The following is a 51,541-nucleotide window of genomic DNA, read 5'->3' on the forward strand; positions in this document are numbered from 1 at the left end:
GGGGGGGGTGGGGGGGGGGGTGGGGGCGGGGGGGGGGCGGGGCGGGGTGAGGGGACCTCGAGAGAAGTAGAGAAGTACAGAAGTACAGAGAGGGACCTCAGGGCACGAGGGAGCGAGTGTTTTCAGCCCCGCCCTTCTGTCTCCTTTTCAGATCTGTCTCCTCCGGTCAGCAGCCCCGCCCCCCGCCCCGCTCTAGGGGTCCAGGGCACCCCATCCGGGCTTTCCTTCCCCCAACTTTTCTCTCCCAGCAGATTGCCTTGGCCCGAGTCCCATGAGGTCAAGCCCCAGCTGGCTAATGGGTCCTAAACACTTTGTAATAGGTTTCCCTTCTGGGCAGCACATTTGCATTTTATAGGTTATGTTCCAGGTACACAGAGCCCTCAGCTAAGAAGTGATCCGGGTCAGTAGTTCAGTGAACAAGGCTGCCTCAAACTTGATAACGGGCTGGCAGACAGGATCAAGGAGCCAGCTCTGGGCAGAGCCTTGTGCTATGGCGCTTTGAGTAGGTGTGAGATAAATAGCCGTCAAGGTCCCTTGCACCTAGGAGCTTACATCCTACGCAGGGCGCAGGGCGGCAAACTTACATTTGCCCAGCAGTTGTTTGCCAAGCACTCCATTAATCCCGCCACAACCCCCTGAGGTAAGTCGTTTACGCTGGGATTATTATCTCAAAGACGTGCCCACTATCGATGTGGGGCGGGAGAACCTTGATTCAGCGGCGATATTGCAGGGCTTCCACTGACAATGAGATCCGTCTGAACCCACGGAGGGAGGGCTGCGAAGACACAAAGGTCATGGTAGGCTGCATTGGCATAGAGCAGCCCCCCACCCCGCATGCCCCAAGAGATTCTAGCTTGGTAGAAGATCATGAGGGGGATTTTGGGGGCAGGTAGGACCAGACAGGTGTGAAAGCGCCCCTTGCTCTCTGAGTGGGTACGGTCCTGATTTGAGAGAGTGAGGGTTTGGATAGGGAGGGCTACCTATATTTGGAAAAACTTCTCAAATGATTCTTAGTCGCACCTCTCCCCGCCACACATATACACATCCAGTTGAAAATAATAGCACTACGTGGCACGCGGTGCACTTTACAACAACCCTATGGGGCTGGCACCATCGTCATCCCCATTTTCCAGGGAGGAAGCTGAGGCTCAGAGGGGGTTCAGCAAACTAAGACGACGCAGCTAGAAAGTGGCAGGAGCCAAGTTTTAAACAAATGTCGGATCTTGGTCCCAGGTCCTTGCTGTTAACCAGTAGGTTCAGCGCATCTGATGCTGAGTTCCTGAAGGAGGCGGAGAGAGAATGGGCATCCTAGGTTGGTTCGGGTGCCATGGGGTCACCTTGAAGCAGCCCCAGAGAGGAGTGAAGAGGATGGGGAGGGCATCTGGAAGTCACATCATATGCACAACAGCTGGATAGCTCGGGCTGGTTAAGTGGGGGTGATCTATAGGGGAGCCCTTGTCAACCTGGGGAGTATTTGACACCTGTAATAGTATTTGGCTTGGAGGGTTGGGGTGGGGAAGCAAGTTGACTTCAAGCAACTGTCATGTAGGGGAGGGGGATGGGTTCCGGGTGGCCAGGAATGATGGGAAACAGATAAATGGAAGGTTTGGGTTCATTCCAAGGAAGGCATTTTTGATATTCAGATGGTACTAGTTCAGCCCTGGTAAGAAGTGAGCTTCCTGGCTCTAAAAATGTTCAAGCAGAGACCATATAGTCTCTTGGAAATATCTGGGCATTTCCAAGGTGAAGTCCACTTTGGTAGCCCGACCCGTTAGCACATTTAATGGTGGTGATCTTGGGCAGGGAGGGCGAGAAGAACAAAAGTGCAGGTGGGAGAAGGAGGGCAGAGCAGAGCAACAGCGGCCGGCAGGACGCACCCATTCCTCATGCACACGGACAGACGGCGCACGCGGAGGTGGCAGCTCTGGCAACCCTGGGGAGCCCCTGGCAGCAGGGGCTGACGGGAGGGAAGGACAGTCATCTCTGAATCTCTGAACTCGTGATAAGGTCTTGGTTTAAAAACAAAAAACACCTGCAGGCAGCTGTGACAATTAGCATCAGGAGAGGCAGCCGGGCTTTGGTGCTCGGATGAAAACACACTCACACTGCAGGGCCTTTCCATGGGCTCCTCTGCCTAGGACTCTGTCCCAAGGTTACAAGGACAGAGGTCGCTGAGCAGTCTAGGGGACAATTGTCTAAGGCTTTGGGAAGAAGGGGAGCAGGAGAACACCTCCCAGAAATGGAGGCAGGTGGAACTGGATTCAAATCACCATACATCGCCTACTGGCTGCATGACCTTGGGCAGAGAGCTCTGGTGAAGACAGGAACAGTGATAATGCGGGCCGTGTTTGTGGGGAGGAGTGGGGGGTGTGCGTGTGTATGTGCATGCCTGTGTGTGTGTGAGAGAGAGAGTAACCAGTTAACAGATGACACGTACAGAAAGAGGGCCCTCAGCCAGCACTCAGCTCATGGAAGGTTTGGTACCTGGTGGGTAACTGTGCATCAGTTCACTCCAGGCTCCACTCGGAGTTTCTCTCTTGCCTTGGCACCTGCTTCTACATCTCATCTGGGCCCCATCTGAATCGCTACTGCAAGGCCCTGTGGCCCATATCCTGTGTGTCTCCACCTTGTCAAGGGCAGGGTTCCTCGGCCCAAGCTATTCTAGAACACAGGAGGGGTGACAAGCGAGAGGGCCTACAACTACTTGGGACGCTCGGAGGGAAATGATCTTGTCAGCTTCATGGCCTTGCCATGGACCCCTGGGGCTTTCTCAACCCCCCATCCCACCCCACTTGAGCTGCTTGCTCAGTTCCTGTTTCACAAAGAAACAAGGAAGTGAGGAGATGGGTCGGCCTCAGGGCCAGGCTGGCTGAGCCGGTTGGGGAGTGCTTCCCACTCCGAGCTGAGAGCCCTGGAGGGCAAGGATGCACAGGGAAGAAACAGTTGCTATTGAATCTTTCATATTTCTAGTTTTTTTCTTTCGCACCAAGAGCACCCGGCCATTGATTTGAGGAAGTGCCCAGTGAGTTGGTAAAATTCACTGCTGACGTGGTCTAGCGGGGTGAAGAGCAGCCAGTCCTGTCCCCTCCATCGTCCCAGCCCATGAAGAGCTGGAGCTGGCTGGCTGGCAAGTGAGACAGGACTGACTGAATTATGGTTTTAGACTTTGTGTATGTATGTATGTATCAACTTACGCGTGTTCTTTCCTGTTCCAAACAAGATTTAAAGTGTCCAGAAATGCAGCTCAGTCCCATCATCACCACTGGTGTCACAGCTGTGTGACCTCAAACAGGTCTCCTTGGGCCTCAGCTTGCTCATTAGAAGGTGGCAAGTTTGTGACAGAAGCTCACACCGAAAGCGAGAGAGGGGCCAGCTCAAAGCTGAGTCAGGATGCTGGGGATTTAATCCCAGCTCTGGCCCCAACATGCTGTGTGACCTTGGGCAAGTCCCTTCCCTTTCTGGGCTGCTGTTGCAGTGTCCTCGTCTGTACACTGAAGGGGCTGAAGTGGCTTTTTGCTTGTTTGTTTGATCATGGGGTTCCAAGTCAGGGATGGCTGTGGGACTTTCAGGGCCTGGTACAAAATGAAAATGCAGGGCCCCTTGTTCAAGAATTCTTAAAAATTTCCACATGGTGACAGTGGAGCCTTAAACCAAGCACGGGGCTCTTCTAAGCACAAGGCCCTGCACGACGGCACAGGTCAATTCCCCAGAAGTTGGCCTTGTAACCACTTCCAATACGATTTTATGAGAAGCCTACATGGGCTGTTTTTGGCGGGAGCTCTGCTGTCCATGCAGCCCTTGTGGCATTTCTAAGGAACCTCAGGCTTGAGGGAGCATAGCTAGAAAAAGACAAATTAGATACTTGCTCAAAAGCCTGTCTAGTTTTGATGATTTATATATACAATTGGGGTCTCAAACCTTTTTGTTACCTGCCTCCAAAGGTAAGGCAAGAGTTGAACTCATGCTGAGTGAATAATAGCGTTACCATCTCTTGTCTGTGTGGCTTCCTGGCTTACCCAGAGCTGGCACATCCTGTTCTTTTGGGCCTCTCACTGTAACCTCATGAGGAAGGCGGTACAGGTAGTTTACAGAAGGAGTAATTGAAGACCAGAGAGGTGAAGTGACTTGCCCGAGGCCACACAGCTAGCACAACTGGAACTAGAACCCCAGAATCCTAACTCCAGGAAAAGGAGTTTTTCCACAAGACCCGCTCCACAGTGGCCTTCAGCAGGGGAGAGGAGTTTGGTAAGCTCTGTCCTCTAGCATAAAAAAGAAGGATCAGAACCCAAGGAGGCATTTATTTCTCTTCAATTCCTCATGATGTCTCAAGTGCCCCTGCGTGTCTTAGCCCTGCTGGGTGTGCCCTGAATGTATCCTGCCCAATCCAGAGTGGAGCCCTTAAAGCAGGATGCTCAGTGTGCCGACCATCAGGGGTCCAGGAAGGGAGGGGCTGGGGTGGCAGCGGCCCCCTCTGCAGCCATGCTTCTGGGTGGGGTTCTCCATCCCAAGATGGGGGTTGCAGGGGCAGTGAAGTTAGGAGGAGGAGAAGAGGCAGAGGCCAGGGTCGTGCACTGAAGGGAGTAAGGGGAACGAGTGAGCTGCCCTGGGCGGCAGTGCCTGCGAGTGGGTCTTGGTCAGGCACCCGGGTCCTCCAGCTGCCCATGGCCTGCCGGAGTCCCAGGAGCGAGTGTCAGGGCTCCAAAGTGCAGGCCTTGGCCTGCAGGCCCTGGGGAAGCGGGATGGTCTGGAGAACACCTGTTGGGTCTGAGTCCCAACTCTGCTTCTCACCAGCCGTTATGATCCTGGTTCAGCCTTGGTTTTCTCATCTGTAAAATGGTGAGAGCCATACCACTTGCCCTTTTCTAAGAGAGTGGGTTCTGGAATCATCTGACTGGTTGTTTTGTTTTTTTGGCGAGGATGATTGGCCCTGAGCTAACATGTGTTGCCAATCTTCCTCTTTCTGCTTGAGGGAGATTGTCGCTGAGCTAACATCTGTGCCAGTCTTCCTCTATTTTATGTGGGACGCTGCCACAGCATGGCTTGATGAGTGGTGTGTAGTTCCAGGCCAGGGACCCGAACCTGTGAACCCCAGCCGCCGCGGAAGCAGAGCCCGCCAACTTAACCATGACGCCACCTGGCTGACCCTCATCAGACTGCTTTGAATCCTGCTTTTTTCATTTCCTTGATGAGTGACCTTGAGCAAGTTAGTTAATCTCTATGAGCCTCACTCAGTTCCCTCACCTGTAAAATGGGAATAATAAAGGTACCTTCTCATAGCTGGTGGGGATCAAGTGGGAAAATGAAATAATGTCTTGTACACTTAAAATTGATTAAGAGGGCAGATGCGATGTGTCATGTTCTCACCACAATAAAATAAACCAATTTAAAAATGAATGCACGTCCAGCGCAGTGCCTGGTACATACTGAACACTCAGTGCATGGCAGCTCTGATGCTGCTGACGACGACGAACTTTATTAGTAGTAGCTGTCTTTGTGGGGCGAGCAGGGGAGAGAGCAAATGACTCGGCACCCAGGGGCTGCCTCTTGGCTGCTACAGGTTCTCATCGAGGGCGGGTCCGAGGTGGGGCCTTCGGATGCAAGCATCGGTGGTGGTAACTGTCACAGGTCACCCTGACACTTGGCAAACTAGGCGGGAGGACTCCTCTGCCGGGTGTCTTTGCCCAGCACTCTACCCCAGAGACTTGGCTCTCTCCTCCCTGACTGTGCTCCGCTGAGCAAAGGTGCTAGCCCCGACTTTCCTGGGCCACATTCAACAAGTCCCTCAGTGTGGGACTCCCGCCTGTCCCCTCCACAAGGCTACACCACCTTTAGCACAGGAGGTGCCTGGCTGGGCGTGGCATGCATGTGAATAGATGAACGCTCGCACACGTACATGCACGCATGCTCACATGCACATTCTCAAGCACATGCGCGCCCGGCCGAGCTTCTGGGAGCTGCACATCGCCGCCCCCACCTCGCCCCTCCCCTTCTTCCCCCACCACAAAACCCACAGGTAACAGCAGTCCCCAGCAACACAGCAGACACAATGCAAAACCCAGAGGCAGGCTTCGTTGCCAGGCTGTTTTAAGCATCTAGCAGGATGTGAGCCCAGGTGGCTAACGGCTGGGCCAGCCGGAGAAAACTTCTCACCTCCCCCCAACCCCCAGCGGGCTCAGCGAACGAGGAGGGGGCGGGAGGCAAGCTAAGGGATTCTGCATGGTGCTGAAGGGCAAAAGAGCTGGACTGGCAGCCCGTTCTGGTCCCACCAGGTTCCACCCAAACACTGGGGGTCCTTGGGCAGGTCCCACGCCTGGATGGAGCTCAGCTTTCCTGGTTATAAAATGGCCAAATCAGACTCTGCCCACCCAGGTTTTAAAGGCCATCCAAGGATCCTGGAGGATTGAACAGCACTGTCACTGTGGCTGCACTTTGGAAAGTTAAAAGGGCCACCTGCGTGCTGGGAAGTCTGGGATAGTGATTGGGCGCCACTGCTCAGGTTGCTCCCACCTTCGGGTGGGGCCATATTCCAGAGGGCTCCCCGCATTCCCTCCTTCCCCGTGGAGAAATTGCTATGGCGCAACTCCCTATCCTGTCGACTGGCACGGGACCACCCTGCGTTTAGGGGTGCTGAGCTCACCCATGGAGGGGGCCGCTGTATGTGCCCCTTCTCTGACTGGTCTCCCTGACCCTTGGGGTGGCAGTATGAAACCAGAGGACTGGGCCACCCTCCCTTCCTCTTCCACTACAGGCACAGTAGGGAGCTCTTTGTTCCTTCAGTCTGTGGGCTGCAGCCATTGTGGAGGCCACTGTAAGGCGGGGATAGGCGGGGGTGGCCAGAGGCAGCCTCAAGGGCATGGGAAGACCAAGAATTCAGGAGCCACTGGGTGGGAACAGCTCTGGTCTATCCAGCAGGTGGTGATGGCAGGGCTCGCCCAGGGCCATGGGTGGGGCACTGCCATATTGGTCCTTTTTTTGGGGGGGCAGCGGCAGCAGGCTCTTCCAGGTTATAGGTTAGGCCTATTGGGCTCACAGTGGGAAAGGGACTAGCTGGTTCTCCTATTCCAGGGCTGGGGGTTGGGAGCCAAGGATGAGGTGTAAGAAGGGCCAAGAAGCCCTGTGTCCCCAGGGCTTGGTCCTGGGGAGGAGGCTGAGGGCAACGGTTTCCAGGCAGTGGGCTGGCAGGGGCTCTTGGGGCATGGGAGTTGCAGGGTGAGGGGAGCTGAGTGAGAGGGTCAGTAGAGGAGTCCCGAGCCTCTAGGCGCTCCAGCCGAGGATGGCAAGCACAGAGACTGCCAACAGAGAGACCAGGGAAGCGGCGCGCGGGGCCCTCGCAGAGAGGGGCTCTGTGTGCTGTTGCAGCCATGCAAACTCCTCCAGTAGCTGGCGCCGCTGCAGCTCGGGGCCCACCTTCTCGCGGATGGTCTGGTAGTAGCGGTTCACGTACTGGAGCTGCAAACGGTCGAAGGGGTGAGCCCCACCCCCCCAAGCCTTGCTGCCAAGAGGCGAGGTCTTGGTGCCATCCCATCCCCTGCTGCGGTACTCCAGCTGCCCACTTTAGCCCAGGTCCCCAGAGGTCCCCACAGGTCCCCAGCCATCAGCAGGCCACAGGCACGCTCTGGGGCTTTCCAGAGGCAGTGCACCATGGTGGCTGTTTAATGTCCTAGTGATTTCATGCGGTGGGTGGGGGTGGGAGTGGATTCCAGGCCCAGGAATGACAGTAAGTAGGGAAGGCGTTATCACCCCCATTTTACAGAAGGGCAGACTGAGGCCCAGAGAGAGGAAGGGATTGCTTATAGTTCTAGGACTTGAGGTGGCAGAGTCCAGAAACCCAGTCTCAGACTCCCCAGGAGTTCACTACCTGGGGTTGGGCAGGCTAGTCTGACTGGAGAGTTCTAGAAACTCTGAGGTCTCCAGTGAGTGGGGGAGGGAAGCCCCAGTGTGTGCCTACAGGTGCCACCAGTGTGGACCTCCCCAGGGGAGGGGAAGGGGCAGAGGTTCTTGGGGTAGGGGGAGCAGAGGTGAGAGAGGCCCAGGGTGGGGAGAAGGCAGGCAGTGGTTCATGGACTGAAGGTGGACAGTGCTGAGGGGCACTCACCTGCTCAGGGGACAGCAGGCTGACATCGATGAGATTCCGGTCATAGGGCACCAAGGACACCACTTCAAAGGCCAGGTAGGTCCCTGGGTACTGGGAGGCCACAGGGAAGGTGGGAAAGCAGGAAGTGAGCAAGGAGGAGGAGCTAGGCTGAAGTGGGGGCCAGAACCCTCCACCCAGAAGCTGAGGGCACAAGGAACTGACCTTTGTCAAGTCCAAGACTCAAGGAGGGCCTGAGTCCCCCACAGTGCCCGCGGCCACCCCCGTCTACCACTTAGTGCCCTGCCTTTGCTGCTTCCCTCCTGATTCCTGAAGGTAAACTTAGGGCTGTGTTTCTCAAAGTGTGCACATCCATTGCACCCAGCTTGTCAAATAAGTGGATTCCAGGGCCCAACCCCAGGCCACTGGAGGGACAATCTCCGGGGCAGTGCTGGGAGCCTAGATTTAATAATTTAAAGATAAGTATTAGGTTTTTATATCTGTCTGTCTACTCTATGTCTCTATCTATATATCTCTATCTCTGTCTCTCCATATCTCTGTCTATGTATCTATCGATGGATCTATCTATAGAGATAAGTATAAAGAAGAAAAAATAGCCCCAAATTGCCATCTTCCAGAGAGCTCTTGCATGTACATGCTTAGAAAATTCAAACTACAAAAAGATACACAATAAAAATTCAGTGTCCTCCCCTCCCGGTTTCTTTCCTGAAAATATTTTAGGCATATACCCTATATACATGTATATATTTTAGCAAGTCATGCAAAATGGATCCCACCATACACTTTTCTGCGCCTTCCCCTGCAGAGTAGTAAGCCTAGGCCAGCGCTCCATGTCAGCCCCCGGAGAGCCAGCTCGTTCTTTATAGGGGCCGCGTAAAGGTCCACAGGATGTGGATGATGATTGATTTATGCAGTGACGACTGTTTGAGCTGTTCCCACTTTTTAAACTGTTACCATCAATACTACAATCAACATCGTTGCATAAACTTATCTTGGTGACCTTTTGGGACTATATGCAGAAGGGACATACCCGGCAGAGGGAATGCTGAGACAAAACGCACAGGCATTTTTAAAAGGTATTTTGATAGATATTGTCAAACTGCTCTCCAGAAAGGTTGTGGGGATTTGTACCGCCCCCAATGGGAGAGAGTGCCCGCCTCCCCGAGACTCACCAGCCGTGGGGATCACCAAAGGCTCTCCTCTTTACCAATCGCGGAGGAGAGACGTGGTGTTCTATTGTGGTTGATTTATATTTCTTTAAGGATAAAGCTGAGCATCTTTCCTTCTTTATGGACCATTTGTGTTGATCTTAGTGAACTGCCTCTTCATATCCTTTGCCTGTTTTTTTTCGGTTTTCCCTATTTTTGTCTTATTGATTTGTAAAAGCGGATGGTAATAATAGAAGGAAAGTCACCCTTTCTCTGACATATGTGCTATATTTGTCATACGCCTTTTGACTTTACAGTAGCGTTTCCCTATAGACATTTTGTATTGAATTTAGTCAGAATCACCCGTCTTTTTCCTCATGGTTTCTGGGTCTTGCATAGAAAGGCCCTTTGCCATCCTGAGATTACAAATGAATTTATATAGGCTTTTTTCTAGATCTTTTATGGTTTCACCTTTAAATCCTAATCCATTTGGAATCTTATTTGGGTGTAACAGTGAGATTCTTGAATTTAATGTCCCCTAAATTATTAGCGATTTGTTCCCCCTGCCCATTTATTAAACAATTTCTCTCTTCTTTATTGTTTTGAAGCACCAGCTTTGTTGTAAAGTAAATTCCCATTTCACTTATGGAACTTAGAGGGTCTACTTCTGGGCTAACCATTCTGTCTCTCCCATCTCTGAGGTCAGACTGTTTTCATTCTGGAAGCTTCTGAGTATGTGCTAACATCTGAAAGGGCTAGTTGCCCTTCTTGCCCCTCTTTTCCAGAATTTTCCTAGTTACCTAGGTATCTCTGCATGTTTGTTTTTACAAATAAACTTTACTGTCCTTTTGTGAAGTTACAAAAGTATCCAGTTAGCATTGAACTTGAGGTTGTCTTGAATTTATAGATTTAGGGAGAATTGACATCTTCATAATATTGAGGCTTCTTTCCAGTGAGCACCATTTACGTAAATCTTTTTTATGTTTCTCAGAAGAGGTTTTCTCCATGTAAGTCCTTTTAAGTTTATATCGAGGTGTTTTATCTTGGGGGCGCTATTAGATGGAATGTTTATTTCTAACAAGCTCCCCCAGGATTATTCTGTGCATTGGGAACCAATGATTTAGGGCAGGGTGCTCATTCATTTGGGCTGGAGAGGGGCCTGGACATTGGCATTTTAATAACAAAGCTCTCCAGATGATTCTAATATTCCCATGTGCAAACAGGTTTGAGAAACTGATGTTTGGTATTTTTCTGGAGTTAAGGAAGATTCCAAATAAATTCATGCCCACACATTAAATGCCTTTTTCCTTTGACCTTCCTTACCCGCGCCCCCCCTCCACGGCCCAAGGTCACTGCCATGCAGTCCACACCTCCAGTCTGTCCCAGTGGCACTTTACCTTGGTTTCTGCTTCTACCACGAGGGCTATATCTTCAATACGGACCCCAAATTCTCCATCCTGATAGTAGCCAGGTTCTGGGAGACACAGAGATACTGGTGGCGTTAAGCACGGGGTGGACCCAGGCCCGGGCTTCCTGTACCAATTGAGGAATGGCTGGAAGGTTCCAGCTGCCTGGCCGCCCCCTGGCTGTTGGCTGGGGCAGACCCACCACTTGTTAGACGCTCATTGGCTATGCAGAGACATCCTGCTGGGCCTCAGATCCCCCAGCCTCCCCTGTAGCCCAGCCAGGATGATTTAAGAGCCCACTCGGGTCCTGGAGGCATTCCCGTCTCCCTGTGGGCCACTGTCCTGTTGCCACAGAATTTGACTGGAGACTCCGGACTTTGGATGTACAGCTGGGAACCAACTCCCAAGGGCAAAATGAGGGCATGAGCTGAAGGGGCTTGGGGTTGAGGGGGCAGTCCGTTTGTGGCTGGGGGTGGGGAGGTGAGGGAGTGCCTGTGCCTGGCATGCTCCCTGAAGGCTGGAGCTCCCTAGACTGCAGTCCTGGACTAGTCTTGGGGTGGGGAGGGGGCGGAGGAACCCGAGAGCCATACCGATGGAAGTGAACATGCCCTTGGCCATGGCAATGTTGCTAGACTGGAATCCCACTGGCCCTGGAAAGGGAGACGTAGGCACGTCAGCTCTCCTGTACTCACCAGCTTGGAAACGAACAGGTTCTGGCGGGAGCAGGTAACTGGGGATCCCTGGGCATTACTGTTTACCTGGGGCTACACAGGCCAGATTGGCTCTGGCTTTCATTTCTCTGGGGGCCATGCCAGTCAGCCATTAGGCCTTGACCCGCCGCTCCTCTCTGTGGGGCCTCCTGGATGCCAAGCAGGCAGCAGGAGTCGCCAGCTGCCAGCATTTCTCACTTACCCTGTGAAGTGTCCCTTCTTACCGGCTGGGCAACCTTGGGTGGGTCACTGCACCTCTGTGGGTCTTGGTCATTTCCACACCTGTGAAATGCTCTACCTCCTTTGTAAGAGGGGGGACCCCAGGGGAGTGTTGGGGAGACACCTACACTCATGCACACACAGGAAGTTGCCAATGCCATGGCCTGTCCCGTGGTAATAATTGAGCCCAACGTCCCACAAGGCTTTGCGAGCAAAGGCCTCCACCATTCGCCCTGGAAGAGAGATGGCCTCCAGTCAGTCAGCTGGACCCCGGACCGTCGTCCACCTCACCCCTTCCTGCTCTCTTGTCCAAGAGCCACCTACCAGGATGGTACCTGCAGAGAGTGGCTCCTGAGAGGCAGGTGAGCACACAGTACCTCCAGCACACTCTACGTTGTACCCATTACCTGGACTGATCACGCTACTGCAATTCCTCCCCAGCCACCAGGACACCTACTTCCTCCAGGGACCCTCCCCTGACTGCCACAGCCCATGCTGATCTCCCCCGCCTCTGAGCTCCAGCGTTAGACTAGGAGGCAGGAGGCCCGGGTTCAAGGCCCGTCTCTCTCACGAACCCTCTGTGGCACCTTGGGCAAGTTGCTTTCTCTCTCCAGGCTGGATTATCCAATCTACACGGTGGATGGGATGATGGCATAATCCCCGCCCCACAAGCCTCCCAGGGTGCTGGTCTGGGTCCAGGGAAATCGGGGCCTGAGGCTCTGGGTCCAGCCTGGTCTCCGAAACCCACCTGATGTAGCAGCAGGAAACACGAGTCTGGACAGATCGATGTTGCCTATCAACACGCGGGTATACGCCTCCTGATGGGGAGGGGGAGAGGCAATGTGGCGCACAGGGCGAGGGGCCTGGGGACTTTCCAGCTGCTCAGCGTGTGTACAGGCAGGTGCGGGGGCCCAGCCTGTGGCGGGGTGGCTGGGGGGAGGTGCATGCTCATGTGTGATCACCCAGGTCCTGGAAGATGGCCAGAGGAGGCCGAGGGGGGCCTGCCCAACATTGGGGCTTGGTCTGTGTGGCTTCTTGGGCTGGTCCACAGGGACGCTTGTAGGTGGTGGTGAGCTGAGGCCGTGACAGTAGGCAAGTGAGAAGTAAAGTGCCTGGGCTGGAATCCTGACTTGGCCACTCCCAAACTGAGGCCTTGGCCTTGGGCAAGTGACTTTAACTGCTCTGTGCCTCACTTTCCTCATCTGTCATGGGACGACCACAGTACCAGCTCATAAGGTTGCTGGGAGGAGTAGGTAGACTCATTCACATAAGGTGCTCCAAACAGTAAACGCTCAAGTGGAGGTGGGCGCCCTTATTGCCATCATCATGGTCAGCCCTGAGTTTTCTTAAGGCCTTAAATTTCGGTTGAGGCCTGATAATCTGGCGGGTTGGCCTTGCCCTGTCAGGGCTGTCACCTTGTGGAAAGAGGGAAGGAGGTGGGCTGACAGTGGCCTCTTCTGGTCACTCCCTGTGGTGATGTGGTCAGTCTCCTTCACCACACACACACACACACACACACACGCACGTGCATGCACACACACCCCACACGCACACACACACACACACAGGCTTGTCATCTGTGCGACAGCCTGGGGCAGTAGACTCAGCCTGCTAAGCTGTGAGCTCCTTGAGTCCTGACCAGCATTTGTTTTTTTCTTTCTCTTTCTAGCACAATGTTGGAGCCACAGTCTGCTTGCTGAGTGCAGGAATGTGGCCCCCTGCTCCCCAGCTCTCCCAGACACTCCTCAGCGCACACAGACGCTGTCCCAGCCTCTGCCCCGGGGGACCAGCCCTCGCTGCTTCCTGAAAACCTCCAGCTCCTTTCCACCTTCAGACTTTGCATGTGCCATTTCTCTCCACCTGGAATGCCTTTCTTCCTCCTTTCTGCGGAGCACAGGGCTAGGCACACAGACAGCACTAAATAAATATCTGTTCGTTGATTTACTGAAATGGCATGATGATAAGCTTGGGCTGAGGCCCTGCTGGTGGCCTGAAATATCTCTGGGGGAGTAGCTGGGGGCACTGGGTTTTCTGGTACTGACTGGCTGTGTGCCTTTAGGCAAACTACTCAGCCTCTCTGGGCCTCGTTTTTATTCGCTGTAAAATGAAAGGGCTCTTGGTGAAATGATTGCTTGGGTGTCCCTTGGGTGAGGGTGCATAGGGAACTCTGGGTCCAGTGCTTACCTTTTGGAAGGCAGAGGGGGTGCCCCAGTGGACTGTTCTGGTAATGTCTGTTGTTCCGTCCCTGGGGAGAAGGAAAATCAACATGCCCAGCTCTGCTGAACACTTGGGGGTAAGGATCGTGGCCATGTGCTTCTCATGTGCTCTCCCCCGGGGTTTGAGTGGCAGGGCTGGGATGGGGAGGGGTGAGAGGTGAACGGAAGAAGAGAGCTGCCAATATTGAATTCCCATCTTGAGCGTCTGTGCGCCAAGGGGCTCTGCGGAGCCGCCAAGTTCAAAATCGCTGTTGTCTGACAATGCCCAGTCTCCACAGGCATATTCCACCCCTACGCCACTCATTTGGGCTGTTTTGTAAATCTGGGTTTCCTTGGGTCGGGCAGCCTGGCTCTAAAAGCAAGGCTTCTTCCGGGCTTCCTGAGAGGCAGGCGGGGATCGTCCCATTTTTACAGATGGGAAACTGAGGCCAGAGAGATCATAACACTCTCACACATTCATATAGTTATTCCCCATTTATAGAACACTTTTGCAGCTCCCTGGGCAGGGAGGGCACGGTAGGGCAGGCCTCAATACCCCTATTTCACAGGCGAGGCAACTGAGGCCACGAGGCCGTCTCCCTCTCCGAGCCTCAGTGCAGCCAGGCCTGGCGCGAGCACTGACTCTCCACACAGTTCTCTCCATTGTAAACGCGGGCCTGACCCAGGGATTAGCTCAGAGTCACTGCGAACCGCAGGCAGGAGCCAAAAAGTCTGACTCCCAAACACCGGTTGCAGCTGTGCCCCCAGGACGGCACCTGTGGCCACCCCTGGTGGAGGGGGAGGGGAGAAATGGTCTCAGGGCCCTGGGGACTCCTTCTTGGGAGCAGGTCACAGGGCGTGGCCGACTTCTTCAGAAGGAGAGAAGGGGAAGTGAGGTGACCATTTCCCGGGCCTCACCCTGCTCTGAGCAGCCCCAGTCCAGGAACGCCCCACAAATTCACTTCCCCTTTGCACACTGGCCATCTCAAGTTCACATAGTGCTGCGCCTGTGAGTAGCCAAGACTGCCAGGCTGGCTCCCAGAGCTGCGCCAGAAACAAGCCGAGAGCGTCTGTCTTCAGCACATTCACCATCGCCACAGGACAGAGGATGGGAAACTGTTCAAAAGACGCTCCTCCATCGGTTCAGCGCACCCCTTCCTTTCCCCCTCTAAGCTTCCCGCAGTCTACTTGCATCCTAGATGAGAAGGCAAAATCTTCCAGCTCATCCCATCTCAGCTCCTGTATGAAGGATTGGTCACATATTTGGAAGCAAAGGGGTTAGCCTATTCTGCACGTCTGTCATGTCTAGGTGTTCAGGTTGTGCACTGTACAAGGGTAACACATCTAAAGGGGTGCTGTTCACTTCATAGTTATATACTAATTTCAACGAGTGCACACAAGTGGACATACAGATTTTGGAGTCCTGGAGCAGGGGAGCATGCCCTCCCACATAACCCTATATGTGGTCGCGCACACACCCAGAAGAGCACGCACACATATTTCCTCACAGACACATACCTATGCTGATGGGTGTGTCCCGTCCCAACTGTGCTCTGGGTGACCCCCTGAGGTTGCTTCTCTCACCTGCCTGCTGCTCTTCAAGGCCTGATCCTGCCCCTCCCCTGACATGTCCCCTCTCCCATGCAGTTGGGGGAGAGGCTTCTGAGGAGGATGCACAGTGCTGGAGGTGTGCAGGCCATGTCCAGGGTGTGCGTGAGTGGTTGAGAATATGGGTGCAGTGTTTTGTGCAGCCAGGCAGGGCCACTAGGTCTGGCTGTTCCGAATGCGTGATAATACACGGGCTTAAAGAACATTTCACTCGAGCAAAGGGAGTCCCCTGACTCTCATAGAGGTGCTACACGGGCAGCCCCACTCTTCTGGCCTCGGTGTGTTTCCCACTGTGTGGAAGCCCCGAAGTGTGAAGATGGGAAGGATGTCCAGGCCTGTCCTTTCTCAGATGAAGAATCCCCGCCCAGGAAGGGGAAGCTTTGGCCGGCTCTTGGCCAGCCCAGGATGTCTGAGCTGAGACAGCCAGGCATAGTGGGGGCAGGGAGTACATACCAGTATTGCCCCCCAGAATCCACCAGGTACATCTCATCTGAGGACAGCTTGCGGTGCAGCTCCTTGGTCGGGCTGGGAAGGGGAGAGAGGCTGAGAAAGGAGCAGCGCAACCCGGAGCTGGGTGGGGTGGGGGTCCTGGGGGTTGGGCTTCTACGCTAACGCCTTTGGGGAAGTCATCCTCTCCCAAACGGCCCTGGGCGAGGACTGAGCTGCTGCTGCGAATGTCCTCAGTGTGCAGCTGTTTATCCTGCGCCTCACTAATCAAGGCTCTGGGCCCCAGGGAGGGGATAAGGGACAGAGCCCAGCATGTGGGGGCTGGGAGAGCCTCAGAGGGCACGCAGTGCGGCCATCTCCTTTTCCGGAGGAGAAACAGGCCCGCAGAGGAGGAGCACGCCCGAGACCGCGCGGCAAAGCTGTGAGCGCGCTGCGCCTGGACCAGATGCTCAGTCCCCAGCCCTTTCTCTAACTTCCTGCTGCCTCCGAGAGCAGAGGGCCCTGAGAAGCCAGGGCACAGGAAGGGAGGGTGTCTGAGGGTGGGGCTGGAGAGCAAGAGTTGGTGGGGCCGACACTGCCACTCTCTAGTGGGGTGAAGGGGCTGAGCTACAGCAGCTGAAGGCTTGGGAGACGCCTGGGGAGGGAATTCTGGGAGAGGCTGGGTGGGCCCTTGGAGGCGTCTGACCTCTCCCTGCTGTACCCAGGCCAGGCTGAGGCATCTGGTCAGCTTGGCACCCCCAATTTTGTCAGGCAGGGTTGCAGGTGTTTTCTTTGGAGTGAAACATCTGGCCAGCCTACATCTTGGGCCCACTTTGGCTGGTTCAGGCTGAGCGAACTGGCCTTTCTCCCCATGTGCTCACGAGCTTTAAGAATTAGCTAACGTAGGTCACTCATAGCGAGCCAAGGAAACACATCCAGCAGCAGCTCTGCCTCCCTTCCAGATCCTTCAGCCCTGAACGCTCACAAAGTCCCAGTCACTTGGGGGGGAAAACTGCTCAGGCCTTTTCATTCCAAGGAGACTCCCAACCCCCGACTGGGCTCCATCCCCACCCCCAGCCACCGCAGTGCCAAGGGCCTCAAAGCTTAAACATGGACTCAGATCCCAGAGCATTCCCTTCTCCTCCCCCCCCCCCCCCCCCGCCCACATACACCAGGCTCCCCCCACAGAGCCCTAGAAAATTCTTTCTTCTAAAGTACCTGTAGTGGGCCAGGGCAGCATTCAGGCCACTAGCAGAGATGGTTTCAAAACTGGGTCCAGAGGAGAACTCTTCTTCTCTGCAAAGTACAAGGCAGGAATGGTCAATAAATGGGCTCAGGGGCTAGGCTGGGCCCAGGATCGCTAACAAGGGCAAATGAAGGTCACGGCTGTCTCTGCCTCCGCCAGACTCCACTTGGCTCCTCCCAGCACATCTCCTGGTTCCATTTTCCCAAGCCCTGACCACTTACAGAGCACTCAAGGTCAGAGAAAGAGGGGCTGGAGACACCAATTATTCCCCTCCCCCTCTATTTTACAGATGGGGAAAGCAAGGCGCGTGCCGCCCACAGTGAGTTCGTGATAAAGCAAGAGTGAAGAAGCCTAGCTCCCTGAGTCCGAAAACTCCCCACCCCTGGAGCAGCATCCTGCACCTCAGACCTACAGTCTCCCACGGTCTGGGGAAGCGTGTCCTCAGGACGGCTCCCTCCCCAACTTGATATTCTCAAGGGGTCCAGGGGCCCACCCGGCAGAGCCCGCCTCCTGCAGGGAGAGAGGCCACGCCTGAAGCAGACACTAGGGGGCGCTGTTGGGTCGTGGCCATCAAGTGGTCGCGGGTCTGGGGAATGTCGTCCAATGCCCCCTGCCCAGCTCCCCGATCACCCAAGACCCCATCACTCCTGGTCCCAGAGAGGCCCCTAAATACAAGGAAGGTCTTCCTGCCCGCTAAGTAAGAAGACCAATGCCCCCTCCCTGCCCCCACTAAAAGGCGGTCAGCCGCAAAGGGGGGCGACGTCCTTCACCCTCGGAACTTGTCCAGCAGCTCGGCCCCCGAGAACTCGTCCACCGCGCCTGAGGGCACGTTCTTCTCCAGCCAGACCAGGTATCGGATCACGGCCACGGCGTCCCGCACCTGCAGCGGGGAGCGGGAGCGGGGAGGCGGCTGCCGAGGGCGCTCGCGGGGCCGGGGGAGGAGAGCGGAGGGCGGCTCCGGGAGCGGGAGCCGGGCTTTCAAGACGCCAGGCTCGGCGCTGGCTGCTTCATGGTATTAAGGGATTCCTGTTTTTTATGTATATGATCATAGCGTGGCCGTGTTTCTTACAGAGTTCTTATCTTTTAGAATTACTCCCTGAAGTGTTGACAGAAGAAACGATATGCTCTCTGGGATTCGCTTTAAAATCATCCAGCGGCAGAGGGTGAGAAGGGCGGATAAGGACTGTGGGGCCGTAGATGGAACGGGATTGGCCCCGAGCTGACGACTGTTGGAGCTGGCCCATGGTGCACGGGGACCGTTATGCTATTTTGCCCACGTTTGTATATGTTTAAAATTTTCCATAAGGAAAAGTCTTTAAAAATGAGGTGGTTTATCCTAATTTTAAGAGGAATAGCCAAAAGAGTGAGCCCTCCTCTTGCCAGGGTGAGGAAATCATTACGGCTAACACTTATTTCACCCTTGGAATGTGCCAGGCGGTGCTCAAAGCAAAAAATATATATATAATTATATAACTATATTTATATGTATGTAATTATATATTTCTATAATTATAATATATTTATATGTATATACACATGTGTGTGTAAACGTATATATGTACACACATTTATGATTATATATTATAATTAATATATCCAAATATATATTAATATTTATTATATAATATAAGTATAGTTTATTTAATCCTCACAATACCCCTATGCTGCAGATTACTATCATGATCCTCATTTTGCAGATGAGGTCACTGTGGCCCAGGGAGGTGAAGTGCCTTCCCCAAGGTCGCCCAGCAAGGAGGTGGGCGGAGGAGCTGGGACATGAACTCGGGCACTCCAGCTCCGGAGCCCGTGCTCTAAACCACTGTGCTATGCTGGCACTAAGGGGGTGAGGCACAGGCAGGTGCCCAAGAGTTTGGTGTCCACTTCTCTGTTTCACTGGGGGGCTTCTTCAGGCTCCTCTGGCAGGGCCTCCTCTCTACCCCTTCAGACCAGGAGCTCCCGAAAGGCGAGCGTCCCTGCCCACGGACTTACATGGCTGGCCCTGAGGAGGGCCTGCTCCTTGCTGTTTTTCACCGCCTTGGTCACCATCACTGGGGAGTAGGTGTCTTCTACGAGTTTCTCCTGTCACGGGCAGAGGAGAAGAGGGCTGGGAGCCTCTCCAGGCACAGCGGCGTTTGAAAAGGATTGGCAGGAAAGCCGGGCTGCAGAGAGACTTGCCGCTCCCTATAGTGGCAGTGACTGTTCCTTTCGTGCTTTCTGGCCATGTGGGTCTTTCCCAGTTGTCTGTGTCCAGCTTAACCTTCCCTTCCTCCCTCCCTCCTCCCTTCCCTTCCTGCCCCTGCATCCCAGCAGCCCTCTGGGATGGACCAGAACCTGGCCCCGCCAGTCGCCGGGCTGTTCTGTCAGTGTGAGTTTCCTGCACCTATCATAGCAGCCACCGTTTAGTGAGCGCCTGCTGTGTGCCAGGCTGGGCTCTGCAAGCCCCAGCTCCTCGAAAGCTCCTCGGAGTAACAACTCTGGGGTCGGGACTCTCATGGCCATTTTACAGGGGAGGAAACAGAGGCCCAGGCTGGCTAAATCACCTGTCCAAGGTCATTGCACAGCCAGTTCAGGGCAGAGCCTGGACTTAGTCTCAGGTTTGGTGACCTCAAAGCCTCTGCTCTACCAGGCTGCTCTCTCTCACTGCCTCGACAGTCTCTGAGCTCTCTGCTGACAGACATCCTGCTTCCGCTTCTTCCGCCTCTTCCCGGGGCGGGGGGGTGGGGGGGGCCAAGAAGGGGACTTCCTGCACCATTGTTGACCACCCAACTGCCTGAATGGCCGAGGGGCTGTGGCCCCACTTTAGCTTGAGGTTTATCAGAGCTGGGGGTGGTGCCCGCCACAAGCTGGCACCTGGCAAACCCACCTTGGGTATCAATTCATAGATCCCGTACGTCGTGTAGCTGGTGCCGATCCAGATCCTCACATCCCCCGAGGCATAGGCCTTGATGCTGTCCCGGACTTGGCTGTAATCTTCGAGCTGCACACACATGTGGAGCGTGCAGTCAGCGTTCAGGTACTGCAGGGTCTCGGAGCTCAAGCGACTCTTGTTTACAAATAACCTGGGTCGGGTCGGGAGGGAAGACGGGCAGGGTCTGGAGGATCTGTAAGGTCAATGCAAAGGACCAGAGGCCCTTTGTCCCCGGAGGTGAGAAGCAGCCTGTGCCAAGGAGCTGAGGAGACCAGATTTCCAGTACGAGGGCACAGAGGTCAAGGGGTCAGGAAAAGCCGATTGGAGGCTTCCCAGAGGGTCCTGCTGGGGCAGGCGCAGTGCTCATGGGAAGGCTGGGTGAGTGGTGGGGCAGCAAGGGGACGGAAGTTGGAGGAAGTCCCCGACAGCAAGCCAAGGACAAGCCATACCTGATGAAGGAGTCCGTGAACAGTGTGTAGGAGTAGAAGAAGGGGTTATAAGGGATGTCACTGCTGCGCAGGTTGAAGAGCCCTGGGGAAAGAATTGATGGCGCCGGGTTGAGGCTGATTGCCTGAGGTGAGCACGTGCGACACCTCTGCCCACTCTTTGGCTCCCAAAGACTCCCAGCAACAGGCCTGGACGCCTGCTCGGAGCGCTTCTCGGTCTTCGGCGGGCTCTTTGAGGTGCTGATGAGAGCTCTGGACCCTTTCTCCCAGAGGAAGGCAGATACCCAGCCAGCAGGCAGGACACTTTCCCAGGACAAGTTCCTAGGGTGTCTGAGGGCTGGTGCCAGGGTCAGGCGAGAAGCTAAAGCTGCGGGTGTGAGCGCCCTTGGGTAGTGGCCAGGCTGTGGGAGCAGTTTGCTGGGCCTCTTTCCCTCCATGAGACAGAAGCCCTTGCTGCTGGGGTAGGTCCATCCCTCCCGTGGCCTGTGGGCTGGCCCCCACTTGCTCTGGGCTTCCTGGTTTCTTTCTTCTGCAGCCACGAGGTTCTGCTCCTGCCTTTCTTTGTTCTCACAGGCCATGGCCACAGAGATCTCAGAACCGGTGGGTATGTGGGGGTTGCAGGACGAGTCCTATGCTGCATGGCCCAGGAGGCTTGGGGGTTGGGGGGACCCAGGCGCCCACCTGTGGCCATGCGTCCATACTCACAGGCTGTCTCATCAAGCGCTGACAGAAGGACGGCAGTCGGGGCCTCGCGACGCTGCTGCATCTGACTGCGGATGCCAGATACCTTATCCTGCCAGGTGCTCCCTAGAAGCGAAGGAGCCCAAAGAAAGTGTGAGTGAGGTAGCTTCCCTTTGCCATTTTGTTCCTGAGAGGGCTCCCTTAGGGCAATAGTTTTCCATTTCTTTAAAAGCAGTAGAATCCTTTCTCCAACCAAACTCTTACTCGTGTAGTCATTGAGGACATGGGCTCTGGACACAGACTGTCTGCATTCAAATCCTGGCTCTGCCATTACTAGCTGGGCGACCTTGGGAAAATTATTTAACCCCTCTGTGTCTTATTTTGCACATCTGTAGAATGGAGATGGATTATAATAAGAGTATCTACCTCAGTAGATTTGTTATAGGGATCAAATGAATTAATATCGGTCATGCATGTAGAAGGGTGTCTTGGCATATGAGAAGTTTGGTCTAACTTTCTGATCAATAAATAAGCATGCAGAACAGAGATGAGGACAGCAACCCTAGTTGAAGGGCGAGAGGATGGGGCTGGGCCATGGTCAAGTGTCTCCCCTGCAGTAACCCAGTGCTTACTAAGCCACAGGTCTGGGCTAAGCCATTTGTCCATTGTTTTCATCCTTACTTGGCCCATTTTACAGATAAGGAAATTGAGGCTTCAGAGAGTGAAGTGACATGACTAATCTATGGTTTCATATCTGACAAGGGGTGGAGCTGAGATTTCAACCCAGGTCTGTTTGACTACACAGCTCACACTCCTTAGTCTGTACAGACATTGGGCTATCTTGCTAACATTCTCAATCTCCAAACTTGTCCGTAATCTCTGTGTCATAGAGCTGACTTTAGTTTGCATCGTTTATTCCTGCTCCCTGTGATGCGTGTAAAGAGCCTGTCCCCAGGCAGGGCTGGGATTTCCTGGCAGAAGGTCATAAGCATTAAGGGTCCCAGCTGGACCCAGAGATTAGCATAAATAACTTAATACCATTAAAAAAAACTGTATGCAAACGGGTGTGATACTTTTTTTAGGTTTATTTTTTTTGTAGTAAAACACACATACCATAAAATTGGTCATTTTAACCAAAGTGCACAGTTCAGTGGCTTTAAGAATATTCACAAGATTGTGCAACCACCACCACTATTGAATTCCAGAACATTTTCATCACCCCAAAAGGCATTCCCCCCTCTCCCCAGCCCCTGGAAAACACTAATCTACTTTCCGTCTCGATGGATTTGCCTACGCTGGATATTTCATACAAATGGAATCTGACAATATGGGGCTTGCTCTGGCTGGCTCTTTGACTCAGAATTATGTTTTCAAGGTTCAAGGATGTGACACATTTTTGAGAAAACAGATGAAAGCAAATTTTAATTGTCTGATGCGTTACAGATATCTTTGAGTACGAACTTTTCATGCTCTTCCCTTTGCCCTTTGCCCTTTGTCCCCCTATGACTCGCTGGAGAGAAAGTCTCTCTCGTCTCTATAAGCTTAGGGACTCAAGAGCTCTGTTCTTGGCCTTCCAGGCCCAGTTCTGGCTCTGGATGGCTTTTCCTTGAAGACTAACAGCCTGCGACAGCTCAGCATCCTCTCACTTGTGGGAGGGGACAAAACCAAGGCAAATTCTATCCCAGTTCCTGGTAGATTTTCTCCTTTATCTCCTCCTCTTCCAGACATCACTGTGCCCTTCTTGATCTGAACGGGATGAGTTTTATTGATGATTGAACAGTGTTGGGTAGCAAGTTTCTTCAGAAACCATGTAGAGATGCAGAAAGAATGATTCCGCGAGTTACATCAGGATGGATAAAGAAAATTGGACACAATTTTAACCGCTTTCATCAGACCTGCTATTTTGAAATTTCCCTCCTGCCTTTTTGACTGCTTTCCAAACAAGCGTGTGCATGGACCCGTGTGTGGAAAGGGGCCTCTCTGATTGCCCAATATTCCGAGGAGTCAAAGTCCATTGGCTCACTCAGAATTCCCAGGGAGGTAGGGGGTGGTGGTGGCCAAGACACTGATTCATAATCGGCAGCCTGGTCCTGGTCAGGATTTTAGTTACTTACAAGAATCATAGAACAGACTGTACTTTTATGACGTATTTAGATGGTGTCAACGGGGTCAAGATTATTCATGTTAGAATTTAGGGGGGTCAGTTAACTTTCCTTTGTAGTATGGCCAGAACTTGAACCCTAATTTGCTTCCTTTGTCCATCTTGGCCCACCCAACCCCAGCCACCTCAAATCTAAATTCCTCTCATAGAGGGTCCGGAAGTCCAGGTTTGAATGATTCAATACAAACCAGTCTCTACTACCAGACAATCAACTCATATTGTTTTTTCTCTCTTCAAAGGGTTTTTCTTTTTTCATCTTGCTTTGACTCCTTTATTTCCTCCCTTTCTCTTCCCTCTCACTTTAAATCCTAACACTCTTTATTCTAGCATTTTCTAAATATGGTCTGAGGACCTTCTGATTCAGACTCTCTTAGGAGAGGGGGCTTCGAAATCTTCATTCTAAACAAGCATCTCAAACTATTCGGGTTCACATGAAGGTTTGAGAACCATTGCTTTGGTACCTCTCAGGAAGAATTTTTCAGCCAAAGGGGCAGTAGCCGTGACCCGTGTTACTACAAGTGGGGAAAGAGAAGCAGCTTAGGAAATACCTATGAACGCCTCCTGCAGGGCATAAATGGGCTGGCTTGGAACCGCAGGCCTCTCTGATCCCCACACCAGATCCACGAGATTGTCTGCGATGGACACCAGCTGTCTGTCAGAGGCTTGGAGGTCTGCGTTATAACTCTCCCAGGAGTCTGCAGAGACACGAAGGAGTCACTTGTCCCCTGCCCATTTACATCTCAGGAAAAATCGTGACAGAGGCAAAGTTAGTCCTTATCTGCTCTGCCTCCCGTTCTGTGCCTGCAGCTGTCCAGAGCCAGTCCAGGCAGTCTGGCTCTCCAGGGTATGTCCTCTGACCTTCCCCTCCTCTTTCTGCTTTCAAAGCATAATTGCCCTGAGCCCGCACCATCACCATCCACAGCCACTTGGCTAAGCTTTTCTTTTTAAGTGCCAGTGGCTGTGTGGCCCTCTTTTTGGTACTGTCAATTTTAACTGAGCTTCAACGTCACAGCCCAAAGGAATGGTGACATTCAGGCCATCAGAAAGGCTGGCAAAGAAGCCAGTTCTGAAATGGGTTCTTTCAGTACATATTCATGAGGTTTCCATCCTTGGGGACAGGCTGGCTAGCCCTGGAGAGGGGACTGTGCTTCTTTACTCAGAGGCCCTCTCAACTCCTTTGACCCTTCCAAGCTGCCTTCCAGAAGAGGGCAACCAAGTGATTCTAGTGCCCTAATTGATAGAGTTCCACGGCATGGAGGATGGTTCAGGGTTCAAGGACATCCTAGCTTAGTCATCCGCTAGACCTTAATGACTCCCTGAGTCTTCTAGGTTGGGTCTCTGCATTCATGACTCAAAAAAAAAATCTGTATTCATTCTTTTAAATAGGTTTTCATTAAACAATCCATGAATACATCCTTGTTGCAAAATATTCTGCAAGTACAAGTTCAAACACTCTCTCCTGAGCCACCCTGCCCCTCCTTCCAACAAGGTATGCTTCTTTACACCGCGGGGGAGCTAAGTCACCCTCGCCGGCGCGGACAAATGCAGGACTGTGAGGAGAACTTACCAATGGAGAAGAGGAAGGGGTCGAAGCCCACGAGCCCTCCAACAGGAACCTCAGTGAGAAGCCAGGTGACAATGTTGCCTGAAAGAAACACAAGAAGGAACAAAGACGTCATCTCCAGGGCCAGTCCCAGGCCCTCCAGCCGGGCTTCTGTTTGTGACAGTCCTGCCATGTGCTTCCTCCTTGATAGCAGCCTCAAAGGTTAGGGATGGCTTCAAATTTCCCAAGCTTCCCAGAGGGGCTCAGCACAGCCTTGCGTGCACCCCCTCACTTGTACCTTCCCAAACCTAGTTCAGGGTCCAGGGCTTGGGGGACAAATCTGTGAGCCCCTTTCACCTTCCCTATGGAGCTCCCAGTTGCAGTCCATCTGCCGCTCAGCCTGCGTCCAGTAGCGACTGTCGGTCCAGAGAGCTGCCTTCCCCATGGTTACCACTGCGGTTCCTGGGGCAGAACACAGACACTTGGAGGTGAGGCGGACGGTGAGGAACATGGCTTTAGTCAGTGCGTGTGCGTTACAGTGCTGGCTCTGAGAACGGGACAAGGGGCCTCTGGGAAGGGTTTCTCTCCTCTATTGGAAGGAAGTGAGGCAGGAGATGTTCAAGTGAGCGTTAGGGGAAGCCAGCAGAAAGGGAGCCCTGGGTCAGGCATCTCTGCTTTGTGTCGAGGGCCTCTGCTAAGGGGGCCATTAGGACTTTTACCAGGACCAGTGGGGTCTACTTTGGCAGTCAAAGAGAGTCAACGCTTCACGCAGGTGCTCTCAGGAAAGATGGCGTGGCAGTCAGTATCAAGACTTGGTGGCTGATAGGGACGCTAAGCCAGGGGCTTAGCTGAGGACAGGCAGAGAAGCCAAACCCAGCGACTTTGGCAAAGAGAAGAAGGGCCCATGATGGGCAAAGCAGCTTGAAGCCCAGGGGAGGAATGTTTAAGGATCAGCAAAGAAGCTTAGATTTTATTCAATGGGCCAGGATCAGGATGGGAGCCCCTTCAGAAACTGGGACCCCATGAAAGGTCTCTACGTTTGTGTTTCATTTGGCCATGTGAGGTGATGTTGTCTATAAAAGGACTGGCAAAGTAAAACTTTGTCCCCAAATGGGACCTTGTGTGAAAGGAATCAGCGGGCTCCTAGAGGCTAGGTATAGAAGCAGAAACTGTCCCAGAAATGGAGCTCCGGGAGTGCTAGTTGTGCTTGGCTGCGGCAGAGGCAGGGAGCATGGGAAGGAAGCCAGGAGGGCCGTCTGCCTTGTGCAGAAGTGTGGCTGGTGGGCTATGAGATGTGTGCCCTGGTGACCCTTTTGGGACTGGTGGAAGGCAGGCAGAGAGAGAGTAGCAGGGCCTCTGAACACCAGGTCCTGGGGTCCTGGCTGTTGAGAACTAGCCACACCAGGGCCTCTGTGACCGCCTCTGGGTTTACCAAGGGAAGCAATGAGGGTTGGGTAATGGCTGTCACCTGCAGACCCCGTAAAGCCTGTAATCCACGCACGCCTCTTGTCATGGTCACCGATGTACTCGCTCTAGGAAATCAACAACAGCTCCGTTAGCCTTCTTCATGGACTCAGACTCCACATGGAAGGCCCCCAACCACATCCCAGTTCTTTCTGTCTGTGCAGGTTCAACCAGTCCTACAAGCCCAAGCACGCTGGGCACCTCTTCCAGCAAACCCTCTGGAACTCCCCCAGCCCTCAGGATCTTTCCTTCTTTTGAACAACTATATTTCTTGGAGTCTAAACCCCACAGTCCAGCACTGGACTGTTCTGCAAAGGAGTCTTGTCTCCTTGGCCAGAATGCAAATTCTGGGCAGTCTGGGATGATGTCTTTTGGTTCATCCGGGCTCTCCTCTCCAGCTCTCCCCTTTCCTCCCCATCTAGCACAGGACACCGGGTACATCATAAATAACTTCTGCAGAGAGCTTTACACATTACTGTATTTTGATCCTCATAATCCTTGGAGCCAGATCTCAGTATTCCCATTTTGCAGAAGAGAAAACTGAGGCTCAGAGGAGTTCAGACACTTACCCAAGGTCCTTAGCCCTCCCTAGCAGGTGGGAAAACTAATTCAAGTAATCTCATTGACACCGAGAATGCTTTCTCCTCCAACCCAGATGTTGCTGGGAAGGTGAACAGAGTGGAGGTGGAACCAGTGGTGGGAAAGGGTGGGATTGGTGGGTAGGGGCGCTGCTTTGGGAAAGGCAATTCTTTTCTTTTTTTTCTGCTTTTTCTCCCCAAGTCCCCCCAGTACATAGTTGTATATTTTAATTGTGGATCCTTCTAGTTGTGGCATGTGGGATGCTGCCTCAGCATGGCCCAACGAGCGGTGCCATATCCGCGTCCAGGATCCGAACCAGCGAAACCCTGGGCCACTGAAGCAGAGCACCCGAACTTAACCACTCGACCACAGGGCCGGCCCAAGGAAGGGCAGTTCTTGTTCGGACCCTCTGGTTTCCTGTCTGCTCCTCCTCCCCCAGCCTACACCCCAAACTCGTGTAGTCCGAACCTGGGACTCTGGATCATTTCAATGCTTTGTCTATCAGGTTGTGGGCAGGGCTGGGCTGGAAGGGAGCTTAGAGCTCTTCCAGTCCAATTCCCAGCCCACATTGTAACCTCCTACGGAGGGGGCGCCCTAAACCCTCATTCTGGATCTGCCATCCAGGAATCGATTCTGAAGCTGTTGTTTCATTGCCGGAGGGCAAGGAAATTTGGCGGTGTCTTCTCTCCTGTGTAAAGGCATACATTCTTTCAGTTGCCCTAAAACGCCTGTGTCCAAGCTCCCCACTTCCTTCCCTTTGCATAGGCCAGCCTGGGGGAGCAGAGAGGGTGGGGTTGGGAGGGAAGAAGAGCTGTCCCTCACCATGTGGGCATCCGTGTCCGGGATGATGTAGGCAGAGAGATTCAGCATCTGTATCTGCTGGCGGAGGGCCGTGAGCCGCTCTGTGGTATTGACCGCAGTAACTGGAATGTACTGACGGGTGACAGGAAGGAAGACACCAAGACACACACACACAGACACACATTGTTCAGAGAAGATGATGCCTGGGCCTCCAGCGTCCAGAGGAGCCACCTGCCTTTCTGCAGGCAGGGGTTGGAGGTGGTAGGCTGGGCCGGCCTGGAGAGGGATGGGGTGGCAGCTGATGTTATGGGTTAGTCTAGATTAAGGTGCCTGGGCTGAGTGGTGTTGGGGGTGTTGAAGAACTTGGAGAGGGACCTTTTGTGACGGTAATGGGACCTGAGTCTGGGGTGGGGGGCTGAGCTGTGGCGCCGGGTCTGGCCAGGGGGATGGTCCTTCTTTGGATACCCTGGGGTAGAGTTGCCAATTTAGCGAATAAAAATACAGGACACCCAGCCAGTCACATCTGAATTTCAGATAAAGAGCAATAGCGTTTTAGTAAGAGTATGACCCATGTACTATTTAGAGCATACTTACACTAAAACATTATTCATTACCTGAAATTCAGATGTAACTGGGCATGCTATGTGTCATCTGGCAACCCTACCTTGCGGGCTTTTTCAAGCTTCCACTCACTGGTCTCACATGCAGAGGAGAGGGAATGAGTATCCCCAGCAGTTTGGGACATTGTCTATAAAGTTCTTCTTCAAGCCTGACATTTTTTTAAAGGCTGTTTTAGCTTTACAATAAAAAACGTGGGGTTTTTTTGTTTGTTTGGTTGGTTTGCCTTCTACTCAACGATATATCCGTGTTTGCTTTGATGTAAACATAAGGAGGTTTGCCCGCCCACCTGCCTGTCCCAGTGGTCTCATAAAGTGGACATTGCAAGAAGACGTTCCCCGTGGGTCCCGAGGCGGAGTGAACTGCTGTCACCTTCCGACCCGCCCCTGCCTGGAGAAGCGCTGCCCTGCTCTGCTTGTGGAAAGATCACTCTGCTCTCCAGCCAGGAAGCTGGCGCCCTTTCGGCTCCAATCTGCGGGGCGGGCCTTCTCCCAGTCTTCATACCCTCTGCCTCCCTCTCTTGCCCTTTCGTTGCCCTCTTTCTTCCTCCCTCCTCCCTTCTGTGCCTCCCTCTTACCCTGTCCTTCTAGAACTTTTCTTTTCTTTCTTCCCAGCCTCCTCCTGGCCTCTGCCTAGCCTCAGCCAAAGGCTAGCTAGGGGCTTCCTGCCCTCTTTCCCTCGCTTTAGCGGGGGCTGCCCAAGCCTGGCCCGGACGTAAGTAGTTAACCTGCTGTGGGAGAGGGTGGGAGGGAAGCATGTGGGGGTGGATGTCAGACACCTGAGAATGTGCTGCCTGCCCTGAGGGATGTTAATCAGAAACAGGGGCCCCAGAGTCCGGAAGCCAGGAGAAGGGCTGATAGAGGGAGAGGCTAGCAACCCAGCCAATGGGGGATGGGGAGGATGATGGGAGCTTTAAAGGGTGGCCTGCTGGGGCCCCGGTGGGGCCAGGGCCTCACCGGAGGGCTGGTGGAACAGTTTCTCACATCCTCTCGTGTCAGGTTCGCTGCCTTTGGGCGGCCCCAGGTACAAGCTAGAAATGGGGAGAAAAATCCAGGGTCACTTGGAGACCAGATAGCTCCTAGAGAGTGCAGGGACGTGTTCCTCCAACCCCCCTCCCTGTCCCCGCAGGGCCTCCATTGAATCGCGAGAGGCTGTCCAACTCTACTTGAGGATGAAAATAATCACGTTTCATGGGAAATCAGGCCGAACTGGATGGCACGCTGGGTCACAATCAAAGAATCCTGTTTCATTGACAAGCGATTGCCACTTTTGCATGGGTTTTAGTTCTCATTAAGTCAATTTTCCCTTTCTAATCTAATTGGGTCTTTTCAGGGTCTATCGACCTGGAAAAGTTGTGTGTAAATTAAATTTTTCTAATCAGATTTTCTTTGAAATGCTCTAGAGGATCTTGCTAAATAATCATCCCCGCCTTAGTTTTACCCTTCTTTAAATCTAATTTTATATATATTGAGTTTACTTAAATGCAAAGCCCACTCGTTCCACTTCTTACCACCCAAATCTCTGCCTATCATTCCAGGCTCATTTTAAATATATAAGACAGGTGATCCCAGTCCAACATGGTCGCCTGGTGGGGAAAGGTGGGTTAGCATTGAAAGAGCTCCTACTATGTGCCAGACACTGCACTCAGCGATTTATCTGCAGTGTCTCGTTCGATGCTTGTCGATACTCATTCGACAATGCTGTGAGGTGGGTATTCTTGTCTACTTTCTAGAAAGAAGGAAGCTGAGGCCTAGATAGATTTGGTAATATGCCCAAGTTTTGCCATGGTGAGTCAGTGGTAGAGCGGGATTTGAACCCAGGCTGTCTGAGTATAAAAAGCCGACCGTGGAAGGGCGGTGCCACAGAAGGGACAGACTGCATGGAGACTCGGTTTCCAATTTGGGTTCTGTCTCAAATTTGATGTGAGCTAAGGACAGTCACCCCGTATTCATGGAGCAAACCTTTTGTGTTGTCTTGTTTTTGTGGGGGGTCTTCCGGTCAGGATGGGAAAAGCTGCTAGACAAATTCTAAAAGATCCGTAACACTGAGGAAACATTTTCTAAGTGCTTACTGTGTGCCAGGTACTGGGCTAAGTCCTATGGGCTCTGGGCCTTCCCGCTGTGAAAGTTCGGTGGTCTCTGATAGTTCTTCCGTCTAGTCCCCCACCTTTTAGGGGTAATCTCCTTAGAGGGTAATGGGGGTCTGAGTTTGGGGAGACACTATGCTTTTACCTTCTGGGCGAGTTGAGCTGCCGATGGAAGGAGGGTGGCTGGGTCTAACACCGTGAATGCCCTGCCTGGCTGTCTTGGTCTCATAAACTCAAGGGGGAGATGAGACCCTTACTGTTGATGCAAGAAAATAAACCCCCATTTCTGTAGGAACGGATCTCTGGCAAAATAGTGGGGCTAAGACACCAACACAAGAAGCGGAACACAGCCACCCTATGTCCCGCTGGACATCCAGATCTCCTGCTCTGTGAGGCCAGGGCTGTGGCTCCCGAGGGTAGGCTCTGCAGCCGTACCACTCTGTGGTCCCTGGCACAGGGCCTGGCACTGGGGAGGTCCTCAGAAACTGGGTGCGGAATGAATGAAGAGAGTCCTACTGACAGAGAGCGAAGGGAGGGGAGGCCTCCCTAAGGCCAGAGGTGGAGTGGGTATGGAGGGTGCTGAGCTGGGCACTTAGTTGTGACCAAAGAGGACAAACAGGGCACTGTAGGCGTGACAAAGACCAAACTTAGTTAGGCTCCTCTGGGTCCTCTTGTCAACTAGGCACTCCGTGTCCACCCTGTCTCTGCCGGGCCAGCATTGCCCAGTCTTAGCAAGAATCCTGCTAAGTCAGTTGAGAGAGCATCCCGCACCCTTAATATCTGATCACCCTGGATATCTGATCAAATTCCTCATCGCCGGCCCTTGGGATCTGATCAGCTGGCCTGCCTATTAAGTCGGTTTAGCAAGACTCTCCCTGCCCTTGATGCTTCCCCTTGGTAATTTTCCATCCACTGACCCCCTCACTCTTCTCATTGGCTATAAGTCCTCAGCCCTCTTCTCTGTATTCAGATTTGAGCCCAATCTTTCTCCCCTATCGCAGTGCCCCTATGGCAATAGTCTTGAATAAAATCTTCCTTACTGTTTTAACAAATGCCAGAATCATTTTTTCTTTAACAGGTGGGAATGGAAAGGTGCCAAACCAGACTTCACCTGAGTCTCGAGGGCCCCAAGGGCTGGGGTTCCTCTTCCTCAAGACAGACAGGGAGACCAAGAGAAAAAGAGACAATCTGGGCCCCAGCCCTCACTCCAACCCTTTCTGAGCCCAGAGGGGAAGGCCAGAGCAGCTCTCCAGCTGGACATGCCCTCCCTGTTTGGGAGGGGGAGGCTGGGATGCACATACCACAGAGGAGGACAAGCCAGGGGCAGCAGCCCCAGCGAACCCAGGCCATGGGATCTCCAGATGCCGGTGCTTGGGTGGATGGAGGGACGGGGGAGAGTAGGCAGGGCTGTTTCCCTGTCCTCTTCTTCCGGGCCTTTCCGGGACAGGAGCAGCCAGGGGGTGGGGGCAGGCGATGGGGAGGAGGCGTTTGGCTGGTGGATGGAGAGTCCCCCCTGGTCTTTTGTTTCTGAGGGCTCCAGGAGTCAGGGTGGCGGAGAAGCCTCGGTTGCCCCAGGCAGCCTCTGCTGGCTCCCAGTCGCCCGGAATAGGGTGTAAGTCCGCCCCGGGCAGAGTCCAAAGATCTCCAGGACAGAGGAGCAGCAGCTGGTCTCAATCAGCCTGCTTCTCCCAGCCCCCTCTTCAGCAGCCCAGCCCTAGCCATTCCCGAATTCTGTCCACCTCCCTCCAACAAGCTGTTTCCCATTAGCTCCCCCACCCTGGGCTCTGGCTAAGCCCCACCTTTGCTTTGAGATGGATGTTTATCTTTCCTCCTCTGAGCCGGCCAGTCTCAGAAGAAGGCCGCGTCCTCTCTCCCTAGTGCCTGGGAAGCCCCACTGCGCCCCTGGGGAAGTGGCTTATAGCTGAAGAGTTCCTTCCTTGAGCCGGAGGGAGTCCCCTCAGGAGAGCCCACTCTGTAAAGGTGCCAGCAGCCACAGGTGGAGGGGAAGGTTGCCCTTCTTTGTGGACAGCAGGTTGATGGAGTCCCCTTTGACTGCGTGTCCTCCACTCTGGGAGATCCAAGCTGTTGGTGCCATCCACACCTGAGAGAGAACGAAGCCCCAAAGGCCTATTTGTTGGAAAGAGGAGATGCTGCTGAAGAGGGAGGAAGACCCAGAAAAGGGAGTTTGGAGGCTCCCAGAAGACAAATTTGGTTAACTGGACAAGCCCTTTCTGCCATAGCTTCTAGAACAGGGCTTTGGTTCCCCTGCAGAGCGGGTGGCTCTTAACCGGCATCCCCGTGGGGAAGTGGAGGAGCTGAGGCCAGCCCGTCTCGACACCCACCCACATCGGAGGGCAGCTCGCTGCACCAGTGCCAAAGCAGCTCCTGGGAAATGCCCTCCAGAACCCTCGGCCTTATGCCCCAGAGAGGAAGTCTTCTGAGAGACAAACAGATCCAATGGCTGGGTGCTCACCTAGCCTGGAGGGCCCCAGAGGCAAACCCCATTCCTTCTGATCTTATTTTTAATATATTTACACTCTGCTCATGTCCACAACAAGTTCAAGGCAGCTTTCAAATAACCCATCCAAATACAATAAAATCGACCATTCTGAAGAGGAAAAGGAGGCCTTCCTAGGCCTCACTGAAGGAAGGGAGTCTAAATGAGGGAGGAGGCTCAGTGAGGTCCGCGTCCAGGAATCACAGAGGAGGGCAGAGCCCACAGCCTCAGAGGACAGGCCAGGGACAGGGACTGCGGGAACCTGGTGTGCTTCTGGGACTGCTGACGCACCTGCTGTCTTTTCCTTGCCCTCCTCCCATTCCAGAAGTGGGAATGAAGTTATTCCCAGAGACCAGACGACTGGGGAAATGCCCCTTCAAAGGCCTTTCCCTCCCCTGTGCGCTGGATTAGCCACCCCGAAGGGCAAGCGGGCAGACTTGATGGGGTTGTGCAGGGGCGGGACCATGAAGACAGCCTTTTAGGACAAACAGGCCTGCCTTCGCCAGTGAGCCTAGGAGCCAGTCTGCCGGGGTTTCAGTCCCAGCTCCGTCACCCACTTTCTTAACGGTCTAGGGCAAGGGACGTCACTTCTTGGAGCCCACAGTGTCCTCGCCTGCGAGATGGGGCCTTAACAGTACTAACTTCTTCAGAGCGTGATGTGGATTAGGTGGGTTAATGTTTGTGAAGCTGTCAGAACGTGCTTGCCATGAGTAAATGCTATGTAAGTGTTTAAGTCAAATGCATAACTAGAACTAAACCCAGTCTCATGTGTACCTTGTTCTTTCCGCCCCGGCATGCAACCCTGCTGAAACGGCAGTTAATGCTGCACCGAAGATGAGCCGGGCTGAGGTGCCACGCCTGGGAGCAAACGGGCCGAGCGGGCCTCCCTCCCCCACCTGCTGGACTCTGCCTGGGGATGGTCTCGGGAGGATGCCTTCAGCCTCAGCTCCTCCTTATCTCCTTATCTCAAAACTGCCGTCTTTACTCATCAGTCTGGGGGACTTGAACCCAAGTTGGCAGCAGGCCTGAAGTGGGAAGAGGTGATTCAGCGTGGGGAGGGTGAGTGGCCAAGAGTCCTGGTATCACAGTTGTTTGGAAGAACCCTAAGTCTTGCTGTGACCTTCACAGGCAGCTCATCTCTGCCTGTCTCACTCTTGGGCCCAAGGCTAGCCTAAAGGCCAAATTCTGAAATTGGATGACTCGTTCTTCAGGGTCCCTCCAGTCCACACCTCCTTTTTTGCACCTGATCCCACCCCAGGCTTGTCACCCTGCCTTCCTACCTGGGTTTGCCCTCTCTGGGCACCAATGCCTACCTAACTTCTACCAGAATGCACCTAATTGACTTGCATTTTCTCCCAGTCGGTGACAATAGGTGTCCTGAGTCACGGTTCAAATCATGATTACAACCCATTTCATGTGTGTGACTGAGAGAATGCATGCAAGGTGACTGGCGACCAAGGAGCTCTAGCACCAGGGGCCATGAGCTGCTCTGCTGTGGGACCCTCTGGACAAGTGGAACCCGAGGAAGGCCTGAGAAGTGTGATGAGAGCCAGCAGGCCAGAGCGGCAGAGGGCATCCTGGCAGCCTTGGGGAGTAGCAGTGGGGCGAACATGCGCAGGAGGGGCGCAAAAATGGCACCCCAGGCAGTGCTCGTCAGGGGGGTCAGTGATCAGGGGACAGATTGGTGGCAACAACATAAACAGCAGCCTGAGAGAACACAGGCAGGCAGCGTCACGGCCTGGAGCAGCCATGGCAGCAGGAAAATCAGAGACGCAAGGGGGCTCTGAGCACTGTGAAACACCCCACTGGGCAATGTCCCAAGATCCTGAGGTTGAAACCTCAAAAGGGGGCCTGCAGTTATGCAGGTGGGAAGGGACATCGGATCTAACTGTCGAGGTGACCTCAGAGGCTCAGAGACTGGACACCCTTGGCCACATGGACATAGCACGTGGCTGCTGCTTCCACAGCCCCTTCCCACCCTTCTATCAGGCTTGTCAACCATGCTGGGAGACAGGTGGAGTGTCACCTGCAGAAGAGGAGACAGGCTTAGAGAAGAAATGTGGCTTGGCCCGCGTCCAAGCTGTTTGGTGGCAGAGCTGGGACTCAGACCTGAGACCTGGGTCGGGGGTGCTTCAGAGCCCCTGCTCCTTCCATTGGGCCTCACTGTTGCCCCCATCTCAAGTTCCTCCATGGCTCCCACTGACCTCAGGACGGAAGTCAATCTCTTCAGCCCAGTGGTCAAGCCCTTCCTCCCTGATATGTCCCATTGCCCATCTCTTCTTGTCCACATTCTCTCCATCCATCAGAGTCTAGTTCAAAAGTCACCTTGTCCGCCAAGTCCCAACCTCCTTCTCAAATTCATCCCTCCACCGCGGGGGCTCCCATAACATTTTGTTTGAGTCTCTGTTTTAAAACCTTTGCATTAACCCTTTGCTTTCCTGACCCTCCCCTCCTAGGTCACCCATCCCTGAGGGCAGGAGCTTGCTTTTATAAATCTTTGCATGCACCAAAGCATCCAGGACAGTGCCCAGCAAAGAGTGGGCTCAACGCAAGTTTGGTGAATTGATGCTAAAGTCCAACAATGTGTGGTCCAGCCTCCTCATCCTAAGCTGAAAGCGCCCTGATAGAGGGCGCTTGTCTAGCGCCAGAAGGCTGCTGTGGTCCCCTTGGGTGTCCCTTCCATCACACCTGCCCCGCTTTGACAAAAAGCCAGTCCTGCTTGGGTCAGGGGTGTGTGTGCGTGCGCTCACACGCGTAGGGAGTGGTCACAGGGGAGGGAGCGAGAGTCCGTTTCCTGGAAGCTGGTCTTTGCTGTGATGCAACCCAGAGCCTCACTCCCGAGCCAGGCAGGCAGCAGGAAGGGGGTTTATCCCCTGAGAGTGAGGGTTGGACTGTCCTTCGCTGTGGTTGGTGGAGCCAGTGGGCAGCTCCTTTCCGGCAGCTCCCCAGCTGCCTAGGACTCTTCCTCCCATGGAATAAGTTGGTGGTCATGGTCCAGGAACTTTGTTAGCGAGACCCAGTGGGCCTGGCTGGAGCCCTGTGTGATCTAGTTAGCTTGATTCGGTTCTGTGGGCACAGACTAAGTCAGATCCGAGCCCGGCCTGAGTCCTAAGCCCAGCCAGTCATGTCACAAACCTGTGCTGCCCCCTCGGAGGCCTTGCACTACTTCAGGATGCGTGGCTGGAGCACCACTGTGGCTCACCAAGGTTCCGCTCGATGCCACTCAAGCCTCCATTTGGTGGTCCTTGGGCACTCTCCCAACCATCTGTCCTCTTCAGTAGTCTGATCCCTTTACTTCTCTGCCGTTTTATGCCTCTCTCTTCACCATCTCCACTGCAGCCACACTGCCCTGCTCTCAGTCCCTCTTACTCGACATGCTCCCTCTACCACAGGCCCTTTGCCTCCACCTGCAATGCCCTTCCTTCCTCTCTTGCCCTGTGAACTCCTTTTCCTTCAAGTCTCACCTCAAGTGACACTTTATCTGGGAAGCTTTCCCTGACCCGCTGGCTAGGTCAAATCCTCTTATTAGTCCTCTTGCTATCTGTGTCACAGTTCCTGTCGCCTGCCTCCCAACACTTCCCCAGTCATGGAGAGGAGCACAGCAACCAGTTCAGGGCTGCCTCTCCCCCACACGTCTGCCAGTACCCTGGGTGACATCAAACTTCCTGTCAATGATCCATCTTCAGTCCTAGTTCTTCAAGTTCAAAGCCCCTCAGTTCAAAACCCTTTCTCCTTTACTCCTCCTCAGCCTCCCACATGGAAAGCAGCATCTTGGGCCTCATCGTTGCTTGGCATTACTGTCCTCTGGTGAAATGAAGTCCAACCTCCCATTCTCCAACCACATCCTCCTATCCTTCTGGCGATAGTCCTCTCTCCCTCACTCCTATTACACCTGCTTTTTGACCTCGCTAAAACTTCCTGTCACTTGCCCTATGTTCTTCCTCTCCATTTATCAGCATCTCCTGGTCTCACTTCCTTCCCTATTTGGTCCAAACTACATAACTCATCACTCCAATCTCCCTTTTACTAGCATATTTAGTGCTCCCGTCCCTTTGTCCTTAAGCTACATCCACCCTGCCAATTTCTATCCTCAAGTAAAACATGCTGCCACCCCAGGGCCTTTGCACATACTGTTTCCACTAATAAGAATGCTCTTTTTAAGCTTCTGCAAGGCAAAAGAAACTATAATCAAAACAAAGAGACAACCCACCAATTGGGAGAAAATATTTGCAAATCATATATCTGATAAGGGGTTAATCTCCATAATATATCAGGAACTCACACAACTGAAGAGTAAAAAAGCAAACAGCCTGATCAAAAAATGGGCAGAGGAGACGAACAGACATTTTTCCAAAGAAGATATACAGATGGCCAATAAACACATGAAAAGATGTTCAACATCACTAATCATCAGGGAAATGCAAATCAAAACTACACTAGGATACCACCTTATCCCTGTTAAAATGGCTATAATCACTAAGACCAAAAATAACGAACGTTGGAGAGGGTGTGGAGAGAAGGGAACCCTCATACACTGCTGGTGGGAATGCAAAGTGGTGTAGCCACTATGGAAAACAGTATGGAGATTCATCAAAAAACTAAAAATAGAAATACCATATGACCCAGCTATCCCACTACTGAGTATTCATCCAAAGAACTTGAAATCAACAATCCAAAGAGACCTACACACCCCTATGTTCACTGCAGCACTATTCACAATAGCCAAGACATGGAAGCAACCTAGGTGCCCATCAACCGATGACTGGATAAAGAAGATGTAGTGTATATATACACAATGGAATACTGCTTAGCCATAGAAAAGGATAAAATCATCCCATTTGCAACAACATGGATGGGCCTAGAGGGAATGATGCTAAGTGAAATAAGCCAGACTGAGAAATACAAACACCAGATGATTTCACTCATATGTGGAATATGAACAAACACTGGGACAAAGAAAACAGTTCAGTGGTCACCAGGGGAAGCGGGGTGGGGGTGGGCATGGGCACAGGGGGTGAAGGGGAGCACTTATGTGGTGACAGTCACGAAATAACGTGCAACTGAAATCTCACATCAATGTAAACTATTATGAACTCAATAAAAAAAGAATGCTCTTTTTCCAGATATCAGCTGGCTCACTCCGCTTCATTCAGACCTCCGTTCAAATGTCACCTCTGCAGAGAAGCCTTCCCTGATCTCCTTTAAACAGCACCTCTGTTATTCTTTATCCCTTTACTCTGCTTTATTTATTCTTCGAGAGCGTTTACTTGATGTTATATTATACATCTATTTGATAATTTTTGTCCATCTTCCCCACTAGTGTGCATGCCCCATGGGAGCAGCGACTCTATTTATGTTGTTCACCCCTGTATCCCAGAGCCTAGAACACTGCCTGGCACTTAGTAGGTACTCATAATATTTGTTTGATGCATGAGTGAACCCCAGGGCATTTGAACCATTTGTCTTTCTCCACAGGAGAAAATATCACAACTCCGTGGGTTGGAGTCACTCCAGATTCATGGTGTCCAACCTCAGCAATCTCCCTGATGCTGCTTGGCAATCCTTTTACTTGTCCTGGGTCAGCTCCCTTTCCTGTTGCCCTTGTCGGCAATTCTGATCTTTACCCTGTCCTCAAACCCCTACCCTGCCTCCATTCCATGACTGATGGACTTTCAAGTTACTTCCGACTTTGCATTATTTCAAACAGGTGGCCTGAAAATCTGTGCACACATAGAAGGATTTCTCTAGGATCCATATCTAGAAGGAGAAAAGTGTGCATTTTTCATTTCAGTAGATTTTGCCAAATTTGCCTCCAAGAAAAGCTGCACCAGTCTGCACTCCTACCAAGAGGGCATGCAAATAGCTGTTTCCACAACCTCGTCAACACTGGATATCATCACTGTTTTAAAATTTTGTCAACTAGATGGATGAACATTAGTCTCATTGTTTTGTGTTTACCTAACTGCTAGTAGAGGTTGGATATGTTTTTTATGGTTTGTTTTTTATTTGTTTTTTGCTGAGGAAGACTCGCCATGTGCTAACATCTGTGCCAATCTTCTTCTTTTTCTTTGAGGAAGATTCACCCTGAGCTAACATCTGTGCCAATCTCCCTTTATTTAGTATGTGGGTCACTGCCAGAGCATGGCCGCCAAGAAGTGGTGTAGGTCTGCACTGGGAACGGAACCTGGGCCGCCAAAGCAGAGTGCACCAAACTTAACCACTAGGCCACAGGGCCAGCCCCCGAAAAGATCTTTATATATTTTGCATAATACTCCTTTATCTGTTTGACATATTATAAATATTTATATACCACAAGTATTGTCTCCATTTTAGCTTTGTCTGTTTTTGATTTTAGAAACTTGAGTTTTTTTATGGAGTCAAAAAATCTAGCAAGGTATTATTTTATAGTTTCTAGGATTTATGACTTAGTTGAAAGGGAACTATTATCCTGCATTTTCTTATAGCATTCTAGATTCTTTTTTGTGAGTGCATGTGTGTTTAGCTCATTATTCCATCGGGAATTTAGGTTTGGATATAAGAGGTACAGATTCAACAGTATTGTTTTTTATTTTCCAGTTTGACAACTAATTGTCCCAAGGCCATTTATTGACGAGTATAGCTTTCCTCTCTGACTTGTGATGCTTTCTTCAGTGTCTGTTATATTCGCACATATACACGGGACTGGACTAGACTCTGATTGTTCCATTGATCTGTTTGTTACTGTGCCAGCATCACGCTGCTTTAATTACTACAGTCTGGGTTATGCTTTGAGAGCTGGTAGTGCAACGCTCCCTCCCCCCTTTTCAAATACTTCTTTGTCATAATTGCGTATTTTCTTCTCTAGATGATCTCAAGATAAGCTCCTCAAGTCCTATAAAAATCTATCTTAAGATTCAAGTTGAGATGCTTTGACTGTATGGATTAATCTAGGGAGAATGTCCATGTTTATAAGACTGAGTCTTTTTATCCTGGAACATACCATGTCTTTTCATTGAGTCAGGATTTTATGCCCTTCGGTCAAGTTTTCCATCTCACCCTCACCCCCTGTGACCTGATTTTAGTCCCTCCCACTCCCCTACAGGTGCTCTTGTTAGACCATGACCTTTGGGGTCTTCTCCCATTAGGAGTGGGGAATTATGTCTACTCCCTTTGAAGCTGGGCGGGACTTTGTGACCAACAGCGTATGATGAAAGTGACACCATGCCGTTTCTGAGGCCAGGTCAGAAAAGAGAACACAGCTCCTGCCTTGTTTGCTGGAACATTCCCCCTTGTTTTTTCCAAATTGAGGCGAAATTCACATAACATAAAATTAACCATTTTAAAGTGAACAATTCAGTGGCATTTAGTACATTCACAACATCGTGCACCCACCACCTCTATCTAGTTCCAAAACATTTCCATCTCTCCAAAATGAAACCCCACGCCTGTTAAGCAGTCATACCCTATTCCTCCCTTTCTTCTTCCCACCCTGGCAACCACTAACCTACTTTCTGTCTCTGTAGATTTACCTGTTCTGGACATTTTGTTTAAATGAAATCATTTACTATGTGACATTTTGTGTCTCATTTCTTTCACTTAGCCTAATGTCTTGAAGGTTCATCCATGCTGTAGCATGTGTCAGTACTTCATTCTTTTTGTGGCTAAATAATATTCCATTGTGTGGGTATATCACAATTTGTTCACCCATTCATCCATTGATAGGAATTTGAGCTGTTTCTTTTGGTCTTTGTGAAGAGTGCCGCTGTGAACATTTTTGTGTAAGTTTTTGTTTTAACACCTGTTTTCAATTCTTTTGGGTATATATGTAGGAGTGGAATTGATGGGTCATATGGTAATTCCATGTTCAACTTTTCCAGAAATCACCAAAGTGTTTTCCACACCGTTTTACCTTGCTACCAGCAATGTACGATGGTTTCAATTTCTCCACAGCCTTGTCAATACTTATTTTCTGTTTTTAACTATAGCCATCTTGATGGGTATGAAGTGGTAGCTCATGGTTTTGACTTGCATTTTCCTAATGACTAACAATGCTGAGCATTTTTTTCACATGCTCGTTGGCCATTTGTCTATCTTCTTTGGAGAAACATCTATTCAAGTCCATTGCCCATTTCAAAATTGGTTTGTTTGTTGTTGAGTTGTGAGAGTTCTTTATATATTCTGGACACTAGGCCCTTATCAGATATATGGTTTGCAAATATTTTCTCCCATTCTATACATTATCTTTTTACTTCCTTGGTAATTCCCTTGATGAACAAAAGTTTTAAATTTTGATGAAATCCAATTTATCTATTTTTTTCTTTTGTTGCTTGTGCTTTTGGTGTTATATCTAAAAATCCATTGCCAAATCTAAGGTCATGAAGATTTACCCTCATGTTTTCTTTTAAGGGTTTTATAATTTGTCCTTTTATATTTGGATCATTGATCCATTTTGAGCTAGTTTTTGTGCAGTGGCCTTGGCACCCTTGTCGAAAATCAATCGGCCATAGATGTAAAGGTTTATTTCTGAACTCTCGATTCAATTCCATTGGTTTATACGTATGTCTTTATGCCAGCACCGCACTGTGTTGGTTACTGCTGCTTTGTAGGAAGTTTTGAAACCGAGAAGTGTGAGTCCTTCAACTTTATTCTTTTGCAAGATTGTTTTGGCTATTGAGGCCTCTTGTAATTCCACATGAATTTGATGCTCAACGATTCCACTTCTGCAAAAAAGGCCATTGGCATTTTGACAGGGATCGCATTGAATCTTGAGGTTACTTTGGGCGTATTGTCATCTTAACAATGTCAAGTCTTCTAATCCCTGAACTCAAGATATCTTTCCATTTGTTTAGGTCTTCTTTAATTTCCGTAAGCGATGTTTTATACTTTTCAGTATACGAGTCTTTCGCTTCCTTGGTTATATTTACTGATAGATATTTTATTATTTTGTTTGCTATTATCAATAGAATTGCTTTCTTAAGTTCTTTTTGGATTATTTGTTGCCATTGTCTAGAAACATGAGATTCTCAGTTTTGAAGCCTTCAGCTGCCATGTAAGCAGTCTGCCTACCCTGAGACCTCCAGGCTTTCAGGAAGCCCAAAGTAGCCCATGCAGAAAGGTGGTTTGGAGAGGCCCTGAGACCATATGATGAGACATGATGAAGACAGAGAGATACTGGTCAGCCCCCAGCCTCTCCAGCCACGTCCCTCTCCCCAGCATTCCAGCTCCAGCCACTCTCTGACTGCAACTATACGAGAGGCCCTGAGCCAGACTACTCAGCCCCCCAAATTCCTAACCTACAGAAATCATGAGAGATAATAGGATAAATCAGTGATTTTTGTTGTTTTAAGTCACTAAATTTTAGGGTGACTTTTTTTTTACATAGCTATAACTAACCAGAACAGCCTTCTCATGACAAAATCTAAAGGAACATTTTAGGGGCACTCACTTCTCTGTGGTAGTTGAATGGTAGAACTTCTCCCTCCTTGAAACTTTCTCTTTCTTAGACCTCCTTGTCAATTTTTCCTGGTTCTCCTCCTCTATCCCTGGCTGCTGCTTCTTCGTCCTCTACCTACACTTCTTTTGTTCTACCTTCCCCTTAAATATTGATGCTCTGGTCTTAGCCCTCTTCTTTTCTCCTGCATCTCACTCTCCCTGGATAATCCTACCCATCTATAAGTTGATACCAGCCCAGACCTCTTTCCTGAGCTCTAGACTCATAAAACCAATTGCCCACTGACCATCTCCACCTGGATATCTCACACTCACCATGTCCAAAATGAATCTCTTCATTTCTCCCACCTTCTTTGCTGAAGACAACAGCTCTGAACTCATGGACCACACCAGCTGGAGCTTAGGGATGTAGGGTCTGAATTCGGAAGACCGTGTGTGCCTTTGTGTTCATTAGGGGCGAGTGTGGTGTTGTGGAAGACATCTACATTGTATTTCTGAGGTCAGGGTGGTGGCTAGGGCCTGAAGAGACTGATAGGTGCTTGGAAGCTGACTTAACCTGCCCAACTGGAGCCAGCATGTCTGGAGTGAGACAGCAGAGGGCAGCAGAGGTTGACGCGATTGCAGTTCCCTGGGTTGGAGTGGGGGTGGGGAAGAAGAACCTAAAGGAAGAACTTGGGGTACGAATTCCAAATGCGGGGTGGGCTGAGGAAGGTACCCAGGGGAGACAAGAGCTCTTAGGGCCTGGAATGAAGATGACTAAGGAAGTAAGGCAGCTTGAGAGGGGCTGAAAGGGCTAGAATTTAGGGGTGGGAGCTAAGTCAGGATGCTTACAAAATATATTAAGGAAAAGGCGTCTATCCTAGTCTTGTGTCTACTTGGGCCTTCTCTCTTTTCTCAGAGTCTCGATGGTCTTTCTAAGGGCAGAGTTATCAACTGGGGACCCTAGAGGGTGGAGATACCCTTCTGTGTGTTCAGTGATGAATTCGTAGTACCGTAGGAGCCACATCCCTAAGGTGTGGATGAAAGAAACCTCAGGCTCTTGAGGAAACCAAAGCCTAGAGAGGGGAAGTGACTTGCCTAAGGTCATATAATTAGAATTCAAAGTAAAAGTCAATGCTTACTGAGACCCTACAGGAGCTGATGAGCATATTACACACGTTTATTTGCTTAACCTTCACGATAACCTAATGAGGCAGAATCAAATGTTGTTTTATCACATTTTACAGATGAGGAAACTGAAGCTCAGCAGGGTTAAGCCATTTGCCCAAGGTGCAGCCAGGATGTAGACCCAGGCAGCCTGAGTCCAGGGCCTGTGCTATTGACCACCACATTCTGCTACTTGCCTAGGCCAAGGGTTAGGCCTCCAGACCCCGAAGTCAGGGCTTTTATATTAGTCTACATTGTCTTAGATGGAAATCCAATTTTAGTAAGTCATATGCTGGTCTCAAATTAAGTATAATAGCAAGGCAGTTTCCTACTTTAAATGGATTCTCAGGTAGTTCTCTTGTAAGGTAAATACCACCATTTAAACAAAATCTCCACTAGTCTATAATTTATCTGCTTTGTGATGTTCCTATATTGTGTGAACTGTCCAGGGGATGTGTGGTTGCTATGCTTCCTACAGAGCATTAATGCTGATGTGTGTTCTGCTTTAGGTGGCTTCTTTCCCAGCTTGCTCTGGCTCTCTCCTGGGCTACCTTCCTACATCAGACTGTCAGTGTAGGTCCAGGGACAGTAAAAGTCAGTTAAAGTGATGGGATTTTGGGGGGGATGATCTTTGGTTTTCCTTGTACTATTGCTTATTATTGACCAAGCAACCATTCTTATTCTTATTCAGTGTCTGCATGGAGGCATTCATTCCTTCATTTATTCATTCATTCAACGCTTGCTGAACACCCACTATGTGCCAAGCACTATGCTAGATCCTGGGGGCCCAGTGATGACCAAGGTGTGCCTGGTCCCTGCCCTCACGGAATTTTGAGTCTGGAAGGAAAGTATGTCAATTGCAAATCTTTCCCTCTCAAGCGCCCTTGACTGGAACTGAGAATTGCCCATCTTCTCCATCCCCATTGCCTCAGCTTGAGCTCTTGCCGTCTGTCCCTTCCTTGGGTCACTGCAGCTGGATTGCCAGTCTCTGCCTCCTTCCAACCCCCCACCTCAGCCTGCACACAGCAGACAGCAGCAGACAGACTCCACCTTTGCAAACATCCCTTTCAACGCGTCACATCCTTGCCCTGCTCAACCTGCTCAAAATTCTTCAGTGACTCCCCATTTCCTGTCAAAATGGATCCAAATTCCTTCACCATCTGGCCAGAGTCAAGCAACTCCATGAGCCGATCTTCCCTAATCTCGCCTCCCTACCCTTATTTCCTACCTGTCCCTCTGCTCTAAGTAGGCAGGGTCTTCTTACTTCCCTATACACTGCCTTCTCATTCCTCCTCTGTCCTTCAGTTCCATCTACTTAAGTCCTCTCTGTCCTTCAGAAGATCCAGTGGGAGTACCACCTCCTGCAGGAAGGCTCCCGGCTTTCTTTGCTGTCCCTTCTCTGTGACCCTGGGCCCAAGTCCTGCCTGGTGTGAGGAGCAAATGAGACGCCATCATGGGCAAATGCTTTGTACCGCATAGCGTAAGGCTGTCTTCATATCGGTTCTCATATGTACCATTTAGTGAGCGTGTGTTCTCTGCCACACAGCAGGGCTCAGTGGTTTACAGACATCGTCTCACGGAATCCTTGTAACATCCTACGAAATAGGTAATGTTTATTAGGCCTATCATTCAGATGATGAAACTGAGGCTCAGAGACGTGAGATATCTGGCCCAAGATCATATTTATAGATAGGTCCATCTGGGGAGCCTGTGCTCTTTCAGGAGGTGGTCCCCTGGACTGCGCTGGGTTGAATCTCAGCTCTGCTGTTTTTACCTCTCTATAGCTCAACTCTGTAATGGCCTTTGAGGTGTTTTTACACTTGATCTTTTAAAGTTCTATTGATATTTCCCCTGGTCCCCACTCTCGTTTCTACTTTATCATTATTTTATTGTTGTAAGACATCTTAAAGTCTTTGGGAAATAAGGTATAAGGAACTAAATCCATGCAAATAAAATGCACTTCTCCCGTCTCCACTCCCAGTGTCCCGGAGAGAAGTGGGCACCGGTGCTGAGCGAGCATCATCTAACCCTGTGCTCTGTGAGGCCTTGGGGAAAAGGCAATCGAAGTCAGAAGCCAAAGGTCACTTCCATCTGTGAAATAAAAGGGCACAGGTCCTCTAGCAAAATGCCAAACTGTGGCAGAGACTGTATTTCCTTCCACGGTTTTATTTTTATTTTTAAGGAGCCATCAGGTGGTAATGGATGATTCATGCTTTACTTACTCTTCTTGTTTATTTCCCTTCCTCGACCTTCAGATTTTTTTCCTGTTAATGTTTGTTCCGGGTTTTGACAAAGCACTGAGGTACTTGCCTTGCGTTGGTAACTTTTTTCCTAATGTCTTCTTAGGAAAAAATATGAAAGGAAGTGACAGTATCCCCAAACCATCTTTTATTCCATCCGTGGATGGATTGCACCTGCTACTTGTAAGGTCACTCTCTGATTGTTTCCTTTTACAGCTAAACCTCATAAGAAGACACTCCCTGAGTACCAAACGGGGATGGCTTGGGCCCTACCTGGCCTTACTTCACTCACTCTCGGCAGAAAGAGTCGTCTGAATAAATGGGCTCTGTGCGCTGAGTTTCCACACTTCAAGGCAGCAAACTTGTCACTCCTTTGACAGCACCATTTGCATACAAATGATTGATGCTGAGGATTCTTTTCATTTCATTAAGGCGAGTCTCCTAAGACCTCGATTAGGCTACAATTTGTTAGCCTACTTGGAGCTACAGTGAATTATTCAAAGCAATAAAGCTTCATTTCTTCACAAGTAACCTACAATATAAATGGTTCCCTAATTTGAAGGGCTACCTCCTATTAGTTTGAGTAAGTGAGGTTGGACTGCATTCAATAGCAATTTACAGATTTCTTTCTTCACTCAAATCACTCTCCCCAAGCAAGAATTCTTTCGAACAGCCCAGCTCTCTGGGAGGACTGGAACAGTGGGCTCTCACTCAGAGAAAAAGATCTGCTGTCCAGTCACCCGTCCTTGTGTTGGAACCTTAGTAATAGGGATCCCTTTGCACGGATGCATCCTCATGCTTGTAGTCTTGTCCCTTGTGGGTAAAAACATGGGCTGAAGTTCATGGTCAGTATATGCCTGGGGTGGAGGATGGGTTCTGTGTGATGAAGTCCGAGTTGCTTTACGGCTCTAGGTTCGAGTTACCTCAGCACTCTAGGTTCAAGTTACTTCATTCCACGATGAATTCTCAGCCTGTGAGCCAGATTAAGGGCCGTCAGTGGCCGGGGTTAGGGCTCAGCCTATGGATGAAGACCTAATTGAAGGGGGGCTTCCTTTTCTAATCCTGATTGCCTACTTACAGGTGGCCCAATGCTCTACCCCTCTGAGCTTAAGACGCAAGACACTAGACAACTAGAGGAGACTGGAATTGTGGGACAAAGACATTTAGGATGGAGAGGAAAGATACTGGATAATTTATGTTCCCTGCCCAGTACTTAAACACGTTCTGTAAGGAAAGCAAGAAGGAGAGGCTGACTTCTACAGTCACTGGTGTAGCAAGGGATTCTCGGATTTCAAACGAATATTTGAAATGGATGCCTTTTTTTGCTGTGAATTTCTCTCTGGGAGACTCTGGCCATAAGGTATGGCAGGAGTATGTTTCAGCGAAGCTGTCTCTTCTCTGCCTATAGTAAGGGTGGGGAGGAAAGGAGATGGGCTGGGCCACCTTGACCATGTTTGAGTTACCAAATGACAATAGAATTCCTGCTTAGAATGCTAGGGAAATGGGTTTCTCTGATCTCTTGGGAGGAATTGTAATCACCAAGTTTGAAAAGCCTAGGGAATCTGTAACTGAAGGCTGCCTTTCATTTGGGACAGGAAGAGACAGACACGGAGGGCGAGACTGATAAGTGCAAGGGCGTGAAGCACCGCTTCCCCCTGCAGGATGCTGCAGCTGGCCTGGAGAAGAGGAGGTGGTGGTGGTGATGGGGGGATCTACCCTCCTTGACCTAAATGCTCACAACTACCCTATGAGGTCATTATCATTATTATCCTTACTTTACAGATCAGGAAACTGAGGCACAGAGAGAAACAGAGGTCCTATGGCTAGTGAGTTGCAGAGCTATAATTTGAACCCAGAACTGTCTGACTCCAGAGCCTCCAATTGTGGTTATTAGAAAGATCAAGTCCACCTGGCACAGCGGGGTGACATGGAGAAGAGGTGGAGGGGGTTATGGTGACATGGCACCTCAAGGGCCCTGAGGTGGCCTCAATGTCAAGAGGCGGTGGTTAAGAGCATTCGCCAGGGATCCAACAGTCTAAGTCAACAGTCTGGCTTCAAATCCCAGATCCACCACTTCCTGGCTGTGTAAGCTTGGGCAAGTTACTGGACGTCTCCGTGCCTCAGCTTCTTCATCTGTGAAATAGACATATAGGGGTAATGATAGTACCTATTTCACGGGGTTGTTGTGAGGATTGAATGAATCAATACAAGAGAGTGTTTAGACAATATCTGGCACCCAGGGAAGGCGACCTGGCTATTTAATACCTAATGTAGCAATGAAGTGCGCAAGCGCTAGGTCTGTGGTTGGCTGGGAGCTCTTGGAGCCTCAGTTCCTCCCCGCAATCTACTGTAGGGTTCCTGTGAGACTTAAAGGAGGCGATGCATAAAGAGCAGAGCACACGGTGAGCACTCGATTCCCAGCAGCTGTTTTGCATCATTCCACCAGCCCTTGCAGCTAACCCTGGGGTAGAGGCCACATTCTCCTGTTGGCCTAGGATCTGGGAGTCCAAACCTTAAATGAGTGAGTCATTGGCAAGGGCTGGGGAACCCCGTTTGCTATGCAAGGAATTCCATGCTTAATGCAAGTGACCTTACGTCCTGCTGACAAACAGTAAAGAGGGAAAGAGGCCATGGCCTCTGCTACCACTGAGCCCAGATCTACAGCCTCAGGAATCCAAGCCCTGCAAGGTGGTGGGGCCAATGGGAAGAACTCCGCCTCCAGTGCCACACCCGCCTGTGTTCAATCCCAGCTCTATCACAGGTTGTGTGACCTTGGGCAAGTCACTGCATGGCTCTGTGCCTCAGTTTCCCCATCTGGAAAATGGAGACAGTACGTGTACCTTCCTCACAGGGGTGTTATATCCTCACAAGGGTTAACTGCGTGAGCACGTGTAGAGAGCTTAGAGCAGTGCCTGGCACGTAGTATGATTATTGTTGATTTATTTCCAGAGAAACCAGGGAGATGAGTGAGAAATGAAGAACGATGGTGGCACTCCCCTCCACCCTCGCCCCTTCCCCACCGGCTGGAAGATGCTCCTGTCCAAATGGGAAATTGAAGCCAAAATAGCACAATAAAGGAAAGGAAGCGCTCCCGGAGCAGATGGGCTCCCACTCGCCGTCCTGAGGAATGTGCTGACTACTCAGGAACAGGCCTTTGGCAGCCACTTAACACAATCACGGAGCAAAAGGAAATGATCAAGTCTGTCACCAGGGTCAGTGCCAATTTATTTAAGAAAGTGGCGAGGCTGAAAAGGAGGATGTGGGGAATGGGAGGCCCTGTACATTCCTGCAGCCGGTTTGGAAAATCTCCGGGGCAGCAATCCCAGGTGAACGCGCCTAGAGGCCGGCCCTCCCCACACACCCTTCCCAAGTCCTCAAGTGAGCAGCCCTGACCAGAGGCTGGGGTCTGGGGCTCTGAGCCAGGCACGATAGGGGGTGTGGTGGGTTCAGGTGGGGCTCTGAGGCTCCCTTTGTTCTATCCGGCAAACTTGTTTTGAGTGCCCGCTCTGTGCCCAGGCGATGGGCTAGGAGCCATGGGAGATGCTGAGAAGAATAATACAGGTAAGCTTCTGGCCCAGAAGAACTCGCAGAGCATAGAGGCTGTGCTCCCTACACATGGGGAAAGCATCTGGGAAACACTGAGGGGTCAGGGACCAAACGGCCACTCCCTTCCCAGGGAGTTTACCTGGACAAAAGAGAATGTCTGGAAAGGATAATGCTTAACATGGAATAACCTCTATTGGTGGAATTAGCGGGGGTGTTATTTCCGGCGGGGGGAAGGGGCATGGCAGATGGTAAACTCGTTAAAGGCAAGGCTGATGCCCCTGTCAATCCCTCGACCAGTTGCTAGCATGGCTTTACACCTAAAGAGACTTATAGGCAAGGCATTTAAAATAGATCCTGCCAGCTTTGACTGAGTGCCTACTATGTGCCAGGCACGATGCCAGGTGCTCTCCAATGCTTGGATATCATAGACAATCTATCTGAGGTGGATTAATGTAAATATTGAATGATTGGGCATGAATCCTAGAAAGGCCCATAGGTATAATATAACCCATTGGTTGTCAAAGTGTGGTCCCTGGACCAGTGACATCAGCAGCACCTGGGAACTTCTTGGAAATGCAAATTCTCAGCACCATTCCTTATGTACCAAATCAGAAATTCGGGGTGAGGTCCAACAATCTGTGATTTAACAAGCCCTCCAGGGGATGCTGATGCATGCTCAAGACTGAGGACCACTGCTGTAACCCAGCTATCTTTAAAAGGGGATCTGAGGGCCAGCCCAGTGGCACAGTGGTTAAGTTTGCACATTCTGCTTTGGTGGCCGGGGTTCACCGGTCCGGATCCTGGGTGTAGACAGGGCGCCGCTTGGCAAGCCATGCTGTGGTAGGCGTCCCACATATAAAGTAGAGGAAGATGGGCACGGATGTTAGCTCAGGGCCAGTCTTCCTCAGCAAAAAAAAAAGAGGAGGATTGGCAGCTGATGTTAGCTCAGGGCTAATCTTCCTCAGAAAATAAATAAATAAAATAAATAAATAAATAAATAAATAAATAAATAAATGCTGAAAGAATTCATCAGCAGCAGATCTGCACCAGAAAAACTGTTAAAGGAAGGACTGACAAAGACAAGAGGGACAAGTCCCATATTACAGGTGACTTAAGGAGATACGACAGTTAAGTAAAATGTGGGATCCTAGACTGTATCCTAGAATGGAACAAGGACATTAGTGGAAAAACTGGTCAAATGTGCATGGCTGTAATTTAGTTAATAGTACTGTACTTATCTTAATTTATTAGTTTTGATAATTATACTATGTTTATTCAAAATTTTAACATTAAAGAAAGCTATATGAAGTGTGTACAAGAACTCTCTGTTCTATTTTTGCAATTTTTCTGTAAATCTAAAATTATTTCAAAATAAAGAGTTTAAAAAAAAAAAGAAGAAAGCATGGTTGGCATACCACTTCCAGTTAAAAGTTCCACTGTTAATACAGGTGAATAAAGTCCAGAATGAGCACCTTTTAGGTCTAACTTAGAGGAGAGAGAAGCAATTTTGCTTTGTCTGTGTTTTAAACAGGAGTATACAGGACAATGAGGGCACCAAACACTGCTGGAAGAGCATACAAATCATAGTCTACACATAAAATAAAAATGGCTCCTTCCCAAAGTTGTGACACATGTGACAGCAAAACTAACCCCAAAACTAACCCAACAAATGTGGAGATCTAGGTGCATAAGGAATGACGTAGGAGGAGCTGAGAACCAGGAACGTGCTTAAAAGGATTGGTTTGTGGAATTCTGTATACTGCATGAAATCCAATCACTTAGAATCAATCCCTTCTGCTGAAGAGTAACAATTCATTGGTTAAATTTCCATAAGAAAAAGCATGTTTTTCCCTCTATTGTTCCTGTCCATGAGATACACGCATTTAATTCTTGACCTTCTTATCCACTTCCATCTAGAGAGGTAGTTTTATGGAGTAGAAAAAGCATGAAATTGAAACTAATATGTTTGGATCAGCTACTCTGTGCCAGGTACTACTGTTCTGAATACTTTACACATGGATTATCTGATAATCTATTTAATCTTCACAACAAGCCTAAGAAGAAATGTACTATTATCCCCATTTTTACAGATGAGTGCTCCCGTCCTGGTTTTTCCACTGCGTCACTGGGAAAGTTTACATGAATCACAACTTCTCTAGGCCCTCAGAAATCCACACCTGCTAAATGTCACTGCTAGCATTTATTTCACTCCTGCCTTACCTCTCCTACTTGGAACTCCTACAGGGTAGGACAGTATTCACCTTGGTATTAGGGACATACATACACTACATTTGCAGTTGTTGAAAGAGAGAATGTTAGATGAGAAGGCTAAACTAACTGGAAAAA

The 51,541-nt window shown here is 50.9% G+C and overlaps 1 protein-coding gene and 1 non-coding gene across 2 annotated transcripts; both read right to left on the reverse strand.

Moving 5' to 3' along the window:
* Window positions 1–6,062: 6,062 nt before the first annotated feature.
* Window positions 6,063–32,017, reverse strand: XPNPEP2 (X-prolyl aminopeptidase 2). The gene is made up of 21 exons (XM_046672655.1): window positions 31,639–32,017; window positions 29,208–29,281; window positions 27,655–27,765; window positions 26,258–26,321; window positions 25,147–25,251; window positions 24,814–24,891; window positions 23,795–23,941; window positions 21,110–21,211; window positions 20,408–20,489; window positions 19,914–20,109; window positions 19,040–19,129; window positions 17,821–17,930; window positions 17,023–17,100; window positions 15,832–15,903; window positions 13,760–13,820; window positions 12,324–12,393; window positions 11,704–11,808; window positions 11,237–11,296; window positions 10,638–10,714; window positions 8,096–8,185; window positions 6,063–7,449 (listed from the first exon to the last, which is right to left on the reverse strand). The coding sequence occupies exons 1-21, from the start codon at window positions 31,685–31,687 to the stop codon at window positions 7,255–7,257; spliced, it is 2,016 nt and encodes a 671-aa protein (XP_046528611.1). The 5' UTR covers window positions 31,688–32,017; the 3' UTR covers window positions 6,063–7,254.
* Window positions 30,237–30,298, reverse strand: LOC124246229 (U7 small nuclear RNA). The gene has a single exon (XR_006890435.1). It is a non-coding gene; the product is annotated as a U7 small nuclear RNA (small nuclear RNA).
* Window positions 32,018–51,541: the final 19,524 nt, after the last annotated feature.

This window comes from Equus quagga, chromosome 10 (genome assembly GCF_021613505.1).
Source record: "Equus quagga isolate Etosha38 chromosome 10, UCLA_HA_Equagga_1.0, whole genome shotgun sequence".
NCBI lineage: Eukaryota > Metazoa > Chordata > Mammalia > Perissodactyla > Equidae > Equus > Equus quagga.

Excerpts from the sequence above, each read along its gene's own strand:
- XPNPEP2 (XM_046672655.1), bottom strand. The coding sequence starts at position 31,687 with ATGGCCTGGGTTCGCTGGGGCTGCTGCCCCTGGCTTGTCCTCCTCTGT. Across the intron at positions 24,892-25,146 it reads CTGGGAGCTCCATAGGGAAG|GCAACATTGTCACCTGGCTT; the intron begins GTGAAAGGGGCT and ends TGTTTCTTTCAG. Across the intron at positions 19,130-19,913 it reads TCTATGAATTGATACCCAAG|GAGAAACTCGTAGAAGACAC; the intron begins GTGGGTTTGCCA and ends TGCCCGTGACAG.